This window comes from Callospermophilus lateralis, unplaced genomic scaffold (assembly GCF_048772815.1).
Source record: "Callospermophilus lateralis isolate mCalLat2 unplaced genomic scaffold, mCalLat2.hap1 Scaffold_113, whole genome shotgun sequence".
NCBI classification, from domain to species: Eukaryota; Metazoa; Chordata; class Mammalia; order Rodentia; family Sciuridae; genus Callospermophilus; species Callospermophilus lateralis.
In genome coordinates, this window is record NW_027511570.1 from 2,396,084 (window position 1) to 2,468,172 (window position 72,089).

General features: G+C 42.7%; 1 pseudogene; it reads left to right on the plus strand.

Annotated features, from left to right (window-relative positions):
- The first annotated feature begins 26,928 nt into the window (after positions 1-26,928).
- LOC143386140 (ski-like protein) lies at positions 26,929-28,925 on the plus strand (annotated as a pseudogene).
- Positions 28,926-72,089: the final 43,164 nt, after the last annotated feature.

The window sequence follows — 72,089 nt, forward strand, 5'->3', positions numbered from 1 at the left end:
TGTAGATTATTATTTTTAATAAATAAATGTATACTGTGAATATTGCTAATATTTTATTTTTCTGGTGTGCGAGTAATAAAATATTGGGCAAGGTCAATCAGTATAAGCAAGCATAAACTTTGGTAATTTTGGTAATTATGTGCATAGATGTCTATCAAAGTGTGAACTGAAATTATGAACTCTCTTTGTGTTGCTGGTATATGCCTGTAATCTGAGTAATTTGGGAAAATGGTACAGGAGGATCACAAGTTTTAGGTAAGCTTTAGCAACATAATGAGGCCATAAGAAACTTGTTAAAACCTTAAAACAATAAAAAGGAATGAGGATATGATTCAGTGGTAAAGTACTCCTGCCTTAAATCCCCAATGCAAAAAAAATGAAAAGATTTTTATAAGAATTGACTCAGCAAACCATATATGAAAAGCAAAAATTGAAGGATGTACACACAAACTCACAGAAAATATCCCTGCCCGAATATGGTTGTACTGCTGTCAGTGAGAATATTTGAGGCATGGAAATGCTAGTTACCTTGATTTGATCATTACATGATTCTGAATGTGTATCAAACTATAATACTGTACTCCATAAATATTTAGAAAGATTGTGTTCATTAAAAATAAATAAATAAATTAGGGCACAGAGATGATTGCTCCAGGGTGAACATGAGAAATATGTTCTGCAGAATGATAGATCTGTTAGCAAATAAGCATATTTTCAGTTGACCTTTGTGTTATATAAGTTAAATATAGCAAGGAAAATAGTTAACCTGCACATAAATGTTAGTAGTCATCTATTATCAATACCACCACACCGCTGCTCTTCTTACCTTGAATCTGATAGAAGAAGTTATTATACTTTAGGAAATTTGTCCTTTGCAAAGTCAGATCAGTAATATTTTTTTTGTTGCTCTCTAGAAAAAAACATTGCATTAAAATAGATTGTACTAGAGAAGTTTGAAAAATGGTTTCAGTAATAGTTATCTTTATTTCTCTCCAGAGAAATATATAAAATCAACAATTTCATTTTTTGTCTCATAAGTTCTATTTCTTCTCAAAATGGTGAAGTTCAAAAATGTCTATACAAAATAAAATAAAATATTGGGATTTATGAAATTTTAATACCATCATAACATATTACCAATGACAAAAACCATTATAAAAATAACCAGTTGGTTTTTGGCTATTATCTCTAGTGATGGAAAAGTTATTACTTCAGGGTGGAATGCTACATAAAAAAAAAAAAAAAACTGTATAGAGAATGGGTTTTAGAAGAGGGTCTTTGCCCCATAAATTTCCAGTAAGTGTTAGGGTGAAGGAGACTGTGTTTGAAATAAACATTTTTTTGGTCAATAAAATACTATTTAAAAGGAGGGCACCTCCTGAAAATATTGAGATCTTATCCTTTTCATTTGACTGAGGATCCAGACTTTTTATCCCTTCGAACAGCTACTTATAAATAAGTAGAAATTTCCCCATAAGTGACTATCTTGAAATGGAATCATCTTGGATAAAGGATGGGTCATAAATTCAATGACCAGTCTCTTTAAAAGACTTAGAAGGAGAAGATTTAGACACGGTGACAGATACACAAAGGAGAAGTCAATGGGAAGACAGAACTAAAGATTTTGGTGATAAAAATCTGTAATGTTCCAGAACACCAATGGTTTCCAATTGTCAAAGGAAGTTCAAGGAGAGAAAGAAGGAAATCTTCCTCAGAGCTCCCAAAGAAACCAAGGAGGTTAACACTTTGATTACAGACTTCTAGTCTCCTGAATAGTGAGGGAACAAATTTCAATTTTTGTAAGCCACCTAGTTTGTGGTAATTTTTATGACAATTTATGAAACTAATATATAATTATCTATCTAGTACAGCATTTCTTTTATCATTTCTCTGTTTGATGCCTTTCTCTGCCTTGTAAATTTTTCAACAAATTAAATGTCTTCTTTGTACACCACTGTCATTAGGATTTTCTCCTGCCAAATTACTGCTCTTTGGTGGTTGAACTATGATGGCTGATAACAATTTCCTGGTGGAAAAAAAGTCTGTGATTTTAATTATCCACAGTATTTCTTCATACAAATTTGTCATAAAAAATAAAATTGATGAAATATAATTTACTTGGTAGTGATATACTTTAAATTATAAAATGAACATGCCTCAAATTTAAAAATATAAAATATTGATTGCATAATTAATAGGATAGCCCCCCATAATTTTAACCTCTAAAGATAACTATCATTGAAAATCAGCTACTGAAAAAAAAGAAATGGTAGATGTATAGAGAAATGAATATATGAAGACATAGATTGAATCAGTTAATTTCCTATTTCTATTCTTTCAAATGTGGAATCACCTGTTACACTAGTCTTTATATTCTTATTATCTAACAAACATTGGAATGAGGGCATTTTTCTCATAATTAGAAATACATTTTATTGATCCAAAGTATTGCATTATAGAAACAAATCAAAATGTTTTAAATGTTGTATTCTTTTCATGATGAATACATTTTTGTAGAAAATATTATATTTTTTGATCAATTAAAAAACTACCAATGATCATAATTAATCAAATGTTCTAAAACTAAAACATATTTTTAAAAGTTGTTTGAGAAATATTTGATCACATAAATTAAGTGGTCAATGATAAAATAAGTGATGAATCAGATTTTTTTTCAGATTCAATCTTGAGGAAAAACAATAAATAATTTCTGACTAGTGATACTTTATTCCATTTGATTTTGTTACATAAGCTGTCTTCTGTTAGACATCTCGTGGTAGTTATTTCTAACAACCATGTTAGAGAATCTCTTTGGACATCTTTCAGCATCTGCAAGTATGCAGCATTTGTTCATTCCCTATGCATTCATCCTGGGAAACAGTTTATTTCCTATCAGATCTCACTTATCTCATTTGAAGCCACAGATCAATAAACCTGTCCTAAACTCTAAAAATTTTAGAAGATGGGGTTGGCCACAGATCCTCTCTATCCCTATTCATATATATATATATATATATATTTTTTTTTCTTTGTATGTTTCAATAACATGTTGCCTGTTGCACAAACTTTTATAAAGCTTTCTATTCTTCAGGATGAAAATCAATTGAGTCATCATTTGACTTTGGGGACCATTATGCTGTGAAAAGAACAAATTTAGCATCACTTACATTCATCTGCTTTCCTGGAAGATAACCAGTGACAGACTATTTTCTTGGGGCCAACATAGGTACAGAGATAGGCTAATCAATCAAGAAAAGTCAACTATTTCCAGTCTTGTTACTTTTTAACAGGTTTTGGGAACTGAATGTTCTTTTAATCAAAAGTCCAAATCTAGCAACATGAAATGTCAAATCTGTTACCATTATCATCAATAGAAGAGATATTTCTTTTTAGGAAAAATTAACATAAAGAAGTTATTTCTACCCACAGAGGGTAGAACTGTTAGCTCTCTGGTTCACTATTTAAATCAGAATATATCTGTCTTAAATAAACATTGGGAAATTAGTATAATTTCTTATGGTGTTATGATGTACTACTCCTCCATAATGTTTAAGGCATTTTTTAATGTTACTTGGATGAAATTTTTCATGAGACTTATGCCACTCATTTTCTATGTAGTATAGTAAATCCTAATAAAAATACATTCAAATTATATAGTGGCTAAATGCCCCGCTCCTCTTTAAATTTTACTTCTAATACTTTTATTTGCCTATGCCTTCCAGAATTAATGTCTATATGTTGTTTTATCTCATCATTTTTCATCAAACTTGCTGATATGTGGTTTATACACTAAGGATACGCTTAATGCTCAATAACTTATGGAAAATTAATAAACCCATGTAAATATTATACATCAAAATTAATTATGTTTTATTAACCACCATAAAGTTCTTTTAACTTCTTTGCAGTCAATCCATGCAACACTAATCCAAGAAGACTATTGATATCCTTTCTGCCATACTAACTATTTTGAGATGAAACTGCACTATAATTATTTTATTTTTGGTATTCCCAAAGTATAACTGCAATTTGGGTTTCTCTAAAATTTATCATCGACTACTAATTTCTTTTTTTTCTCCTTGGTTTTTTTGTACAACATAACATTGGTTTTATGTTCATATTATTTTTATGTCATCCTTGACTACTCTTTTTAATCTTTTATATATTTCCTAGTGTCTCAATCTAAATTTTTATTTCGTGGATATTCATTGTTTTGGTAGCAAATTTGTATTTCAGTGATACTGTTATCATCTTTCAAGATCATATTAATATTTACTTATTTGATATTATTTATTAATATCTTATTTTCACCTAGATCTATGCCATTTAGAAATAAGGTACAGAAATTTTTGATAAGTATTAACAGATTAAATTTCTTTTTTTTAAAAGAGAGAGAGAATTTTTTTTTAATATTTATTTTTTAATTTTCGGTGGACACAACATTTTTGTTTGTATGTGGTGCTGAGAATCTAACCAGAGCTGCACGCATGCCAGGCGAGCACGCTAATCATAACTTTTCCCTAGCTGACTGATTAGATACTGATGAAGTCTCCTCTGTCTGAATAATTGGTTGCCATTTGTATGTTTGGCAAATTTATTTTGTCATCATGCCTTCCCATGCAGCAACTCTACCAAATCTCAGAGAACATGTATATGCCCACAGATTCATCTAGTAGTATGCTTAATTTTTTTAATACCTAGCAATTAAATTTCAAACTGCATGTTTCTACCTGTATTCTAATTCTTTAGTTTTTCTAGTTTCCACTTTGACTATAATCTCCAAAAAAAAAAAGAAAGAAAGAAAGAAAGAAAGCACAAAACTAAATTATATAATACATTACTTGAGTACTTGAACTAAGAAAAATAACATCATGAGAGAGAGAAAAATATCATTTTGTCTTTCTACAGATAATGGAAGGATTAAAAAATAGATAATGGGATCATGGTGAGGTACCCTTCATCTTCAGAGGATCACACTTATTCTTTAGAGTCTGTAAAGTGCTAATTTCTGGTCAGTCTCCAATTTTTTCATGTATTCTTTGAAGATAATAAAATAAATCTATTTCTGTGCTGTTGACATTTTTATTCTCTTATTTTTAATAAGTAATTTGTGATGATTTGGGATAGGTATAAAATGATTGATATTTGGATTACAAGTACAATAGAAGCTCATGAGATGTTTTTAAAATATATTAAATTCATTAGTTACTGAAATACAATAGATTTCCTACAGTGGTCTTAAGACAGTAGTCTCAATTATTGTACTTTCTTCCGTTGGGGTTAAAAATGGCACTCTAGGATATGATATTTCAGTATACTGTGCACTTTGAACTGAAGGAGATTGGTAGGCCAGTGATCTGCCTCAAAATAAGATTCCTCTGATCTTCCCGTGTCACCCCACCCCAAAGCAGAAGAGCTATTTTCTCTGGAGTTCCCTTATCTACCTAACGACCAATTAGCCCAAAGGAATCAACATGCCTTCAGTCTTCTCCTGAAATTTCCTTACTCACTGAAGAATAAACTCATCACAGAATACAAGACTGGAAATTAAGCACCAATTTTAGACTCCAGAATAACTTTCTTGAGACATTTTCTGTTCTTCAGGGCCATTTGTTCCCTTAAAAATCATTTATTATCACTATAAATTACCTTCCCCACCCCATATTCTTCTCCCCATGAAGAAGATGCTTCTGAATATCATTAGATTATTAAGATCACACTGTGATGTTCCCATGCTTGTAAATAAATCTGTATGCCTTTTTCCTATTAATATTCCTATTTCTTGATTGTCAGAGTAGAATCAAGACAGAACCATTCAGAGAGGAGTAAGGGAGAAATTCTCTTCACTTCTTATATTACTTGTGATCAGAAAGTGAAGTACATAATCAATGAAACAGGCTGGAAAGACACAGAAAAGAGGGATACAATCACTAAAAATGCAAGCTGTATTCCACAAAGACAAATGTACTACATATTTGAAACATGAAACACAGATATGCTTAGAAAAAAATAAGATATTTCATTGAATTGAAGCTCACACACATTTTTTTCCCTCTGTTCCCGATTTTTTTTTCATGAATCTGTTCGTTTTTACCCTCATAGTTCTATAGTAATTCTATTTCAGCCAAATTGTTTCCAGTATAAGCCTATGAAATATTTTGCAAAATATACCCTCTCAATTCTGTTTTAATTTTTATACATCTGTATTTCTGCATGAACACTTTTTTGGTAGAGCCCAATTTGGAGAACTCTGTGACAGCCATTGCAATTCAGATTCCTACACAGATCCTATCTAAATAGAATCTATACTGCACTTAACCTTTTTGGGAATCTCTAAGGTGACAATATTGTCTACTCCTAGAGTAGAGAGTTCAAGGATATTTTATAAACTTGATAAAGAGTAGTGTGAAGAACTATACACAATGTCATTAATCAGAAAATTTTAAAGGTAATGGATTGACCTCACCACTTTAAACCTTTGCAAAAGGCAATAAAAATGACATAAAATAAAAACACTATTAGTTATCTATGATCGTACAGCAAATTGGTATCAAACTTAGCACCTGAAAACAACAAACATTATATCACAGTTTCAGTGGGTCAAGAACTGAGTTGGCATTGATTAACTGAGTGTTTCAGATTCAAGAACTCTTTGAAACTGTATATGAGCTGCAAGCTTGCTACGGTCTTACATGAGAGTTCAAATGGAAAAAATTTACTTCTAAGGACACATGGCATTTGCTGGCTATTTTCTGTGGACCTAACTTTCTTTCCTTATGGGTCTCTCCACAGGACTTCCCATAGCACGTAGTTATCTTCACCAAGAGTGAGAAATATAGGAGACAGAAAATGGAACCTCCAAGGCAGAAGTCACAGTCTTCTGTGAAACCTAATTATAGAATTAACATGCCCTAATATCTACCATATTCCATTTACGCTAAACTAGTTACTAAGATAAATCTAACTGAGAATTTACAGATGGGGATAACACAGAGACATGCACACCAGCAGATAGAGATCATTGAGAGAAAATTAAGAGGCTGTCCACTATACTCACAATGACACAAAATAAAATCGAGGGCTGTTATTTAAATTGTACATTTGTCTGTGGGCTTTTATGTTTTAAAGACTGAAGGAGATGAAGAATCAATATCTATTTTAAAAACTTGCTTTTGGGTTAAAGAAATATTTTCACCTTTTTTCTCATTTCTAAACTTGGTCTTTTAAAGAGCTTGGCATACTGCAATCAGAGCACTTTATCATGACTTTCAAAAAGAAATTACCTCTGAAATATGCAAATTACCTTAATCAACTGGATAAATATGAGTGTGAACAAAATGCAGTGTTGTTGAAAATTCATTTATATGCAAGTGCTCATATTCACCATTCTTATTGTTAGTGGATGGTCCATGAGAGTCCCAGACAAATATGGGTTTCTGTTTCATTTTCTATTTTCTGAAATTTATGTATATTTTGTTGTTTTATTATTGCTACTGTCAGTCAATTTGTCAACCATGAAAAAATAAGTGGGTGTAATGTTGTTTGTTGACTGATTATGTTAAAGAGCAATTTGAACATTTTGTGTAGTTTTGCAGTTTTGCTGATAAAGAAATTGACCCACTTAATAGAAAATTCAGAAGCACAAATACAAAGACATGAAAACATAAAAAAACACATCAACAAAACAGTTTAAAACACTAACCTAAAAATTAGTAAAAAAAAAAAAACTTTTTTGATGTCATGAAAAATTTATTAAATAAGACAAAAATAAATAAAAGTATCTTATTTTAATCTAATGGCTTATACAAAATAATAACTGGAACTAGAAAGTATTTTATGCCTACATTTGTCATTATTGTCTCCAAATTAATAAGAATGTGAAGTTTCTGAAAGATTAAAAAAACCACTATTTATGTAACATCCTTCTTCCAAATTTAGTATTATCCAAAATATTTCCTGAAATGCTAGTTAATTTTAACATTTATGCTGAAATGTTCCTCTCATACATCTACTCACTTTATCTCTGCTCATTCCATATTTCCCCAATTCATGCTGTTTTTCTTGAAGCTACTGAATAATTGTTTTAAAAATTGTTTAGTTGTCAATGAAGCTTTTATTTTATTTATTCATTTGTTTGTTTATTTATTTATTTGTATGTGATGCTGAAAATCCAACACAGAGCGTCACACATTCCAGGCAAGCACTGTATCACTGAGCCACAACTCCAGCCATGTCTTTATTTATATATAATGATGTTATTGTCATCGAAAATTGTTCTTTAGAAACCTATTTCCTATATAATAGTTTGCACATTTCTGAATTCAGATGTAGAATTTTCCTTGTATTTTTACTTGAAGTTTAGTGTTTTATATGCCAGACTTTTATTTTATTGAAAAGTTTCTTTTCCATAAAAAAATTCACAAATACACATTTTCTCACAAAACTCCAAGTTTTTCAATATTCAACCACATTTTATGGAAGTTACTCCATAATTCATTTTTATTATCCTGTAGTTCCTACCTAATTATTACATAGTATCACAATAGGATTAAAATGTTTTCAATTCCACCAGGAAACACAGTACTCAACAAGTTCTCAATACAGTGTTTTTGTTATTACGATTTTAAAAGCATGCATATATTTCTGGTGCTGAAAAACAATTTTAACCACATAAAGAAATCTTATAGCTATAATCTGATGCAATAGTTAGCATGTCAACAGTATTCCTACATGCTGCAGTCATGAAGAAATGGGAAGAATATAGGGTTAGGAAGTAAAACTTGAATCAGGGAAAGAATGAGAATGGAAAGGCTTTATTAACTGTTCTGAGATTTCTATGTGGCTGGTTTAAAAATAATATTTCTTCATGCAGGGTCATACACTTACATAAAATTCTTTCCACTTTTGGCCAAACTTTCAAATGTATGTCTTTCATGGAGTACTCATTGTGTGCCACTATTGCAGCTTATGTATTACACACACCAACAGTATTCTTAAGGATAGAAACTTTGTTCAGCAAATTTTTTCCCCAGACCTCAGCACTGTGTAAATCACCTGTGCATCTGAAAATTACTCAGGTAGGGTCATAGTATTGACTGCATGGTTTTTACATAGCATTTTAATAAAGTGTCTGACCTGGAAATAGTCTTTTTAGTCTAGGATTCTGAGATTTACAATTACCATTTTAATTACTTAAACTAATAGAGCAAATAACAAAGTTGGTAAGATTTGCAAAGTCAAGTTTTTATATAAATTATAACCTTACACAGAAATATTCCCTCTCCCTGAAATTGTACCAGACATAATGCAATAATTTAGAGAGGAAAAGCAATGTAAGGTGAAAAGAGCAGCAAACTTATAATACGAATTTATGAAATACTGAATACTTGCAAATGGTTCGTGAGCACAACATGTTCTCTATTAAAGACCAACTTGGATTTTGAGGTAGAGAGGGAAGATGAGAGGGGAGGGGAGGGGGGATAGTAGGGGATAGGAAAGTCAGCAGAATACAACAGTCACTAATATGGTATTATGTAAACATTGTGAATGTGTAACTGATGTGACTCTGCAATATGTATTTGGGGTAAAAATGGAAATGCATAACTCACTTGAATCAAATGTATGAAAGATGAAAAAAAATAAAAATAAAAAAATAAAAATAAAATAAATAAAATTGAATCTGAAGAGACATAATAAAAAACACTGTTATCAACTTATTTGTTCAGCCATTTGCAATTATGCAGCATCATTTAGCAAAAACTTCCTCTTTTGCTGGGTTGTGCTAAACTGACTGGAGGAATCTGAGTATATTCTTCTGCTTGTGAGGTAAAGATCCAATCAGGATTACTTTTTGTCTTAGCATCATTTCCAAATTTACAGGCAACTCACATGGGATCCTTAGCAGCTTCTGGCTATCATTTCTAAGACATAGATACTCGGGGTTTATGCATAAATGATAAAGAGGAATATAGAATTTCAGGAGTTTCCCCAGTGGTTTCACCACTTTGGCATTGGGATCATGGGAAGGGTCATACCTATTTTTTTTGTACCATATTCTTCCCCACTTCCCATGTGTATTTTTCTCTACCCATTCAGTTATGAAAATGCAAGTTAAATAACCAAAACTCAGCTTTTATAGCACTGATCTACTAGTAGAATTGGAGTATATAAAACAGGGTGTTGAAGCCTTTGGGGGCCTGCAACCTCCAAGAATGGTGAAATATATGTTCAAAAGGTGAGTCACACTTTCTTGGCATCCTCTCTGAGTGTGTGAATATCTATTGGAGTTGTGACTGGAATATCTGTTCTTAGAATAAGTTAATTTTTTTTTGGTCTTTACTTTAGCAGCTGGTTTGAGGAAGACTATAAAGAGTTGAATGGGATCTCAGCATCATTTTAAAGGGAATGATGTGACTAGAGCTCCATGTTTCTCAAATATCCCTCCCCTTCAACCTCTAAACATGGCTATCTTTGTGTTTGTTGTTTATTATGGTGGAGAGAGATTGCTCTATTAGTACCAGGGGCTTATTTTGGACTGATGTTTCTACATACAAGTCTAACTCACTTTATGGAGGGGACTATATTTAATCTGTTTTCCTAACCCAATAATATATACAAAATTATTTTTTTAATTTTTCATGATTATGCTTGATTGAAATTTGCACAGCCTTTGTTGTTTTGAAGTACACCAGGATTTATTTCTAGATAATGACTCCACTGTGTGATTGTTTAATCTGTTGTATTTTTATCTGGAACTGGAATTTATTTCCTTTATAGATGCTTAAGTGTTAAATGAGATAATGGACATAAAGTGCTCAGAACAATGACTGCCATATACTAAATGCTCATGGCATGTTTAGGTGATCATAAACGAAAACAAAGGATCAATTTAAGGAATTTCTGTAGACAAGTCGATGATAATTTTAATACATATGTGTAGGAAAATCCAATGCTTAGTTCTTTAATCTTAAATAATTTTCCCTATAAGTTTAAGAAACGAGTTGCCAATTTGCACTATAGAAACTTGGCAGTCCAGAGAGTATAGGGCTCACTGTGGTGCCTGACTGTCTCTGCCCTCTGTAACAAAAGTTACAGTGAAGAGAATTTTTCACTTCCCCCAATTGAGAAAACCTTGTCAGGACTGTCAGACGAGTCTTTAATAAAAGCCAAGTGGCAGAATGGTGTACATGTGGCATAACAGAGCACTTTATCTTACAGCACACAGAATGTTTAACAATAAATCCTTTTCCATCATGTAACAGCAAACCTCTGTAGCTCCCCGTAGGTCAGCAAGGAGAAGCTAAATGGCAGACTCCATTTTCATAAAGTGCAGGTACTATCTGATAGAATTTTCAGTCTAGAATAAATTGATTTTTGATGTACCTGGTCAGACCTACTTAGATCTATTTGGGGATTTTTCTCATATGTTTATTTCAATAAATTCCCTTTTTGTTGACTTTAGGAGCAAACCACTTTATGTACTGTCAAGACTTTACTCTGAACAATATGAAGAGTTTACTAATGCTCTTTAAAATTTCATTCCTAGAGGGGCTGGTGATGTAGCTTAGTGGTAGATTGCTTGCCTAGCATGTTCCAGGCCCTGGGTTTGATCCCCAGAAACCCCAGAAGAACAACACAACAATGATAAAAGTTTCATTCCTAGAGATAAGATTTCTAGAAGCAAATTTGTGCTATAAAACCATGTGCATTTTAACTATTTAGGATGCATTAATATTAAATTTGTAACAGTAAAGGACATGACTTCTAAAGGTACAGAGCTAAGAATGAGAGAGAAAAATTGGGGCTGGGGTTGTGGCTCAGTGGTAGAGTGCTCACCTAGCATGCACGGGGCACTGGGTTTGATCCTCATAAATGTAAAATAAAAGATCTTGTGTCCACCTAAAACTAAAAAAATAAATAAATAAAAAAAAGAAACATTGTTTTCTTGAAAAAACGAGACAATTTCTATCTATATTTAAACATAGCAGAAATAAATTTGAATAGAGTCACTTTGGAACCGCCTAGCCTCAATAATGTTAAACAATTGCTTTCAGTTTAATTATACTCCTTTTATAAAACTTTATTTTTTAGTGGGAAACTGGGAGTCCTGTCAAAAATATATATTTGTCAATGGTGTCAGATGTACCTATTCCAATCAGAAGTTGGGCAATGTCAGCCAGCAGCTGCTCAGTCATTCAGCAGTTAGTGCTGGGTTTTTGACTGTTATTTGCCTCAATATTGTTATGTTTGTAATGTGCTCTCAGACAATATTTCCACTTGTTTTCTACTATCTTCCTTTCTAGTTACCTAGTTTGTCTTCCTATCATTCTCAAATAATTACCTATACTAGTTGTCACTGTTTTGCAGTATCACATACACTATTCAGTCCAATACAGTATGAGCTTCACTAATTAACCTTTCAATACATATTGAAAAACTTCTTATGTTTCCACCAAACTACTCCATTCTTGTAAATAGTTTTCGCCATGATTGTCGTTTTCTTCTCATCTCTCTGGTTCCCATCATGCATTTACATTCTAGATGTTTTGTCTTAAAAGAGTTTCAGAGTCTTGTTTTCATATGTTTAAACATATTCATACAGAAATACATACATATTTCTAGAGACTAAAGTTTGAATACAGAATGAAAGGCCTAGGGTGGTTCTCTGGCATAAATTTCTGGAATGGGCAAATAGATTGAGTCCTTTGAAGCTGAAAGACCTAGCAGTAGTCTGAATATAGCTGAATAGCAAATTATACCTGGGCTTGCCAGTTAGGCAAGCACTGTGGCAGTAAAAAGTGGTGAACCGTGTATATTTTGGTGCCACATGGGGATTATGACATTGAGGTGTCTGAGCTGAGTGTGTGATGTTTCTGTCTTGATTGGGTTGTTCAGTCATGTCTGCAAAAGTGTCAGAAGGTTGTACCTGGATTAATGTTCACACTAAATTATTCTCCATAGGCAATTTTATTTCCATAAGTTCAAATACCATGGGATTTTGAAGTTTATCAAATTTATGCAGGTACCCTATGTCCTATGAAGCACAGTTTAGAAGTTTTAATTCTCTTCAGCAATTTCTTTCATCAGACTTTCCTAGAAAATACAAAGACAAGAGCATGTCTAGAATTGAGCTAAACGTGTGCCCTTTCAGCTGTCTTGCTGCTGGAAGCCATAATATCTAAACCATGTCATAAATGCTTTTCAATTGCTTTTGTTGAATCATAATTTGCATGAATATTCAGACCCATCTTAAACATAAAGTTCTGCTGAATTTCAATGTATAGATACAACCAAGTCGCCTCTAGTACATGTAAGACATGAAATATTCTTCCAGTCTAGAATGTTCCCTCAGCTACCTACACATGCAGTCTGTCTTCTGAACTCAGGCAAACACTGATCTTCTTGTCATTTTATAAGCTTCCTTTATTTAAAATCCCATACAAATGGAACCATATGGTATTTACTTTTCTGTGCCTATCCTCTTCTGTTTAGTATACTATTTTGAAATCATCTGTGCTGTTGTGTTTGTCAGCACTCCTTCCCATGCTGAGCAGTACTCTTTGCACAGATAGACTACAATTTGCTTATCCATTCATCTGTTAAAAGTAAAAACAGTTTTTTATAAATAAAGTTGTCACAAAGATTCCAAAACAAGTCTTACTTTAGATAATATTTTTCTTTCACTTATGTTGGTGGACCAATTCTACTCAATGACATGTTTAACTTTATAGGAAGGGAATCATTATTTTCTAAAGAGGTCTTGGGAAGGGGTACTGGGGATTGAAGTCAGGAGCACTCAACCACTAAGTCACATATTCAGCCCTATTTTGTATTTTATTTAGCGACAGGATCTCAATGAGTTGCTTAGCACATCGCTTTTGCTGAGGCTAGCTTTGAATTTACAATCCACCTGCCTCAGTCCCATGAGTCAATGGAATTACAGGCAAGAGCCGCATGCCCAGCTTACACTTAAGTGGTCTTATTGCTTAATGATCCTACCATCAATATGTCTGAGTCAGAATTTCCTCACAGATTAACCTATAATTTGTATATAGTCTTTTTTTAGGCTTTCTAGCTGCTATGTATAATGATATTGGATTGTGGATTCAATATGAATAGGATTTTTTGTATTCTAATAATTCTAGTTATGTATAGTATACTTGAATTAGGTAAATGACTAAATGCATAATTAGTCTGAGAGACAGGTTTCTCACTATTGAAGTGGGAATTTAAAGATTAGCAAGATGAGGAGGCTAGAATGATGTATCTATTTGGGAACTGATTAAAGTTGGAAACACCTGTAAAATTCTTGTTTAACTTAACATACAGATTGTTATCTACAATTATGAATATATGTGTATAAATCATTTGTATACTCATATATACTTATTTGTGTGTGTGTGTGTGGTTTGGGATAGCTCAAGAAATGACAACCTAGTAACAATAATTGCCCCTATCACCCAGATCTTTGTTTCTAATGCCAATCTCCAGTAAAAGGAAATTAGAGAAATCGGTGTTTTTAGAACTGTGGCAGGAAACATAAAATTAGTTCAGGATATTTTTAGTAGTACAAATTAAGAAAAAATCCAAAACAAAATGACAACAGCAACCAAAAACATAAAATAAAATAAGATAAAATAAAAACCAGAAAAGTTTACTGTGAAATATGTCAAAGGTGTTAACTAAAAAAAAAAAAAAAAAAAAAAAAAAATCATCACTAAAGCTGGAATCATTTGAGCAATACAAAAAATAGAATTATATAATGTACTCAATTAATTTTTCTGTTTACAACCTTAAAAAATCATAGAATCATTTTCTCATTTTCTACTTTTAAGTCAAATAAAAGGAACTTGAATCCATAGAATATACAATAGTGAATTTAAAAATGATAAAAATTAATTTCCATAGACATTTTTTGTAACATTTAAATATGTATTATGGTACTTTTTATTGGTTGCTAAATAATATCAGTGTGGTCAATTATTATGGCAATAGCATGTATTTTAGTCTTTACGTCTAATCTTTCTCCCTCAAGCCTTCAGCATTACTGAACTACAGTTTAATCAGTGTCTTAGGTGAGGATAGCATTTAGGATTGTTCTGCCAGTTAACTAACAAGAAATTAACAATAAAATTTTGTTAATATTTTGTTAAAATTAACCATTCTAATTAAAATATAATTTGCTAAATGAAAAAAATGAGGCTTTAAAAATAGATGTATAGAAATTCAAGTCTTTCCATACATAATGTCAGTGCTTGTATCAAAATTATAATTAAGCACTTACTGACTCCAATATTACTTACTTTCTGTTAAGATTCTATTTTTCTTGTAAATTTAAGTGTTCAATCCCTGTCAATGTTCTCACACATCCACTCTTCTGAAGGCAAAGCTTTGTTTTCCAATTCTACCCGCTTCCTAAGTTGTTCTCACTTTGCCTCTTGTTCTAAAGTGGCCACGGTCTAACAATACTTATCATTTTTACCAGCACTATATATATTTATTTTAAGTAGAAAATGATGTATTTATTTTTTTAAATAGTAATAAAAGAATCAATAGTTTTTATTCAAAACCAATAGGCAAATGACTCAACTTTGCTTTAATAGCCACAGACAATGTTACAGTGAAACACCCTCATTAACAACAATCCAACTTTGTTTCTCATTCCTACACTTTTGACAACTTAGACATTCTGTTTCTACATAGACCAACAGTTCTATAAAATTAAATTCAAAATAGGGGCTACAAAAAAAGCAACTTTCTTCTTTTATGGGCCTATTGAAAGTCATTATTATTTATATTTGAGAACAGTTTGTTTTAACTTTAAAAAAAACTCATTGTAAATATTAGGAAATTCATTAGCACTATAAAATTTTGGAAATCCTGTATCATATTTATTTTTCATGAAAAAGGTTTGTTGGATTTTTTTTCCTTTGGTCTCTGTATGTAGTAACTTAAATTCATTTGGAATTTTCAGCTTTCTTTAATTAGTTTGTTTTAATGTTTTATTATGGGCAAAACATTGAAATTTCATGTTTTGATCATAGAGGATAGAATTCTGTCAAATCAGCAGAAAACAAGTATTTTTCAGTATTTGCAAGATTCAACTTTCAATATTCAAATGTGTCTCTTGCCTTGAAAAACATATTGCTTTTAGTGTGATACAAAATGATTTTATTACAATATACTTCTGAAAGTCAAAATAATTCTTATTTTTGTGTTAGTTTTATCACTTCTTCAGTATTTCTTTCATTACATTTTATTTGAAATTTTGTCTCTATTCATTAATAAATAACTGTACACTTGAATGAATATGCTATCATTCATATATATACAAATCACAATTCTTCAATTTTTTTCTATTGAAATAGAACAAATATCTTGCCAAACTTCTCTTAAAATTTTGAAGTTAATCAGAGTCTTGAATAAATGTTTTGCATCTCATTTAAATTTAAATTTCTCTTCCAACTCTTTAAAAATGTATAGTCTTTAAAATGTTGTTTTATGCATATTGTAAGTTTTGAAGGGCTTTATAATGTGCAAAGTATATCATTACATTTACCCATTAAAAATCATCTTCAAGTGTGTTTAAAATATACCATCTATCGCTGAGCTGAAAATAACACATAATTATTTCAAATACCAAAGTAGTTAACAACTCCAGGAGCTGTGCAGTTCCTTCAACATGATTGAAGCAATGAGGTACATACAGCACATATCATGCATAATTAAGATTTTAAAAAGCACTGCAGCTCCTTCACAACACTTTTAAAAATGGCTTTGTAGTTGTCTGATGGACAGTGAACATTGTTCAAAAGCAGTTGACAGTTTTCCAGACCCTATTTCACTTTGTTGAAACTCACAAAGGGTTTCCTTAATGAAAAAAAAAAAAAAAGATGTTTCTGTTATAGTACTGGGCACAGAAGTTGCAAACTGGTCCATGTTTTGTGTTATTCAACACTTTATTATTTATTTTATTTGACATTTATTTTATGAGCATCTTTTGATTGCTTTGATTATTTCTTCAAAACTAAAAGGTAACATTTGGATAAACAAGTAACATTTTTTACACTTTAATAGCTTTCCAAATGTTCATACATCTGATATGTCATTTTTTTTATATTAGTTTTCTATTTTGCAAACTGCCACTCCTGGAAAAAAAGAACTTTTACTTTCAAAAGTACAAGAGATTAATAACTGCAACAACTGTATTTTTCAGGATTTCAGAACAATACTAGACATTGCACTTGTTCTTACAGATATTGGTCTAGTGCATTTTGTTTGATAAAAATATACTCAAGGTACATACAATCCTCTGTGCTCTGTGGAATTTTTTTAAGAGAGAGAGAGGAGAGAGAGAGAGAGAGAGAGAGAGAGAGAGAGAGAGAGAGAGAAATTTTTTTAATATTTATTTTTTAGTTTTCGGCGGACACATCTTTGTATGTGGTGCTGAGGATTAAACCCGGGTCGCAGGCATGCCAGGCAAGTGTGCTACCGCTTGAGCCACATCCCCAGCGCTCTGTGGAATTTTTATAACTTTTAAAAGTTCTTAGCATACTCATTGTGAGTCTATCAGTCTTTTTTTTTTTAGCCTTATATTCTTAGGTCTTCCACTGAGGTAATTCTTTCTGTAATACCAGAAGCCAAACTAATATTTAGTAATATATATAAACAACTGAAATGAATTTAAAGTTGATAGTTACTACATATGAACCTCAGCTTAATGATGAATATGTCTAAGAATTTTTTTAACTGTAATATCTGTTTCTTCTGATAGTTTATGCTGTGTTTATATTAAAGTTTTGGGATTATTTCATTTGGAAACCTAGATTATGTGAAGACAGGATATGTGAGATAATGAAGACTGACATCCTATGTTGCTTTGATCAGCATAAAAACATGTATTTCATGAAAAGCTAATTTCCTACTGCATAATGCTGCATATTTTCCTCTCATAAACACCAGAAATCTGATAAATTCTCTTTTGCATGATTCTTCCAAATTTTTCAAATGTTTATATATGATGATATATATCACAATAGTAAGTATATTTTTTCCAAGGAGAAAACCTTAAATAAATTTAGGTGAAATCTAAATTCTCTGTTTAAATTTAATATGTCTGATTATTGGAAGCATTTTCTGCAGACTAGTATTATTGTTTTCCCTCTTTCACCCACATGTTTTCAATACCAGGTGCCAATAAAACATGTAACAGTAAGTTAAAGCCACTGCTCTGCATAGTAGTGTCAAGGTGCTAGGTGAATTAAGTGAGTCTATAATATTTGCACAGTATTTGTAGAAGTCATTTTTACATTAGGATGCTTTACTAGAAGTCAAGTAGACAAGGAGTTACAAAGAGTCAGTTGACATGGCCCATTAGACCAAAATAAATTTATTCAAAACCCCATTTCTACTTTAATATATCAAAAACATTTATGGTTACTTAATTTCACCTAATATAATAAAAATATGAGAGAAGTTAGAATGGAAAAAAAAGCAATCTAATCCAATGATTTTATTACTTTAGCAAATTTTATAAAAATGTATGAACACAGTTTTCATTGTATAGATCTTTTGCCTCTTTCATTAAGTTGATTCCCAGGTATTTTATTTATTTATTTATTTATCTATTTATTTATTTATGCTATTGTAAATGGGGTCATTTTACTCATTTCCCTCTCAGCGGATTTGTCACTGATACACAGAAATGCCTTAGATTTATGGGTGTTGATTTTATATCCTGCTACTTTGCTGAATTAATTTTCTAGTTCTAGAAGATTTCTGGTGGAACTTTTTGGGTCTTCTTGGTATAGAATCATATTGTCAGCAAATAGTAGTAATTTAAGTTCTTCTTTTCCTATACATATCTCTTTAATTTCTTTCATCTGTCTAATTTCTCTGGCCAGTATTTCGAGAACTATGTTAAATAGAAGTGGTGAAAGAGGGCATTCCCGGTCTTGTTCTAGTTTTTAGAGGGAATGCCTTCAATTTTTCTCCATTTAGAATGATGTTGGCCTGGGGCTTAGCGTAGATAGCCTTTACAATGTTAAGATATGTTCCTATTATCTCTAGTGTTTCTAGTGTTTTGAACATTAACGGATGCTGTATTTTGTCAAATGCCTTTTCTGCATCTATTGAGATGATCATATAATTTTTATCTTTGAGTCTATTGATATGATGAATTATATTTATTGATTTCCATATATTGAACCAACCTTGTATCCTTGGGATGAATCCCACTTGATCAAATGCCGAATGTTTTCTCTGATATAATGAGGCTGATTCACATTGGAGTAGGGAGGGAGAGCATGGGAGGAATAGATGAACTCCAGATAGGGCAGAGGGGTGGAAGAAAAAGGAAGCGGATAGGGAGGGTGAGCAAGGATGGTGAAATGTGATGGATATCATCCAAAGTACATGTATGAAGACACAAATTGTTGTGAGCATACTTTATATACAACCAGAGATATGTAAAATTGTGCTGTATATGTGTAATACGAATTGTAATGAATTCCACTGTCATTTTTTTTATTTTTTTAATAGAGAGAGAGAAGAGAGAGAGAAATTTTTTAATATTTATTTTTCAGTTTTCTATAGACACAACATCTTTATTTTGTTTTTATGTGGTGCTGAGGATCGAACCCAGTGTCCAGCACATAACAGGTGAACTTGTTACTGCTTGAGCCACATTCCCAGCCCCTGTCATTTATTTTATTAAAAAAATCAATAAAAAATTAAGAAAAATTTATATATATATATATCAACACATGCACACTTTGAGGAATTCTTTTCTGTGGGACATGCAATACTTCTGACTGACTGCCTATAAATCTGTGGTTCTTCCAACCCCACACCTTGTTTGATAATTTTCTGGAATGATTTACTGAACTCAAGAACTGCCTTAGTCACTATTACTGGTATTAGGGATGCAATACAGAAATAGTCAAATGGAAGAGATGCATGGGGCCAGACGTGGTGGGAAAGTGTGTGCATAGCTTCCCCACCTTTTCCATACACTCCACTCTCCCAGGCTCTTAACTTGCCAACATCTAGGTTTGAAGACTTCATTTAAGATCTTCTGTGGAGTTACCATTACATAAGCATGATTAATTACATCATTGAGAATTGGTGGTTTCACAAGGTTTATAAACTTGTGTAATGTTACCTTGTGTAATTTTCACCGCCTGTGCCCTCCTAGAAATCCAGGCCTGATGATGAAAGTTTCAACCTGATTGGTCAGTTCTCCTGGTTAACAGCTCCAGTTCTGAAGTTAGCTAGGCACCCATCAAGACTCTCGTAGTTTGCTGAGTCATTAAAACAGACTCAGATATAGTTAAAATGAGATTATTTTTAGTAAAAAGAAGCTGCTTTCACTTTTGTCTCAAAGCAAAGTACAAAGGTTTTAGGAGCTCTGTGCCAGCAAATGGGAACAAAGAAGAAACATGTGTTTCTTATTATATAACAATGTCATTCACCTAAGGAATGGAATAACCCAGTTGTGGTATATTCATACATTGATAATTTTAGGAATTAAAAATAAATAAATCATAGATATACAGAATCTAGAACGGGTAGCAAAGTTGAAAATACTAGATACACACATATGAGATTCTGAAATAGGCAACAAATAGGGACATTAAAAACAACCAGCAATCGACAGAGCCTGATTAATCACCAGTAGGTGATTACAGAATGTTAAAAAGAAACATTGTAAGGGTTAAAAAGCTGTTATATGTTTTAATTTTATTGGTAGTTTTGTGAATCATGAATCTATGAAACTGATAAAACTACAATAAAAAGAAATATTATTTTATGTAACGTATACCTCAAAAAATAACAGAGGCAATATGTTCAATAACTCTTAGAAAGTACTTCAATGCAATGAACAAAATACTTGAAAACATGAAACTACTGACAAGGGATGTAGCTCAGTGGTAGAGCACTTGACTGGTGTGTGCAAGCCCAGATGTTCAGACCCCAAACCACAATAAACCAAATAAAATAATGCAAACCCTCAGAGCTCACTTAAATGGAACACCAAACTTGTATATACTCAAGAAACTATACTTATATTGAGAAAATTAAAACTAGTCTATGGGAAGCTTAAAATGAGGAACTATATCATCCTTATAGATATAAAATTTCAACCATAATATGGTTAAAATTTCCTAAGTTGATGCATAAATATATTGCAATTATAATAATGTCCAAATTTTTTTTTTTTATTATGTCGGCCTAAAAGGAAAAACTTAAAGTGTGCTTCTTTGGAACACTGGCATTTTACTACAAATTTGAATTTACCTCTACTTTATAACTTAATAATTGTATGCCTAGGAAAAGGAAATATTAACATATGTCCTCAAACACCACTTGAAAATGAATGTTCATATATCTTTATGGGAGCATCAAATTGCAAGGTAGACAAATTAAATTCAGATATATTATATTACAGGGCATTAAAAAGTAATGAAATTCTAACATAGGCAGCAATATATATTAATCTCAAAATCACACTGAGTGAAAGGAATCAGACACCAACTGCTTACAGGTTAGGATTCCATGCAGATGAATTTGAAGAACAGAGGCAGCTTCAATGTTTTCTGATGGAATTCAGATCAGTGTTTGCCTCTGTGGGGTGGAAATTGAACCAGAAGGGACAGAAGGAATTCACTGAGGATGATGAAAATGTTATATCTATATCTCCACTGTGGAGTGGGGTTTAAGGGTGTGCTTCCTGTTGAAACATACTCAAATAAAATTAAAAGCCATACATTTACCCTAATTACTGAAAAACTGAAAATGTAAGCTTTCTTAGAGAAGTGTTTCTGGAGTTGGCTGGGTTAGAGGAAAGAACTGATGTGTTTCACTATAAACCTTGTGTAATGTTACTCTTATTTTAAAAATGTTTAGCATTTTAATTAAAAAACAGATTAAAAATCATGTTCAAAGTAAAGTATGCAAGAAGAATGAATTTTTATAGGCAGATGTAGTGAGCTTTTAAATAAGCTTCTCAAAAGCAGTAATTGATTTTAAAATTGTAATGTTTTTATCTTTACTTTTTTGAGGCCTGTTCTTTGCCCTAGACTACACTAAGCATCCATCTCCTTAAAGATTAAAATGTGTTACAGATGGAATGAAAGGAGAAACACATAAGTAACAATTTTTTGACATTCAAATTGGATTATGCACAAAACAATAGTTTTCAAAGTCCAGATATTATCTTGAAAAGGAATCTCCAAATGCCATATTTTCTATCAAATGAACATCCACACTCAAGAGGACTGCAATAATTAAATTCCTCTGGGGAAAGCAGAGGATGCAGGATTCACTGGAATCAATATGGAAACAGAATAGAGGTGTGAGAACAATTTCAGCAGCTTTGCCAGGTTTACAGTATTGAAAGAGAACCTTTCCAATGTGGATTTTGCTTTCCTACTCTTTGGAAAAGAGATGCAATACATTAGATAAGCAAAAACGAAGACAAAACAAAACAACCCCTCCCCCTCCCAGCCCGCAAAAAGCAAAAAGAAACAAACAAAAGATCTTTGGCCTCAGAAGTGTGCATTGGTCTTGCTGTCCATTAGGGATCTGAAAAGTTTTAAAACTAAAAACTTGTTATTTATGAAAAGATGAGTAAATTTGCATGAAAGCAGAGGAGTTTCTTTTGAAGAAGGAAAGTAAGCTAGCTTTTGAATCTTACTTTTTTAGTGTAAGTATTAATAGAAACTAATTAATGGATTAATGAAGTAATGAAGAATCACTGCTATAAAAGCATTCAGTGACCAAAAACATTAAATCATAGGCTGAAAGAAAGTTAGGTCATGGGCCAGAGTTTTATCAGTGAAGGCTGATGTCCCTGCAACAGATGGCTGAAGTTTGGAGCCACTTCAATCCCTGCTACCTTAGCAATAAATGGACTTTTGGAATAATGGCTGGTTATCTGAACAGGAACCACCAGATTTCAAAACAACAAACACTGTGTTTTAAGTATAGTTCAACAGTGGTCAAATGTTTTGAAGACCTTATATAAGCATCAGAATCAATATACTTGATTAAAAATCATCTGTTTTTATTGGATTATCCAATTAAAGTGGTTTATGCTTATGGGTATTAACATAGGAAAAAATATTACTTGATTAGCCATTAAGACAATATTAGATTTCATCATATGTGTAATAGAAGTGTCTCTCTGAACAGTTAATTCTAATATAGATAATATTCACTGTATTAAATACATATCATTACTGATAAAAATGCAAGTTAAGAGGGTTAAAGAAGAGATTGTTAATACTGAGAAATACAACTATATACATTTCTAAAAACAACCCTTTTCCTTGATTAGATGTTTCAAAGACAAATGTTTTTTGTTTGTTTCTTGGCTTAGTACTATTTTAAATATACGACATTATCATTTGAACTGTGGATACCCAATACTTTAAACCATCAAAGGAATAGTAGCTGATTATAATGCTTTCAAGAGAAAAGAGACAAAAATTGATAAGAAAAATACTTTTGAAAGGGTCTATAATCTTAGGTTCATAAAACTCATTTTTAAAATTGTCAATGTTAAACATTAGGGGATCTTACAAAAATACAATAACACATAAAACTGGCATTTTTTAAAATTACCTGGTTTTGTGTGTGATTTATCTCAAATGGCACATGGGATAAACTTTAACACAAAATATAAAGGGCAGACAGGGATTATTTAATATACTTTATTAAAAATAAAATACTACTGCTTGTAGTCACTTGGGAAAGTGTCATATTAAATTTTGTGCATTTTTTAACTATACTAAGACTGACTCAAAAAGGCACTATTCAGGCCCCGCGGGGGCGAGGGCAGCCGGGTGGGAGGCCCCGCGGGGCGGGCCCGGGGGAGCGAGGCCAACACCCGGCGTGCTGCAGGGCCGCTGCCACCAGGCTACCTCCGGGGCGGGGCGGCCCAGCTGTGGTCCGCGGGGGGAGGGTCGCCCGCGCCTGACCTCTGGCAGCGACTCTCTGCCTCAGCCCTGCTGGCTGCTGGGGTTGCGCACAGTGCACCTAGTGGCCGCCCTGCCCCCTCCCTCCCTGTGGCGCGACGGCCCAGCGGCCTGGGCGCCCCCGGGTCTGGCTCCTCACCACAGAGCCCCGGGTGGGGCGGGGGTAGGGCTGTTGCGGCCCCAGACAGCTGGCTGGGCGACTCGAGGAAGGAAGGAGGGAGGGCGGCGGTGGGGGTGGGGCGGGGAGGGAACATCCTGTCTGCACTGGGTGCACCAGAGACAGCGCCACGCGCCAGCCGCCCAGATGGTGCGCTGGGCCAGGAGCGCCAGGAGCGCGCCTGAGGGGGGGCGCGCGCGGGGGGGGGGCCAGAGCGGGGGGGGGGGGGAGGGTGGGAGGATCCCTGAGGAGCCACAATAGGCCAGAAGGCGCGCGCGTCCCCGAAGGGACTCAGAGCTGCGAGGGGGCGGCGACGCCAGCGGGCTTGTGCGCGGGGCTGCCGCTGGCTCCGTTCCCTACCCCTCCCCCTCCCCGCTGCCCTCGCTCTCCCCTGGGCGGCGGAGACGGCGGCGGCGGCGTCTGCTGGAAGCCGTGTGTCTCCGCAGTGACGTGGGCGGGCCGAGGGCATGGTGATGTCAGAGGGCTGTGTGTAGCGATGTGTGTGGGGTTCGGAGCGGCGCCAGCACACCCGAAGGGAGCGGGCGAGCGGCGACGGCAGCGGCGGGCACAGGTGCGGCCCCAGCTCGCGGGGGAACGCGGAGGAGGCAGCGGGAGGCCAGGGGCGCACAACCTCCAGGGAGCCCGAGGGCGGCGACTGGGGTGGTGGGAGTTAACAAAGCTTGTGGAGCTTCCCGGGGCGCGGAGACCAGAGTCCGGGGTTCGGATGCGCAGGTCCGGGCGGGGTCGTGGCCAGAGGGGTCGCAGGGCGGGCGTCAGGGCGGGCGTCCCACGGTGGATCAAGCCTGGTAGATCCCGGGCGGTGAGCGCAGGCAGGGGAGGGTGTTGCACTTGACCAGAGACGCCTGGACCCCGGAGACCTGGACGCCGGTCACCGCCCCCACACCCTCCCGTCTGCGCACCGCGGGGATGCCCGGGGCTCGACCTGGCTGGTCAGCCCGAGCGGCAAGGGATCTGGGCTGGGCGGCCAACCTGCTCGCGGTCCCCAGTTGGGTCTGGCTCAGGGCCGGCGGGGGGAGGTGTATCCCTAGGGGCTGGAGTAACACAGGAGAACTTCCCGGGGAGAGGGTGCGCGGGGGATTTCCATCGTTCACCCGCGGCCCTGTAGTGGGCGATGTGGGGAGGACACTTGGGGTGATCCCAGGCTCGCGGGTGGGGGTTGGGGGATTCCTCACTCTACTTCCCTCCACCCCTTTTCACACCCCCCGGAGGTCCCGGCACTCTAAGCTCCTTGTCTTCCCCATTTCGGGTGAAAGATGGGTGGGTGGCTTTGCGTGGGCGGAGCACTTCAGGGTTCAGGGGCGCCCCCATTCTAGGTCATGTCTCCTGCCCTCTTCCTTGGCCTGCATTGGATGAGGTGTCCTTATAGTGGCGAAAGTCCTTAATCCTTTGGGTTTGTTTTAAGGTAAACTGCTAGGAGTTTGGAGAGCAAAAATTTCTATTCATTGGATTTCTTTTGGGTATTCTTTAAAGGAGGAAGTGGAAGAATCTTTTCTTTTTCTCTCTTCCTCCATTTGCATTCTTTGTGAGGTCTGTCTGCCTTGTGTTTTTTGTCCCGGATTAATCTTGTTCAAGGATGGAGATTCCCAGGCATAGAGTCTTATAGCTTTTGGCTTCCATTAAGCAAAATTACTAACCTTTTAAAGGGAAAGTTAATTTTTGCCTACAGTCATTTTAGAAAGATAGCATACGTTGATTAGATGAATCAATGCACTTGAGACTGTAACTTAGTTACTTACATTAACTCCTATGTTTTTGGGGGGGAGATGAATGAAACTATGTTTTTTTTAAAAAAATTAGATGAAATAATTTTTATTTTAGTTATAGTTGTGTAATTGAGAAAGCCTCTGGTACTGAGTTTCGGTTGAGATCATCTGTTTAAGATTTTTCATATTCTGAATTTGAGTAGCGTTACTCTTTTTGAGGGATATTTTTGCTCCCTTTGCCCACCTTCCTATTTAAATGAAGCTTCTTCTAGTTACTTGGTGTTAGATTTGAAGAAATCATTCAAGTGTCACCTTTGGTAAAGTGAACTTAGTTTAAGATTAAGAATCTAGTTTCAAACTGACCCTTTGGCCTCTGGAGCAAATTCAAATGTAACTCTTCCTCCATCCCCTTTCTCTTCTTCCAGATTAATTTAAAGAAGAATGAAGTGTAATTCTTGAAGACAATTGGGCAATTTTTTTGTTAAGTATCATTTTTGATTGTAGAAGTTCAAGTGAAGCTAGAGGCCCTTATTGGTGAAGATTTATACAAGGCTTTAATTTGTCAACACAGACCAACCAACCATTTTCAGAGGGAATACTCCCCCTCTCCTTTTTTGGTATCTTGGCAGTAAAAATTAAATTTGTTTGCATTATTTTGACTGGTGTCAGAGTCTAGGTTTTATGAAACATCAATGGCATAAACTTTACACATGCTTTGCTTAAAAAAAAAAAAAAAAAAAAAAAAAAAAAAGATTAACCAAACCATTGCATTGAAGCTGGACCTCTTGAATTGAGAAATTGGTAATGTTATTTTACATATATATGAAGAATCCAAGGAAAGCCTCCTCAGAAGTGTACCTCTTAAGATTATATTTATTACTAGAAGCAAAAAGAGACATTTTGTAGTATTTGCAGTGAAATTATACTAGGATAAGCAGAACCAAAACAAAGTTGCAAAATCTATTGGGTAAGAAGATTTCCTTTTGGAAATTTATAATTTTTTATGAATAGGTTAAAAGTATTTGATAGTTACTCTTCTTCAAATAAGCAACTAAATAAAAATGCAAATCTCAGACTTAATTATTTAACACAATAGCATAGCAATGGAAAACCTACAGGCAAATTTCTCTTTAGTTCAGGGCTCAAATAAAAAACTGAATGGGATGGGAGATGATGGCAGCCCCCAGTGAAAAAAATGATGACAGACATTCATGCAAATGGAAAAATGATAAACAAGGTACCACCGGTAAAGAAGGAACACTTGGATGACTATGGAGAAGCACCTATGGAAACTGATGGAGAGCCTGTCAAGGGGACCTGTACTTCTGTGCATGAACCTTTAAATTTAAATCCCAGTTTGAAACATACATTGGCACAATTCCATTTAAGTAGTCAGAGCTCTTTGGGTGGACCAGCAGCATTTTCTGCTCGGTATTCCCAAGAAAGCATGTCACCTACTGTATTTTTGCCTCTTCCATCTCCTCAGGTTCTTCCTGGCCCACTGCTCATCCCTTCTGATAGCTCCACAGAGCTCACCCAGACTGTTTTGGAAGGGGAATCTATTTCTTGTTTTCAAGTTGGAGGAGAAAAGAGACTCTGTTTGCCCCAAGTCTTAAATTCTGTTCTCCGAGAATTTTCACTTCAGCAAATAAATACAGTATGTGATGAGTTATATATATATATTGTTCAAGGTGTACTTCAGACCAGCTTCATATCTTAAAGGTCCTGGGAATACTTCCTTTCAATGCTCCATCCTGTGGGCTGATCACATTAACTGATGCACAAAGACTGTGTAATGCTTTATTGCGGCCACGAACTTTTCCTCAAAATGGTAGTGTACTTCCTGCTAAAAACTCATTGGCCCAGTTAAAGGAAACTGGCAGTGCCTTTGAAGTGGAACATATATGCTTGAGCAAATGTCAGGGTCTCTTTGCACCTCAGTTTTATGTTCAGCCCGATGCTCCGTGTATTCAGTGTCTGGAGTGCTGTGGAATGTTTGCACCCCAGACATTTGTGATGCATTCTCAGATCACCTGACAAAAGAACTTGCCACTGGGGCTTTGAATCAGCCAAATGGCATTGTTATCTTCATGTGAACCAAAAATACTTGGGGACACCTGAAGAAAAGAAACTGAAGATAATTTTAGAAGAAATGAAGGAGAAGTTTAGTGTGAGAAATGGAAAGAGAACTCAATCCAAGACAGATACAACACCAGGAATGGAATTACAATCATGGTATCCTGTTATAAAACAGGAAGGTGACCATGTTTCTCAGACACACTCTTTTTTACATCCCAGCTACTACTTATACATGTGTGATAAAGTGGTTGCTCCAAATGTCTCGCTTACTTCTGCTGTATCCCAGTCTAAAGAGGTCACAAAGACAGAGGCAAGTAAGTCCTTTTCAAGACAGCCAGAGAAGCCTCACATTAATAATAAACACCAAAAAATAGTGTCTTACCCAGATGTCTCACTTGAGGAACAGGAGAAAATGGATTTAAAAACAAATAGAGAATTATACAGTCGATTAGATCCATTGGTCTCACATAATTCTACAAGTAAAAAGAAATCAGAGTCTGCTACTTGCACAAGAGACACAAGCAAGCATGATGAAGCTTCGTCTTCATTTCTTGTCAAAGATGTTATTTGTGAGGATGATAAGGGGAAAATCATGGAAGAAGTAATGAGAACTTATGTAAAACAACAGGAGAAGCTGAACTCAATTTTGCAAAAGAAGCAACAACTTCAGGTGGAGGTGGAAATGTTGAGTAGTTCAAAAGCTATGAAGGAACTCACTGAAGAACAACAGAATTTGCAGAAAGAGCTTGAATCTTTGCAGAATGAACATGCTCAACGAATGGAAGAATTTTATGTTGAACAGAAAGACTTGGAGAAAAAAATTGGAGCAGTTGGCAGAGCTGAGACAGATTGGACCATGCTGAGGCTGATAAGCAAGAACTCCAAGATGAACTCAGACAGGAACGGGAGGCAAGACAGAAGTTGGAGATGATGATAAAAGAGCTAAAGCTGCAAATTTTGAAGTCATCAAAGACTGCTAAAGAATAGAAACCATAAAAGAGAGTCATTTGTGTATTACTGACAGGGTTTTTTGTTTGTTGCTTGCTTTGGTGATTGAATCCTGAACATCTTATCTGCATGAAGATAAATAGGCTTTCTGTCCATTTGTAGATCAGAGAAAGTGATTATATATTAGTACATAAATTTTTACATTTTCCAAATGAATGAAATGTATGTTTCTTTGTACTTTTTTTTTCACTCAGCTTGTTAACAGTAGTATATGGTTTCAACTAGTAGATAATTACCTATATTTCTAATGCAAAATTAATAATTGTATACTTTTTAAAAGCTGCATTATGTGATGGAAAATAGTAATCAATTTTGTTTATCCATATTTCAAACTCAACTTTAGATACAATGGTGGTATTATAATTCAAATATGTAATATAGAACTACTTGAGGAGTTGAGTCTCCATTTTTCTCACCAACACAAACTCCTTTCTGAATTGATACAGTACATTCATTATTATATGCAAAATTTGCTTTTACTTTGTTCAGATTGTGGAACTGAATTTCCACCAGTTTTCTTTTTGGTGTCTTCTAAGAGGAATTTCATTGATGAAGTCATAGCCCACCCTTGTACACAATGGGCAAAGATAACATGCTTTGTTAGTTATGCTTTGCTGCCAAACAAAAGAAGCGTTGTAATTTGTCTTTCAATTTAAATGTGATTATATTTAGAATTTTTTTGTAGTGACTTCAGAAAAATAATTTCTGAGCTTTTTAATGGTGTTAATAGTGGTGTGAAAATATTAATGTTCTTGAGAAAACTGATTCCATTAATGTACATTGGTTTCTATAGAATCCATAATCCTGTACAGTTTTTATATGTAGTTATGAGTCTTTACTAAAATTTATATAATGGATTTGTTTTTCTTTAAATTATAAAATATTAAACACCTTGAAGGTTAAAAAAAAAGGCACTATTCAACATACATAGAAATTTTTCCTGCATAGTACTGGTTTGAAAAGAAACATGAAGAAGAAAATATGATCAGATATCTTCCTAATTAATCATATAAAATGTTAGCGAAAAACTCAGTTTAATGTAGAGAAAGTATATTAGCCAAAACCTGTTACTTGTGGCCTGGACTGAGCTGGGCATCCTGGGGTCCTGCTGGCCTCCTCTGGACCTCCCATACCCCGCTCTGGACCTGGGACTCCAACCCTGGACTCCCAGAGGTTGACCTGGGAGCCAGAGATGAGGATTCCACTTGAACTTGCCTTCTGCAAGCTGGGTAGTCTTTGCAAACTACACCCCCCTGGCCCCTTGTTTCTTTGTCTATTAAATGGGATTTTTAAAAAATTTAAAAATGCCACCATGCCATGTCAGCTTCCAGGAGCAGGAGCCTGTTGTGATGCTCAGATTACTTGAGGATGCAGACACAGCATTGGGAGTGCTGGGTGCTCCAAGGGTGTGGCTGTATTTATGTTTTATATTATAACCCTGAGCTTCTGTGGGCAATGCCAGCCCAGGGAAGAGACAGCCAGCCAGGACATATGTTAGCCTTTAAATGGGGGAGATAATGAAAAATAGTGAAGCCAAGATTAATTTTCTTAAGCAATCAAGAAAAAGCAAGAGAGCTGGGCGTGGTGGCAAATGCCTGTAATCCCAGTGGTTCTGGAGGCTGAGACAGGAGGATCATGAATTCAAGGTCAGCCTCAGCCACTTAGTGAGGACTAAGCAATTTAGCAAGATCCTGTCTCTAAATAAAATAGTAAAAAGGGCTAGGGATGTGGCTCAGTGGTTAAGTGCCCTTGGATTCAGTCCTTAGTACCAAAGGGAGCAGGGGAAGAAAAGTAAGAGATATGTACTAACAGTCAACAAAAATGTCACCTGCCATTTCCTGCTGCCATATTGTATTAATATAATGGAAAAAGAAAACATGGTAAAAATGCTTATTTGCAAAACAAACAGAAAATGAACCGTGGGATTGTCAAGTTGTGTCTGTCCTCCTTGGCTTCAATTTTCTCCGGTTTTGTCACTGTGGAATTAGGGCATTCTCACACCTCTGCCAAGCCTCGGGGACATTCATCACCCCTGGGGCACTGCCTGGAGTCCTTCTAGCCTTGTTTTAGCTCAGAGGTGGCCTCTGGCTTTGAGAGAGATGGTTCCCTTCCCTTCACTGGCATTTCCAACGAGATTCCAAAGATCCACTGGTCCTCCCCTCCTCCAGTCCCTCTCACTAGCTGCAGGGACCTGCCCTCATGGTTCTTCCTTGGCCCCTGGGCCACTTTTCAGTTTTCTCCTGCCTCCTCCACCGAATGGCTGGATGCCGGAGACCTACGGGACTCTAGTGTCGCAACTCTCTTTTGCTTTAAATCTTTTTAGTCTAGAAAATTTCAAACACATACAAACATATTAAGAACAGTACAATGACCTCCTAGTTTGCTGTCACCCATCCGTCTTCAACAGAACCCAGCTGGGGCCTTACCGCTCTCCCTTCATCCTCCACCGTCTCTACCCTCAGGCAATTCAGGGAGCCGAACTTCTTTCCCAGGCTCAGGAGCATTCTGGGAGGCACTGAGGACCAGGACGAAGTGCCTGTGGCTGGTCTGCGCTCCCCCGTGACTGTCACGAGGGGACATACCTCAGGAGGTGGTCATCCAAATAGTCGTGAGAGGTGTTTACCTCCGCTGCTGAATGGGAAAAGGCAAATCCCCACCGGCAACCTACCACTTCAGACCCATTAGCTTAGCAAAAATCTTTTTTTTTTGGTAAAGTCTTGAATATACCAAGTGTAGTCGGGGATGTGGCACCTCACCTTATACAGGTGGGAGAACAAATGAGCAGAAACCATTTTTGTGAGAAGTTTGGCAACAGCTGGAAAAGCAGAAGGTGCTCCTACCCCATGTCCAGTCACCTCATTTCTAGGTCTATGTTGCAGAGAACAAACAGAATCTTCCTGCAACATAAAAAAAAAAAATCAGAAAATAATCATAAAACTTTTTTCCATGGAGCAGTTAAAATGAATGAACTACAGCCACACGTACCAACGTGTGTGTATCTCAAAGATGTAATGTGGAGTGGGAAAAGCAAGTTGCTGAAGAAATCACCAGCAGGATGCCATTTGTATATAGTTTGAAAACATACAGGTGAGTATTGTGAAATGTGTATAGATGTTCTCTTAGGATGCTTTCTCCTGCTAGAACAGATCATTGCAGACTGGGTCTTTCACAAGTAACAGATATTTATTTGCCTCGTGTTTCTGGAGACTGGGAAGTCCAAGATCAAGGGGCTGCACCTGGAAGGGCCTTCTTGCTGGTTCCTACCGTGGAGGAAGGGCCACTGAGCGCGAGTGAATCAGACACAATGGAGGCCACACTCGTCCTCTCTCAGGAACCCACTCCTTCCATAACTAACCTACTCCCTGGATGATAGCCTCAATCTGTAGCATATCATATTCTTATCATAACTTACACTCCTTTTAAAGGGTTCAACCTTTCAATAAAATGACAATTAAATTTCAAAATGAAGCAAAGTAGATTCACAAAGATGTATTAAAACTCTAAATCCTGCTTGAGAATGATAAACAGCAAACTTACGAATGTTTCTTCTGGGGAGAAGGGAGATGGCAAGAGCAATATGCAGGGGGCTTCAGGTCCGTCATGGTTTCATTTTGTAAAAGTGAACATCTAAAGCAAATAAGGCTTAGTGTGAAATTTGATGAAGCCAGGTAGGTGGTAGATTTGTATCTTCTATGCTCATCTGCCTGTTTGGTAAGTTTTCCAATAAAATGAATCAAGTAATAAAAAAAATGACATAGTCCCTCCTAAGGGTGAGGCCTGACGGATTCCTCCCACTCCATGGGGCTCATCTGTGCTGGGTGCCAGCCTCTGCTCCCCGGCACCGTCCCTCTTCTTCCAGGCCCCCTAAGTTGGAAAATGCCAAGGCCCAGGAGTGGGGAACCCCAGCCTTCCAGAGCCCTGTCCTCTGTGCCTCATGACACATCCGCCCCTTTGGTCTGGTCCACCGGGGCCTGCTCAAGGTTGAGTAGCTCCTAAGTACACCAAACTAACACCTGGGTTCTCTGCCAGTGTCGCAGGGTGTTTGGACACCGTCTGTGAGGGAGTCTGTGTTTCATTAGGAGCTGGGAACCCAAACATGTAATTTATTCTATTAAATGTGACATGTCACAGCTGCTTCCTGGGTGGTCTGCGCCTGTACTCCACCTAGATGGTATCTGGGGAGAAGATACTTTCACTTATCCCCCGCAGGAGATCACAGAACAGCCCGACTCCCCCCTGCCATGGCCACACCACAAAGACTACCGCCTTCAGACACACTCTCGGCCTGCTGGGTAATTAGAACAAGTCGGGCACGTTTGGCTGCTTAATTTATGACACCGGTGGCATTTTGGCACGGCCTTGGCCTTCTGATCCTGGAGTCCCTTTGCCTTACATCCTTGGGTGTGGACGAGTCTAAACTCCTTTCTCTGGGAGGTGTCCCTCTCCTCCCTGTGACAGTGCCAATCTGGCCTCCACGCTGTCCAGTCGGGGCTGTGGGTTGGAAGTTGAGAAGTGGGCAGTGTGTAGAACCAGCAGGGGACCGTGGCCACCCAGTGGGGGACCATGACACAGTCCTGTCTCCATCTCTCTATCTACATCTGTGTGGCCTTGACTAAGCCGCTCTCCCTTCTAGAACCCTGATCTCTCACCAGGACAGGGAGGCGCTTGGAGGAGGAGATTAGCTCTTTCCGAGCTGGGAGGAAGCTGGAGAGCAGCAAAGATGGTAAAGTGTGTCCGGAGTGGAGCTTGTGTTTGATGCTTTAAAAGATCCTCTGAAGTGCTGGGTTTCCTCCAGCAAGTATCTGAGCAGGCTGCCCAACGTCAGGCCTCTGCCAGTCTCAGGTGAAAACCACAGGAAACACATTAATTTGTGTAATTAATCAACAAGGAACTCTTAAAATGGAAGTCTCCAAGAAGGGTATGGATTAAAATGTCTTCCTTCCTTCCTTCCTTCCTTCCTTTCTTTCTTTCTTTCTTTCTTTCTTTCTTTCTTTCTTTCTTTCTTTCTTTCGTGCTGGGGGCCAAACCCAGGGCCTTGAGCATGCTAGCCAAGTGCTCTACCACTAAGCCACATCTATACCTTGATCTATTTTTATATTTATTTTATGGTACTGGCCAACCCCTGGGCCTCATGCATTCTGGGAAAGCACTCTGCCATGGACGGAGCTGGAAACCCAACCCTGGTGTCTTTGGTTGAGGGAAGGTGGAGCCACTGAGTCGGGGCCCAGCCTACCTCCTGCCTCACAAGCCTGACTCTTGCTGGGCGCTGAGGTGGCACCCTGTATCTCAGTGATCTCGTTGGCTGGTAACCCAGCATTTCTGCCCCACCTCTGAGGCTGTCAACGCTGTTCCCCTCCAGCCATAGACTGTAATTCAAGGTCACCTGAGATGGCAGTTTCCCTGACCAGCTTGATGGCCTTGGCTGGGACCATCCTTGGCCCTATGTTTTCACCTCCAGGTTGACACTGGCTTAGGGGGACAGAGTTCTCCGGCCAGAGCAGAATGGTGGGTTCCTCCAGCCTGTGGCTGCGTTATCAGGTTCACTGAGGAAGAAGCTCAGACAGTGGACTGTGGATGGGCAGCAGCCTGGAGGGCAGACCCAGGTCTGATGGCGTCCCCAGCCAGGGCGTGCTTCTCTGCCTCACTGCTGGAGTTCCCCGATCCCTGAGGTCATGGACACAGGGCAGGGTGGCCAGTGGGTGGCCTGATGCCACAGCATGCGAGTGGTGGGAAAGGGCTTCCCCAGCTGGGAAGTAGCCATGTCCTGCAGAGCCAGGGTCAAGGCCGGGGTCAAGGCCAGGGTCAAGGCCAAGGTTGGAGGCATGAGAAGGGGTCCGTAGAAGGTCTAGGATTGGGTGGTCCCCACGGGTGAATCCTGGAGGCACCCAAGTATGGCACAGGGATTCCTAAAAACACAGAGAGTTCTAGTTTCTGTCCCTTTTCCTTTTCTTCTCTAGTAACAGAATTCTTTTTTTTTTTATAAATCTCATTTCCCCCTTCTCCTTCCTTTCTTTCCTTCCTTCCTCTCTCTCTCTCTCTCTCTCTCTCTCTCTCTCTCTCTCTCTCTCTCTCTCTCCACTTGTCCACTCAGCATAAAGTCTACATTTATTTCCTGGTCTCCTGCATCTGATTAAGTGCTATCTTACTACCAGGCATGGAAGTCAATGTAAGAAAACTTGTAAAAGAGAAAAGATATTCCCTTTTTTTCTGCCTGCTTTCTGGAAAGCTAATGTGATGGCAGGTACTAGAGCATCCGTCTTGGGCCTGGAAATGACCAAGTAAGCCACACTTGGTGGCACTCCATTATAGGGGGTGCTTTTTCACAACACTGTGGTCTACCTCCCGCTGGGCTTTTGTGTAAGGTAGAAATACATGTTTATCCATATTTTTAGACCCCTGCTCCATTAGGGTTTCTATGCCCTAATCCTAAATTACAGAAGAGTATTCCTTTTTTTTTTTTCAGTTTTCTTGCAATCTTCTGATTACATTTTGGCCTTGGTTTGACATGAGCACTTCTCTTAAGTCTTGATAAATCTCTCCTGTTTTAGCAAAGAGAGAAACTAGACTTGCTCAGTGTCAGGGTCTTGGGTAGCAACAGCATCTAACTGTAATTTATTGACATTGTTTTGTTTCTATGGTGTTTATTTTTAGGTTACCATTTACTTAAAGTAAATGATACTTCTTTTCCATTTACAATAGTGACATGAGGTCACTTTCCTTTTTAAGTAATCTGCTTAAGCAAAAACAATTGAGTCCATTTAAAAGATATTAAGTGACTAAGAGCTCAGGTTAAGTCAGCCACAGCAGACATCAAGGGTGACTGGAGGGTGACTAAAGGCTGGAAAACAAGGCCACAGATCGTGCTGATTCACAAGGAACTATCTAAACATTTCTCCCTCCAATATTTATGGCTCTTGTTTTGGATGATTCAAAGTATTCTTGTAATGGGGCTTCCTGACTCCTCAAAGCACTAATTCAATAAAGACTCCCACAGACCAAGCATCACAGTTAAATAGCATGATGAGCTCTGAAACCAGACTCCCTGGATTCAATTTCTGGCTCCTTCAATTACTAGCTGTGTGACCTTGGGCAAATTACCCTACCTCTCTTGAGTTCAGAATCTCATCTGTAAAATGGAGTTTGAAGATGTCGTTGGGAGGATTCAATGGCAAATTACACATAAAGTACTGAACCCTGTCTGGTGCACATGAAGTGCAATAAATGGTGGCTTTCGTTATTCTTGTTATGTCTTACTTGAGCACACAGCAGGGCAGTGCTGAGAGCCTGGTGCCGAGCTCTGTGGAGAGAAGTAACTGTATGGACGCCCTAGAGTTTCATGTCTTAATGGGACATGTGCCCCTGGGCAGCACTCTGTCAGACACAGAAGCCATACTCGACGTGGAAATGCAAACCAATCAAGGACCGTCCTGGCACGTACTGGCAAGTTGAAAATGGAAGTTGTCCTACATCAGGTGGCCTTGAACTGTCATCTCAAGGAGGAGGACGTCACATGACCAGGGGAGGGACAGAAACGACTGCATCTATTTTCCCATACATTCAGAGGTTAATGAAGGCCTTCATTAAAATCATATTTTGTCTCCAATACTTGACTCAAAACAGATAACTTTTGTGATAGTAGGAACAAATGTGACTCCATTTTGTTTTATGACTTCATCCTGTAAAACAACCATGCCAAGTAGAAGAGTCATGACTGGAGCAAGATGTTCTTTTCCTTTTGCTATAGAAACCTTTATGAACATGGAACTACCTAATGGGGTATTGTTTCTGTAACTAGGGTAACGGGGCTCTGTTTCTGTAACTGGGGTGACTGGGCTAACTGGGATTGGTTAGGCTTCCCACTGTCCCGCTTCTGTAACCTGGCTTGCTTGCATTGGCTAGACCCCCTGAACATCCCTTTTGCGGTTTTCAGGCTTATAGGGAGTGCCCTTGCAATTGTTTGGGGCTGATCAGGGGAACAGCTTTATGTTCTGGTCAGCCGCCACCGGTGTGCTTCAAGAAAGGCTTGATTCGATTATAGGTGAGTGATCTGGAAGTCAGTTTATGAAACCCTGGGACGAAGCTTTAACTATAACACTTTCATCGTGGAAAAATAAAATGAATACAAACCTCGCTGATTTGCTTCAATTCTACTGGATGCCTGACTAGGAAATAGGAGGCTGGGAATATCATATCTATGAATTTTCACCTCTAGGTTTTCGAGGACAGACCCATGCCACCTAACGGTCCCGTGGTTTGGCGGAGAGAACCCTGGGCTGGGAGCCAATGGACTTGGGCTTTAGCTTCTCCCGACCCTGGGTGACTCCGGTGACTTTAATCACTTCTTTCATTTCCTCATCTTTAATCAAAATAACGGGACCAGCCTGAGGATTCTCTGTCATTTGGTTCCTTTTTATCTGGGAAGCAGCAGGAAGCAGAGAGGAGCTGGCTACCTGACAAATTCCCAGTTTGCCCTGGGTGTTGGACAGGTGTGGGCTTTGGGCCTCGCTGCTTGAGCTCACTCCGTCATTAGTGGGCACGCTAGCCATCTTGAGCTTCAGTTTTCTAGCTGTAAAATGGGAATTAAAATATTTACCGTGTAGGAATGCTCTAAATTGAGAAATAATGAACTGAAAAGGCAGCTCCCAGAAACAGAGAAGCAAAAGGGTAAAGGGCACATGACACGATGCTCAGGTTCTCTCTCAATGAATTAATCGGGAATCAAAATCCCACCCACTGGGCAGAGATTGGAAGCTTGATGGTTCTCAGTGTTGGTGAGGATATGCGGAGATGAGCATTCCTGTCTGCTCTTGGTGGAGGTCTAAACTGGAGCAACTCTTAACAAAAACATTTTTTATTGTGAAATAATTTATTTTTACAGAAGAGTTACTAAAACAATACAGGGAGTTTCTAATATAACCTTTGTCTAGTGTCTGTTAACACCGACATCTTCCTTATCCAGAAAGCACACACAAAAAAAGTAAGTGTGTCCACATGCATAACATAGGCACACACATCATTAAAAAAGAAAGTGAACACACACACACACACACACACACACACACACACACACACATCACCAACAGACTTGAACTATAAGGTCAGCAAAGGAAGTTCTTCCAGCTGAAGGGAAAGGAGGACAACTTGCACCTCCAGGAAGGAGTAGAGAACACCAACGGTGAATACCTGGGTAAATGAATACGATTATTTTTTTTCCCTCTCAATTAAAATACATGTGACCATTTAAGAGGAAATCATTGCATTCCCTGCAGGCACAGCATGTGGAACACATGACATTATTTTCATACATATGACAACTGCCGCGTAGGGTGCTTGGGGTGGGGTAGGGGATGGGTAAATCCTGGTATATGCATAAAGTTTGTGCATTTTATGTGAAAAGAGACACAATATCAACTCTACGAAAAATTAGGAGAGTCTTCTGTAATCCCTAGAACAGCTTCTAAAAAGTAATGCAAATATTTCTCTCTAAAAAGCCAACAGATACTTTAAAATGGAATTCTAAAATAGGCTTAAACAGTCCAAAGGAGGAAGGGAAGTGGGAACAGGAGAATGAAGGAACAGGAGGAATGGATGACGAATAATAAAATGATACACTGAACTCCAACCATGTCGATACTTAAATTTATTTACTAATGAATGATAACTCGCACCATGATTATCATCAATCCCACGAAAGGTTTCATGCGTGGGGTCGTCTTTGGATCAGATTCGTCTTTTAGAATACTGTTTAGGCCCTGAGCATCTAGGGTTTGGCTTCGTGTTGTCGGGCAGTGGGCAGTTGGGGCCCCCAAAGAGGCCATCTGTCTGCTTTTTCAGTCTCAGCTGAGTGCCCAGGATTGAGCTCACCCTGGGTGCTTCGAGAAGCACAGAATTAGCACCAAAAAGGGCAAGTCATGAATCTATTCTGACACATTCCTCCATTTCCCTTAAATAGAGAAACCTCTTACCCAGGATGAGTTTCTAAATACATTTTTTTTTCTTTTTAGCAGCACAGAGGACTAAATCCAGGGGTGCTCTACCACTGTGCTACACCCCATCCCTCATTTTGCTTAATTAAACATTTTGAGACAGGGTCTTGTTAAGTTGTCCAGGGCTGGCCTCCAACTTGTGATCCTCCTGCCTCAGCTTCTCCGTTGGGGTGACGGATTCAGAGCGTGCACAATCACACCCAGCTCTAAGTAGATTTTAAAGACCACTAGCACGCACGTTACATATTTAAAAATTTGGTACAAAAAAGGCTTGCAGTAAAAAGTTGGCCTCCGTCCTATCCTGGATTGTTGCACTAATTAGCATGAAGTTTTTTGTGTTCGCCTGGGCCACCTCTGGAGGGTGAGCGTGGCCCAGCGACATCGGTGGTGGGTGCATTCTTCTCCATTCCAGCAGATGTCTGCCTCATGTTCTTTTTTTAGTGCTTGAAACCAACTTCCTGGAATCTACGTCCTCATCATGGGCGAGTGATAGTATTCCAGAAAGCTTGTTTTTATGGAGGAAAATCCAGCTAAGCACGGGGAACTGGTCCTGCCAGCTTCATAAAACACAGAATTTGCATTCAGAGAAAAGTCTTTTGTAACTAGGAGCCGAAGGGGTGTGGATGGCGAGCGCATGTAGAAATAGTCTCCGTTGGTTAAATTTAGGGATTGGGGGTAAAAAGTCATGGTTAAAGAACTATTGAACATTCAAAAGGTTTGGGATTTTATTTCTCTCCAAAGGACGGGAAGTAGAGTGGAATAGTGAAAAGGTCAGGAGCTGTGGAATTCCACAGAGCTGGGTTTCATTCTTTTTCTGCCATTCATAGTGGTGGCAAGTCACTAACCCTGTCTAAGCCTCAGTTTTGCCATCTGTTAAATGCTCCTGACACATGGTAACTATTCAACAGTACAGTTGTCCTCTGAGCTCTTCCCCCTCTGGGTGTTTCCCAGTTGTCTAATACTGTATTACAAACCATGCTCAAACTTAGTGGATTAAGATAGCAGATTTTGCTCAATGCAGAGGCAGCTCTGGTATGGTTGCTGGTATTCGCGCCCTGGTAGGATCCCGTCCCCTTGCGTGTTGGCTGCATTTCATGACTTGCTTTTAATGAACATGACATGCAAAAGTGACGGGATGCTCCTTTTGCGGTTCAAGTTATAAAAGTTTGGGACTTGGGTTCTTGCTTCCATTCTTCCCCTTCTGCTTTCTTGGCTGGTGTGAAGCAAGCCGCCATGTTGGAGAGAGGCCCACTTGACCAGGAGCTGAAAGCTGGAGCCACAGGCCTCAGCAGCCTCGTGAGTGATCTTGGGACAGCAGCCTTCCCCAGGAACAGCCCGAGAGGTAAACCCCAGTCAATACCTTGACTGCTCCCTGAGAAAGATCCTGATGCCCAGGAGCAGTGGAACCAGGCCAAGAGTCCTCACTTACAGAGGCTGTGAGAAATGAACCTCATCTCAAGGACTGAATTATGGTCGTGTGGAATGCAGCACAGAGAGCTAACACCTCGGAATCTGCAGGGAGGCTGGGAGGGCTTAGTGGGATAACTCACCTGTGTTTCACGGGTCTGCTGGGGGGGCATGAGGCTGGATCTGGAGCCTTGAGCGCCTCCCACTGACCTTGAAGGCTGGTTGTGAGCTGGTCCCTGGCTGGGAAGATGCCTGGGACACATGCATGTGGCCTGTCCATGGACTTCCCCATAGCAAGGAGGCTGGGTCCCCAAAGCAGACAGAAAGAGATGAGGAAAGAGGAGAGGGGAGGGAAGGGAGGCAGATCAGACAAGAAACATAGATCCAGATAGATAAGTGGGATAAAAATAAGGAAAATAGGAAAAGAGCAGAAACCATGAAATGTTTCAGAGTAATGACCTGACTCCATCCAGATTAGGGAAGTAAGATAGAATGCCACTTTCTAAAAATCAGCTTTATTGAGATACAATTCATGTGCCTGCCACAGAATTCACTCATTTAATGTGTACACTTCGGTGGTTTTTGGTGTGTTTACAGAGTTGAGCAACTATCGCCACAATTAATTTTAAAACATTTTCATCACCCTAAAGAGAGACCTTGTACCCATTAGTCTGGGTATTCCTAGTAGTGACTGTTCACCTCCTCTATCCTCCCAGCCCTGGCAACTGCAAATCTACCCTCTCTGTAGATTTGCATATTATATGCATTTTGTTTAAATGAAATAATACAATACGTGGTCTTTGTGACTGACTTCTTTCATTTAGCATCATGTTTCCGAAGTTCATTTTAGTATGTATCATGAATTCATTCATTTTAGTAGTATCAATGCTTCTTTCCTCTCTACTACTGAATAATAGCTCATTGTATGGATACACCACGTTTGGTTTACCCATTCATCAGGTGATGATCATCTGGAGTTTCCATGACTTGGCTTTTATGAATAATCTTGATATGAACATGTGCTTTTATGTGGGCATCCGTTTTCATTTCTTTTGGATATATACTTAGGAGTGGAGTTGCTGGGTCGTAGGGGAACTTTGTATTTAACACTTTGAGGGGGCGCCATATTGTTTTCCAAAGTGGCTGTACCAATTTACATTCCCACCAACATGTTCCAGGGTTTCAACTTCTCTTCATCTTCACCACATCATCTTTCTTTATTATTATTGTTGGCATCCTGGTGGGCATCTTATTGGCATTTGATTTCCATTTCCCTGATATATTGATGTTAACTACCTTTTCATGTGCTTACTGATCATTTTTAGATTTCTTCTTTGAAGAAATGTCTGTTCGTATCCTATTCCCATTTTAGAAACTAGGTTGTCTTAATTATTGAGTTGTGAGAATTCTTAATGTATTTTAGATATAAGTTCCTTATCAAATATATGATTAGCAATGCCTTCCTCCTTTCCTTCTCCTCCACCTGGCTTCCTCGGACTGTCCTTTAGTTTCAGCTTGAACATCACTTTCTCCAAGAAGTCTTTCCCTTTGTCTTCTCCTTCAGAGTCCCCTTTAATATTTCCAGTGTGTCATATTCCTTGATGCCTCTGTCTCAGATGAGGTTAATTATGAGTGCAATTTATTTTTTAGAGTTTTTTTCACGAGATTGTAAGACAGGGATCCTGTCTGTCTTGGAGGTTTCCTAGAACGGGGATTGGCACAAAGCTGTCACCCTGTAAGTAATCACAGAATAAACAAATCACCCCCAAATGTGAAGAAATGTCTGAAATCTGTTCATTGCCATTTCTTTAAGGAGACAGAGCTGTGGACAATCCATTCAGAAAGTGCTTCTATCAAGAAGAGTTAAAATGCAACTGTTTGGATCCTTCATAGGAATCTTTGCTTATCCTGGAATGGAATTACCAAGAATTCCTCTTTCCCTGGCTGGGTAAAATCAGGGCAGGATCATGTTGTGGCTTTGGAAAAATGACAGTTGCCACCACATAAATTTATCACATGAGTTGTTTGCCATGGATAAGTATGAGCTTGGCATGCATCCTCTTAATTCACTAGAAATCTGGTTGACAGATGACCCAGCCACATGCTACAGACTTCCTTGAATTTAATCATGAATTCATCATGCAAGACACCACCCTCATTTGTACCCCAATTTCCTCTGACAAATTACAGTCTGGACTAGACCTCCAATGGCATCTTTTGGACACCAATTTGAATGTCATCTCTTCAATTACTTTTTTGTGTGTGTGTGTGGGGGGGGTGGGGCGGTTACCAGGGATTGAACTCAGGGGCACTTGAACACCGAGCCATATCCCCAGACCCATGCTGTATTTTATTTAGAGACAGGGTCTCATTGAGTTGCTTAGTGCCTCACTTTTGCTGAGGCTGGCTTTGGACTCACGATCCTCCCCTCTCAGCCTCCCGAGCTGCTGGGATTACAGGCGTGCACTGCTGCACCCAACTTCAATTATTTTCACCTCTTCCATAAGGTCATGATAGGAACTGTTGTCTCCTCTAATTTCAGCTGACAACTGATGGATCCAGGGTAAACTCCTGTCCTGGGCTGGACCCAACTGTCCCTTTCCTGCAATTTAGGACAGGGATTAGTTCTGAGAGACATCTCTCTTGCCTGAGGCCAACCAGTAACACCCCAAACTCAGAAGCTACTAGATGCCTCACAGCCTGGAGAAACCTTCTGCAGAGAGGAGGGCTGAAGGAAGCCAGTGGTGCCGGATCGCAAGGCCCGGTGCTCCTGTGGCCCTGCTCATCCCTGCTGTTAGTATCCTGCAAACAATTTCCATTTGAGCTGAAGCTAGTTGGAGCTGAGGTTCTGTTTCTCAAAGCGCAGATGTGCGCCTTCACAGCTCTGGCGATCTGAATATTTAGCATAAACATTCAAGTCAAGACCTGATTCCTACCCTTCTCAACCACATTCACTGAGTCCAGGATCAGGGAACAAGAGGAGCTGACATCCCCCCACCCCCTGGGTACTGCATTTGCAGGACCACTCTTGGGTTTTGGGTCCATTTATGGGAGATATGTTTCAAGACGACTGATAATAAATGCAAGAAAGTGGGAGCTGGGGAGGGGGGTTAGAGCAGAGATAACTCTAAGAAGCTCTTACCTGTACGAATGAGGGAAGGCTATGTTTTCCTTTCATCATGGTGTCTGCCTCCCACAGTGCCTGGAATCGTGCAGAGCACCTGGGAATGCACACACAACATGTGGCTGAACATGGCATGGCAGTACTCCTGTGTCCTCCCGTGGTCCAGGGTAGAGGGGTGTGAAGTGAGGGGTGCGCCTGGTTGGGGAGGGGGTTGAGTGGAAGGTGAGGACAGCAAGGTTCCTTGGTGGGAAGACAGCCCAAGGGCTGGACACATGAGGATGTTCTACGTGCTGTCCTGCTGGCTGTATCTCCTGTGGCCACCCCCATGTGAGTGCCAATGCAATACCACCCATTGTCCTTCCGAGACGTCATCTCCTCAAGTCCCAGGTCATCTGTGATGGCTTCGCTGACACCCTGGCTGGAAGGGAGGTTCCCTCAACTGCCCCTGCTGCAGAGCTTAGTGTCTGGCCTCCCTGCTGGGTGCAAGTTCTAGAAGGATGGGGCGGGGTCTTCACCATCAGCACACCCCGGTCCTGAGTCCAGCACTCCTAGCACACTTGCTGGTAGAAAGATCCCTGGGGCTAACGAACTGACATGGAAGGTGCTAGAAGGTAGGGCGGGTGCTGGCCTTGTGTATTTGCTGGTTCTACTGCACGTCTGCCATTCCATGATGCTCCCAGCATTTGAACTTGCTTTTATTATTCCTTCTCCTGGATTCTTGGTCAGTTAACAGTCTTTTGGGGGGAACCAGTCCCCCTGGGGTAGGAGAGTGTCCACTGGGAAGCTTTGCCTTTTCTCCTAAGTGTGTGGTCTCTCTGAGACCCCCCAAGCAGCCCCCTGGGTGTGGAGAAGGGAGTGGTCTGAGTCCCAAGTCAGCCCACTCCTCCCTCCCACTCTGTACCCTGACTTGTGGGCATGGGGAAAAGGACTGATTTTTAAAAGTAATCTCAGTCTACAATTCTCCAAACCACAAAGTCCTTCCTGCTTTTATGAGCCTCTCTTTTCAAACAGGCTACTCTTTCTTTCAGGTTCCATTGGTGAAGCATCTTGTCCATTTCCCCAGGGTGGGCACAGGCACGGTCTGAGCACCAATGGAGGCGCAGGTGTCCCTTAGCATCTAGACAGTGAGGGGGTGGCTGGGGCCAGGGCTGGCTTCCTGGGCTGAGTTATCAGAAATCCTAGGGCACCCGGGGGGTGTGTTTGGTGGGGAGGGTATGTGCTGGGTATTTTTCTGGGGAGAAGGTCAATACTTTTTATGGGATTCTTAAAGACCTCTGGGGCCTCCAGAAGGTTAAGAGGCTGGCCTGCGTTCTCTCTACCCAGGACCATGCCTGACTCCTCGGGGCCACCTGGTGGTGCTAGGGTGCATAGCATTCTTTGGGCAATAAGGAAAACCCGGGGCCCACTTCCTGTGTGGAAGTGAGGGAGGTTCTGGAATCTAGGTGCTGCTGTCTCCTCTTGCAAGTGGGTGAGAATTGTCCTGGTCGAAGTCCAGAAGGCAAGGCCTGTCACGTCCCTTCTTTCCACTCTGCCCTTGGCTTCCTCTAAGCCCACTCAGGAGGCCAGGTGCGAGTCCAGTCAGGTGAGCCCCGGTCTAGTCTGGATAAAAGGTGTGACAAGAGCGTGTTTGGGCAGGGAGGGAAGAATTTCTGACTTAACTGGGGAGAGAAGAGCTGAGAAGCCTTGGCCAGATTTGAGAATAGAGGCAGAACTGTGTGTAGCTCAGCAGACTCCCCCCTGCATCACCTCCTCATCCTACCCCTGTCCTGAGGGGGGGGCCCAAATTATACCCAGTTCACAGATGAGGACACGGAGGCCCAGAGAGCAAATGGGACTTCTCTAAGACCCCAGAGCTAGACAGGTAGGAAGTAGTTTCCTCCCAGTGCAGACGAACCTCTCTGTCTTCCCCAGCCTCCCTGCCTCCTCTCCTGGCAGCCTCAGCTTGGGCCACTGGGTCCGGAGCCTGTGCTTGGCTGAGCGTGGTCTGGTGGAGGCAAGCCACCATGGGAAGACAGGAGTCTGTGTTCCAGTCCTTCTGTCCTGCTTATTGTGTAGGGACCCTCGGGACGGACCTACTGCTGTGGGCCCCAGCGCAGAGCAAAGTGGGACCTGGAAACCACCCTCCCCACAGGGCTGCCCCCATGACGTCCTTCGTGAGCCGGGAAGGCCCCAGATGCCACAGCAGAGTCTAAACCATGGGCCTCATCATCCCAGCAGGGCTGAGCAGAAGCAAAGTGGTGAAATGACTTACCTGAAGCAGAACTCTGAGATGTGCAGAGGTCGTCTTAGCTATCTGCCAGGCTCAAGGAAAGGCAGAAAGGATCAAGGGTCCCTTGGTCCTCCCTCAAGGCCCTGCATGAGCTGGTCCCTGGGTTCAGCCATCATCGCTGTTCTGTCTCTGCTGAGCTGTGTCCGTGGAGACTCCGCCCCGTAGGTGCTCTGAGCTGGTGTTTGGGAAGTTCACAGCCGTCCTGGGGGGTGTGGGGAGGCAGGGAGGCCTCTCTTCTCAGGGTTCCAGTCATTGATTTTTTTTTTCTGTGAGTCAAGAAAATAGTAAACTGTCAGGCTGCCAATAAATTTGAAATATTTAATAAGTTTTAAAAGGAGTATTATATACCTGTACATGTAAAAGGTAGAAGAGTCAGAACACAAGGAACTTATACACTGTGCATCAAGCTTGAGATATGAAGAGTAAAAACACTACTGTGCATCGAGCTTGAGAAATTATTTTATATATTGCATTTATTATTACTTAGTTCAGAATGGTACCAAATTTCCACTTTAATAAACTGGAAATTTCCTTTCCCTACCTCCAGAGGTTAGTATTATCCTAAATTTTATGTTTACTTTTTCTTTTTTTCCTTTACCACAGAATGTATGTATCAAACAACCCAATATATTTAGTTTTTGAACATTTTTGAAATTTATTCAAGTGGAATCATAGTGCACGGATTGTTCTCATATTAATTTTTTTAACATAGCTTATACTAAGGTTATTTAAAATTTCAGTTGTACAAAGTTTATCTTTTATCTGGGAAGTTAATCTGTGCATCTATTGTTGCCACTGATAAATTTGGATTTATTTATATTATTTTGAGTTTTCTACTGGCCCAGTTTTCTTTGATTATTCTCCTCCTCCTCCTCCTCCTCCTCCTTCTCCTTCTCCTTCTTCCTCCTCCTCTTCCTCTTCCTTTCTTTTTGTGTTGTGGACACCTGTTCTCCCCTGCCACTTATTTGGAATTAGGCACCTTAGTTCTGTCATTTAGTGGTTACTTTAGAAACTTTAACAAGTGTAGTTAATCTAAAAAAATTAAGAGCTAAATCAGTATCCTTACTCCCCTACTTCCACATAGAACCTCAATCACTCCTGTTTGCTGTAGTGTGGCTGCCGCACCCTGGTCATTGATACCCCGGCACAGTCCCCTTCCCTTGAGTGTGCTGGGGCCTGTGACTTGCAATGAAATATGACAGTGATGGGTGTCACACTCATAACTCTGTCTTCATGTGGGACTCTGTCTTAGCTGACTGAAGAAGAGGACTTTCCTGATAATCTTTTATTTTTAAAATATCTTTTATGAGTGTGTATTTGGAGTTTACAACAGGATATTATGTGGGACACATAGAGGTGGTAAAGTGGTCACCCCGGTGAAGCAGATTAACCAGCTGTCATCTCACATAGTTACTTTCCACGTGTGCTCGCTAGTCTCAAAGAAGAAAAGTCACCTGTGAGCATTGATGGAGAAGGCCAGATGGCAGGGAACTGAGGGCAACCTACATCTACTGAAAATTGGCAAGAAAAGAGGACTTCATCCTACAGCTCTGTAGGAAGATGCATTCTGTGGTCCCATGTAACTTCATGGTCCATGTAGATTTGTGTACCTAGCACCACGGTCACATACCCAATAGTTCCATCCCTTCTCCTGGCCGCTTAGGGGACTCCGATTTGCTTGACTGTTGGCTTTCTTGAGGTTGTCTCACGTCTCACCGATTCTCTTGTATTTTCTTCACGTTTCATTGCCACAGCTTCACCTTTACTCCTCCTCTCTCCAGCGCAGCCGAATCAGCCATTAATCCCCTCCGTGACTTCTCAACTCTGTGACTTCCCATCTCAGGTATTGTATTCATCTCTGGGTAATCAGGTATCATTTTCATCTCTAGAAATTCACTGTGACCCTTTGTATATGTCTTCCATCTACAATACAGTTACAGTGACTGTAGCATTTTGGGGGTCAGTTTCCAGTTGTTGGTTTTCTTCAACTTTAGTGATTGTATTTTTTTTTTCTCTTTACATGCCTGGTAATCTTTGATTAGAGGCCAGACATTGTGAATTTTACACTTTATGTGCTGCCTAAATTGAATTCCTATAAATATTGAACTTTATTCTGTGATGCAGTTGAATTAATTGGAAACGGGTTGATTTTTTTTTGGAATTCTGCCTTTAAGATTTGTCAGGTAGAGCTAGAGCACCATTTCATTTAGGGCTAAATATTCCCCACTACTGAGACAAGGTCCTGCTAGGTGCTCTACCCAAATGTCCCATGAACTGCACCATTTTCCAGCTTAGCTGTGGGGACAGGCATTCTTTATCCTTATTTTCTCGGATTCCCCTCCCCCCACCAAGTTGGGGTACTTTCCTTGGGTACATGTATTTAATTGTATCTCACTGAATTCTCACAGGTCTGCAGATGGTGGAGCTCTTTCTCTGTGTCAGTCTCTGCTCCTGGTACTCTACCTGGAAGTTCTAGCTGCCTGGCCTCTCCCCTGATCTCAGGCAGAACTCTCTGCTCTTCCTAGACTTCCCTCCTGGGCACTGCCTCCTGGGAGCTCTCTCATAGCAGTCAGCCAGGGCAATCGGAGGGCTCAACTCACTTGTTCCCATCCCTCCAGGATTCCTGTCTTTTATTGCCTAATGTCGAATGCCTTGAAAACCATTGTTTCATTTATTTGGTCTGTTATTTAAATTGTTTCAGGCAGGGGAGTAAATTTGACCCCTGCTACTCTCTCTTAGAGGCAGGAATCCCCAACAAGCATTTTTATATAAAGACCTTTGAACACTTAATATATTTGTCTTCAGACATATGTTGTTGTTGCCATCTATTTTATTCAACATAGACGTCATTATTGTTGTTTTATACGACCAACACTTCTTTACATCTACCACTTTTGCCCTTCTTCCTGAATTTCGGAACTTTTATGCAATGCAGTTTTCCTTTTGCTTAAAAAAACTCTCTTCAGTTTTTTCCTTAGTATAGGTCTGCTTTGATGAAATTCTCTCAGTTTTTCTATGTCTGGATATAATTCTATTTCACTTTCATTCCTGAAGAATATTTTTGCTAGGTATAGAATTTTAGGTTAGCAGCTATTTTTTTTTTTTTGGCACTTAAAAAAGATTTCCCATTTTCTTCTGGCTTTCATCTTTCTCTTAGGAGATTTGTTAACAATAATCTTCCTTTTCCTTCTGGCTGCTTTTTAAAAGTTTTTATCTTTCTTTATTTATATTTATGTGGTGCTGAGGATCGAACCCAGGGCCTTGCACATGCTAGACGAGCGACTGCCGAGCCACAACCCCAGCCCCCCTTCTGGCTGCTTTTTAATATTTGATCCATGCACTTGTTGTTCACAGTTTTACTGTGTGGCTTTAGCTTTTTCATTGATTTTGGAAAAGTCTCAACCACTTTTTCTTCAAAGATTGTTTGTGCTTCATTCCCATTTCTCAGGGATTTGAATTGCATAGACGTTTGACTTTCTCTTTGTAGCCCTATTTCTCTTACATTCTTATGTAGTTTCTGTTGCCTTTCTCTTTCTCCATGATTTATTCTGATTTGGGGGGTAACTTTTGTATTATTTTTTCCACTTCTGTCTATTCATTTGTGAAGCTTAACCACTAAATTACTAATTGGGGTTATTATATCTTTCAGTTCTGGAATTTTTATGTTATTACAAAGTTTTACACTTTTTGTTTTTTAAGTTCTTTCTTGAAATTTTAAATCTTGTCATTATTTCACGGCACAGTAAAGGCATACCCATCTTTTTTCCCTGTGCACTACTGGTAAGTATGTTTTCTATCACGCTGCACTTGAACATAACGTATCATTCTAAAATTTCCAGATCTTTTGCCTCTTGAGTTACCCCATGATTTTATGAGGAGGTCAATATGTGAGGGAAGAGGCCCCTGACCCAAAGAATCATGAATTTTATTATCTTGTGACACAAGCCCTTTTTTTTTTTTTTTTTTTAAATGACTGGGGGCCTTTGCAAGAGGAAAAGGAGCTAGCATGGGAGCTGGGGACAAGCCTGCTAGTGTAATAAACCCTTGATTTGTGAATTCCACGAACAAAAGAAAGTTCTTGCCATCAAGGAGCTTATTTAACTTGGGACACATAAAGGACAACAGGTTCCAAATATACTTTACCCTCTAGACGGAGATCGTGAAAGATGGAATAGTTTTGAAGGGTCTCGTGAGTAATGCTGCCGGGTCTAAGAAGAAGGGTCCCAAGTGGATTACTTCTTAAAAATTTAATTTGTTCATCTATCCACTCAGGAAGCCTCTTTATCTTTTTTTTTTAATATTTACTTTTTAGTTTTTTTTTAATATTTATTTTAAAAAATATCTTTATTTTACATTTATGTGGTTCTGAGGATCGGACCCAGTGCCTCATGTATGCCTCTTTCTTTGGTGCTGGACATTGAACCCAGGGTCTTGCCCAGGGACTCTCTACTTCTGAGCTACATCCCCAGCCCTCAGCAGACACTTCGGATCTTGCTGTGTCCCAGGCACTCGCACTGTGCTGGCCCCATCGGAGAGCCAGATGGCAGGGCCCTTGGTCTCATGAACCTTGTATCCGGGCGCTTCCAGTTCTGTACCAGAATGAGAAAGGGAGGGCTTGCAGCTGGAGAGGCCTTGCAGAGAAGCAGCCTGAGAGGACTGAGACGGGCCTGCATCCTGGTCACGATCTGCCATCAGATTCCTGGAATGCTTTACAGGGGGGGTGGGATCCTTTTTTTCGGGGGTGGGGTGGGGAAGGCAGTGCTGGAGATTGAACCCAGGACCTCATACATGCTAGTTAAGTGCCCTACCACTGAGCTACATCATCAGCCCCCTGGGATTCTGGAGATTTTGTCTGCTGGGGATACATTACTAATAAATGGCTCTTGCTCTCACCTGGATTTGGTGTGGGGATCAGAAGCCCACCACCTCTTTTCTCTATGATATAAGATAGTGATATTTTGAGATCAGTGACTATATCTTTTCATCTCTGAATTCCCAAAGCCTGGCACATGGTAGGTGCTTGTACATGTTATTGCTCAAAGTTCTTGCCCCAAGGGCTCTATAGCTGAGTGCCCTACCTTGATGGACTTTGCCCCCATTCACACATGAGACCTAAAGAGAGTTATTGACTTGCTCATGGTCTCAGAGCTGCATTTCCTGCAGGGACTACTCTGTTCTTCCAACATCCTCTCCATCACAATTCCAATACATAGCTGGGTTGACCTTTTCCTGACTTCTTACAAAACTTCCCTGAATTAATCATTTATCATTTCACGAATAATATCATACATTAAAAATTATTTACTAGCAGGGCTGGGGCTAGGGCTCAGTGGTAGAGCGCTTACCTGGCGTGTGTGAAACCCTGGGTTCAATCCTCAGCACTGCATATAAATGAATGGATAAAATAAAGGTCCACTGACAACTAAAAAAAATATTTAAAAAAATCATTTACTGTCTGCCAAGCAGTGTGCTAAGTGTGCTAAGTGTTTTCAGGACTTTAAACTAGTTCATCTTCACAACATCCTTTTGAGAGAGACACTTTTAATTATTCCCATGTTGCAGAAGATGAATCTGAGGCTCATGGGGACAGCATGGCTACTAGAAAGTGGCAGAGCCAGGATATGGATCTTGGACAATCTGATTTAGAAGGTTGTACCAGTAAAACTGCTTCTGTTGCACCTTGTTAGACATGCGCTTCCAGGGTGTGCAGAACATGGCTGAGGGATTGGTTTGTTTGTCTTTATGATCTTCTGCCGAGCCCTGAGGAATGGGCATAGTCTTCCTTTATGGTTGATATTCATTGAGTAAAGACTTGCTGAAATTTCTCAAGCCGTGCTGTTAGGCTGCAAGCTGCCACTAGGTGGTGCTGCATCCCAGGGAGTGGACAGTGGCTGGCCACTCAGCTGTCAAGGAGGCCGGCCCAGGCAGTCCTGACAGTGGGAGAATTGGGTGGCCCATGCAGAAGCTAGAAAGCTGGGGCCATTGAAGGAGGGGTTCTCTGTGCTTCCTGAGAGGGTGAGCAGAGAGAATCTACCACCCTGGCTGGTGTCTGATGTTGCTTCCCAGAAAGGCTGGCAAGACAGAAAAATGGATGGTCAGAAGGCAGAGGGGCCAGAATGGGTCTGCAAGCCACATCAGTAGACAGGAGCAAATCAGGGTCACAGGCCAAGGAAAAGCAGCCATCAGGCTCTTGGTAGCTCTGAAGGCTGCCTCCTCCTGGAGGCTTTGAGGGCTGCTCTTTGGGCTTGGTGTTGGTTTAACTTAGCAGAAACACCAGGCTATGAGGAGACGCAGGCATGGGCTGTGGACTAGCTGTGGGCAGTGACTGCATCTCAGCCTCAGGTTCCTTCTGTAGGGTGACCATATTTATTGTCCACACCAGATGACCTTGGGATTGAAAGGAGACATCGATAATAATTATCCTGGGACAACAGGAAGAGCCTCAGACAGCTGTCCAGGCCAACCAGAGCATGGGGCCACCACCTTGTCTGCAACGAGTGGCTCTTTGAAGGACCATCTGACTTCGAGGGCCTCTGAGCTTCTATATGGGAAACAGGCAGTGATGCAGATATGAGCCCAGATGTGCTGTTCTGCCACATTCCGGGAGGCTTGGAGGATTTGGGTGGAGCTTGCTCATTGATTATGGATCCAATCAAACCCATCCAGCCATAGAAGCAAGTGTAGGAAGCATGGGATCCCAGGCTCTGGAGATTACACTCTCCCCTCCCTGTGGGGTGCCTCCCTTACACCTGGTCCAGGGTTCTGTCATTGTGGTTGGGCAGGTTCCTCCCTGGTCCTGTCCTGGCTCTGTTGTTGAGGAACCCTGGGCCCTACTCCTCCCCTGGGCCTCTGGGCATGGAGTATGCCTCCCCCCAGGGAAGATTTCTAGGTTTGTCTGGCCTGGCCTTGCCCACCCTTCTGCACCCATCCCTGCCTCTGCATGCTAACAACCTCATGACAAATTATCCCATTGCTAATTAAATTGGCTGCTGCATCAAATACCGTGGATTATAGGGAGAGGAAAATACATAGCTCATTAACTCAACTCTCAGTCCCTCCCCCAGGCCTGTCCTCCCCCCAACCTTTCATTCATTTCTGGAGAAGAGGCTTGGAAAGAGGACTGATGCCTCTTCTTTCTGAGGGCTTTTTGGAGGAGGCAGGGACTTGAGAGCCCGGGTCAGTGGCTTGGACATTCCAGGAGCCTGAAATAGGTGGGAACTCTAAAGCCTGCGCACTGCACAGGGTCCGCCAGCAGAGGGCGCTACGTCCATCGGGACTCCCGGGAGGATGCAGAAGAGGCTGGGCGAGGGGGCGCCTCCCCAGGCCCGTGCACCACAGACAGGGGGGTGGACCTCCTCCTGGAGATCCCTTCTGGAGTAAAGAAGGGACAGCCCTACGGAGAGCCAGGGTCTCGCCCATGCTTCCTGAAGCCTTGCGGAGCTGCAGGTGCTGGTGTGGGAGGAAGGGAGGGTTGTGGATGCCTGGGGGCACCTTGCCTTGCCCTGGCATGGGGCTTCTGGTTTCAGCTAATCTGCAAGGTGGGCATCGGCACGGGAAGGAGATGGGAGCCTTCTTCCAAAACTCTAGCAAGGAAGCAGTCCTTGAGAAGATAATGTCCATCTCCCCGACTCGAGGACCCACCAGTGGTCAGAGGAGGGCCCTGGAGGGGCAGCTTTCAGACCTTTCAGAGCATCATGAAGAATTCATCGGGCTTTTGTGCCTGCACGCCGGCGACCTGGGAGCAGAGACAATGGTCGGCTGGGTGCCTTTGTGTCCTTCTGCACAGAGGCAGTGTCAAATGTTGGCCACACGTGGGTGGGAAGCCCTTGTTTCTCCAGAGGGGCTGTCCCGTCACCACTTGACAAGAGTCACCAAATTCAGGGGTAATTAGTTGGAAATTATTTTTTCCATTTGGCTGGGCAGGAAAAAATTGGGGATGCAGACCTAAAATGAGGGAGGCCATTGGGGGAAGGATGGTGTAGGTGATGTGGGTCAGTGAACCTTGCAGCTTGGAGTAGACACCCGTGTCCCACGAGACACCACAGTCACAAAACCAACAGACACTCCAACAACAACATAATGGCCATGGGACTTCGTGTGGTTTCCTGGTAAGCAAACTGCCAGAAAGGCTGCTTGCAGAGGCCACCAAGATGGCCTGTCATTCCCCAGGGAGTTTCTAGACCCACTCTGTACCTGATACTCTGTCACGTCCATCTGCAAAGCATGCACTGCTTGAAATTCCACCATTGTTTTTTTGTGTGTGTATGATTTTATGACCATTAATTAGTTGAGTATTTACTGAACTCACATCATGTGGCATATACAGGTTCAGAGGGGGGCTACATCAGTGAGCAAAAGGAAAACCCCTGCTTCTATGGAGTCTCCAGGTCTCTGGGGGAGACACAAAGAAACTGAGGGGCTTCCTGCCAGGGCAGGAGTTCCATGAGAAGAAACAGAGATGGGCCAGTGGATGGGGCCTGTGGGCGGCTGGAGGCCTCTCAGAGGAGCAGGGGTCTCCACGCTGCGGTGCAGGTGGCCATGTGGACATCTGCATCAGAGGAAAGGGTCCTGGGAGGGCTGGCTTGGTGTCTGTGAGTATCTCCAGCAAGGTCCTGGAGCCACTGGAAGGACTTTGGCTTGATCCTGGGCGAGAGGAGCCATAGTGTTTTGAACAGGGAGTGACATGATTTGACTCATGATTTAGCAGGTCACTCTGGCTGCTATGTGGAGGAGGGGCGAGAGGCAGGGACATGGGTGGAGGAGTAGCTACTGCAATGGTCCAGATGCGAGATGACATCAGGGTTCCAGGCCCCCTCGGAAATGCCCCCGCCTCTGTGTGTGTAAGCACATGTCTGTGTATGTTTGTGTGTCTCTGTGTGTGTACTTGTGTGCATGTCTGGGTGTATCCGCATATGTCTCTCTGTGTGTGTGTGTGTCTCTGTGTTTGTGTGTCTGTGTCTGTGTGTGTGGTGGCTTTGGTCCCCATCGTAAGTCAGCTCAGCATCTTCTAGCAGAGACCCTGGGCCTAAGCTGCCCTGGGATGGAGAGGCCGAGGTCCCTCAGGAGGACAAGCATCAGAACCAGCCTGGGAGCCCTGAGGCCTGGCTCCTCCTGCTCTGATTTTCAGCCATCTGCTTCAGCCCCGGGCCTCAGTTTCCCCACCTGGAAGCTATGTGTCCATGATTTGGATAGTCTGTTCTTGGCTGGGGAAATTGAGCTTCTCCAGGTGCCTGTGGTTCTGGTGGCGGGAGACCGGGATGTGGGGGGTGGGACACTGTGGGTATTGGGGAGTTAGGGTGTGATTTTAAAAGTGTGCTGGGGGCCCACGGGGAGGAGAGACTGGCCCAGTTCTGCCCAGTGCATGGAGAGCAAGCTTCCCAGAGGAGGCTCCGTGACACGGACTGGGAACTAACAGGAGTTCACGAGGCCACCCAGGGGGCACCACCCAGGGGGCAGGGAAGAGCAGGCGCGAGGCTTGGTGGTGCAAGTGAAAGTGACTGAAAGAATGACTTTGAAATCTGGATTTTCGAGCTAGAGAAGGGACCTTGGAGACCATCAAATCCAGGGACGTTCAAACTTCTTTTGGTCTTTGTTCAACCCCAATGTGTGGGACTCCCTGATGTAAGTCAGATAATAGTAAGAGCTAACGTTTATTGAGTGTTTACTGTATGCCAGGCACTCTACATGGGTTGGCTCAAAATAATGTTCCTAAAAATTCCATGAGCTAGGTTAATATTGCCAGAATCCTCATTTCATAGCTATGAGGAAAAGGAAGCACAGAGGAGTTGAGAAACTTGCCCATGGTCACACAGCGAGACAATGAGAAGCCAGTACTTGAACCCAGGTAACTGGTTCCAGCACATGCTTATGGCTATGGGGCTCATGGCACCCACAGATGACAAGTAGGGCTGCTTGTCTTAGGTGTGGGGAGTGACCCAGAGGCCCTCGTCTCCTCCTTATTCCCAGTGAGTCCTGAGGACTGTGGGCAGGACCTGCCAGCAAGAGCTTCCTCTGAAAACTGTCCTTCAGACCAGGTGTGGCTCCTGGGCCCTGGGGTGGTGGCCCCTTCACTCTCCCCGCTCCTCCTACTTTACAGTAGAAGAGTGGGATTGCTCTGGAACTGGGGGTGTGGTATGTGAGGGCTGGCCGATGGGGAGCAGCATCTGGGTTTTCTTCGGTGCCCCTGCCCCATCCCCTTGCCGTGGAGATGGAGGATGTAGAAACCTTCCTCGTCCAAGGTCCTCATGGTAAACCTCCAGCGCCATGAACCTCCAGCGCCATGAACCTCCAGCGCCAGCTTCGGGGCTGAGGTCTTTCCTCTGCTGCTGACGTGTGAGCAGACACTCCTCTGGTTCTTGCTGGCCCTTTGGTCACAGTTTGGCAGCTGGCTTCCCATCCTGAAGGTGCACTCTGTCCCCAGGTTGGGGTAAACCTGTTCTGGGCTTTGGGACATCAGGGATTGTACTGTGTGGCGTCAGGTGTAGCCAACAGGATGGGCCTGCCCCCAGCACCTGCCAGAGCATGTGTGCATTTGGGTTTGTGTATATAAGGCCTGCAGCTGAGCAGATGCTGATGACCAGGTCAACAGCTGTGGTGTGGCCTGAGGAGGGTCAACACAACACAGGCAGAGGGCCAACTTACCCTGAAGACCAAGGCTGACCCCAGCAGTGTTGGGCAGGAGTGGGCAGGTCTTGTGAATGACCCTCCCAGTGCTTCCTAAATTTACCAGAACATCACACACACCGTGATTAATTTCAGGCACAATCAAAAGCGGCCCTGCCACCTGGGGACACTACAGCTCATGCACATGGGCTCTGGGGTGCAGTCCTGGCCCTCTCCCTAGAGCAATCCGCCTCCCCTACAGTCTTCACCTCCGGGCTTTGGAGGAAGGCCCTCATTCTTTAGACTTGCCTTTCCCCCTGATTCTCAGCAACCCCCCCCAATCACTCTATGCCCAATCGAGGAAACTTTTGAAGTTCATTTTATTGCATTATAAATCCAGCATCACATTGGGTGGACCCGTCTTCCTTGGGTCCACCCATGTGATGCTGGCCCGTCGTGGCCCAGTAGGTGGGGATGGGGGTGGAGTCAGTCCTGCCGGCCCGCATCCTTGGGTTCTCAGGACCTCGCGTACCTGCGGCGGTACGGGCACCAGGGGGCGCCCGAGCGCCGGGGTTCGCGCGCGGCTCCTCGCTGTCAGGCCGGCGCAACGCGCGGGGCCCGCCAGGGGGCAGCAGAGCGCGGGCTGCGGTTGCAGAGAGCGGGCTGGGCGGCGGCAGCTGCGTTCCCGGCTCGGAGCGCAGTTCTCTGTTAGGAGGGTAATTTAGAGCAATTACACCGATTATTATTGCTTTTCTAATTAGTGCTTTTCCTACAGAATTAGCCGAGTGTTTATTAGGAGCTGCTTGTTGCCAGCAGCTTAACTGCTTCGCTGCCGGGCGCGGGGCGCGGGGAGGGGCCGCCGCGTGGAGCTGCTTGGTTATGTGGCTTCGCATAAAAGCACGGATTAAATATTCATTCTGCTTTGTTACATATAGCATTAAATTTTTATCAGCTGCATGTTTTCCTTGAAGTTTTCCCTGCGTGTTAACACTCGGGCGGGGCTGCAGAGAAACTCCAGGGCCTTGGTCGTGAGCACAGATCTGGGGTCCCGGGGGTTGAGGTCAGAGGGGCCCTCTGACGTCGGTTTTCCCCAAACCTTGTCTCCCCGATCCTTCTAACGCCCGAGAGGTAGCAGGAAAGGAATTATTCACTCCATCTGATGGATGGAAAGACTGAGAGCCCACCAGGACAGGTCTCATGTGACATCCAGAACTGACACAGTTCAGATGGTGGAAGCCAGTAGGCCTACACCCACCGCAATCTGGGGGCACTTCCAAGCCCTCAAGACCCTGGCAAACCCGGAAACACCCCTGTCTGCCCCATCAGGGCCTCTCCGCCCGCTTGAAGGCCGCCTGCAAACTTTTCGGGTCTCGTTTCTCAGGCCAGCTCAACCCAGGGTCTTCCCGGAGGGACACTTTGGAGCCCTTGGCCCAGAGGAGCAGCTCATGGGTAGGAAGTCAAGGGCAGAGATTTGGGGTCTATTCAATGCATGGTTTCATGTTGGGTGATTGCTGTCCTCACTCTGTCAGTACTGGGAAATCCCAGGGGACAAAAACTGGGTTTCCAGATGTACCCACAACAGCAAGTCTGAGGTGCCCAACATGGACTCACTTTCACAGGCTTCTTGGAAAACCCCTTTCCCGAGCATCCCAGTGATTGTTCACAGCTCATTAACCACCTGATGGAAAGGTTGGTGGGGGGGCAGGGCAGGAGAGTATTGACAGAAAATCAATCAGAAATGAAGATGAATGATCTCCAAGGTTCCTGTGGGTCAATAGGGAAATAGGATTCGAGTTCTAAAAACAGTCGGCTAAGCGGACTTCACTTCCCCGTGGGTCCCTGCCTGGGGGTGAGGCTGGGCTTGTTGGGAGGTGTGGCCACGCCACGGATCCCTGGAGGGCTCTGATGGGGACTTCTCAGTCTGACCCCTCTTCCTGGCCTTGGTTCCCTATCAACAGGCAGAGCGTGAGGGCAAGGTGGGGGTGGTTCACCTCAGCGCCACTGTGTGACTGAGCGGTCACACTAGGCCCAGGAGAGGGTCCAGTGTGGGGCTTCCTCCACCCTCATCCTTCTGTGCTGAAGGGTTCATCAGGATCAGGCCATCTTCCCAGGTAGAGTGGGGGGGGGGACAAGCAGGTGTGGTAAATAAATCCATGGGGACCAGAGGGCACAGGGTGGCTGGAAGGTACTCAGTGCCAGCCCTTGGTGGCCCTGGAGGCCTGGCTGCTCGTGGGCTCCAGTAACAGGGTAGAGAGGAGCCCGGCCCAGGGCTCCTCGCGGGGCCCTTCTTTGCCTTCCTGCTTCCCAGCGTGACTGCCTTGCCCAGGGTCCGGCAAGGTGGAGTGGGGCGTGAAGACAGCTCTCACCCCGAACACAGCTGCGCAGAACCCGGGGTCCCCGGGAGGACTCTCTGGGCCCCTCCTGTGGAGGCCTGTGTTCGTCCCTGAAGGTGAACACACAACCAAGGTGCCCCAGAGCTGGCCTCCCTGTTGGGTGCTGCCATTTCTGGCTCCCTGGGAGTCGGGGCTTTTGTCTGCCTCCCACCCTGCAGAGACCCTTGGCCTAGGAAGCCCACCGGGGAAGGCTGCTCATCTGAAATGGAAAGAAGGGAGAAAACCGAGGAGAAAACCCGACACCCTGCAGCCTGCGTCCCCAGTCTCACGGGGGCTCACGTGGCAAGGTGATCACGGTGCTGAGGGGCCCTGTGGGGTCTGGAGTCATGAGGCTGGGCAGCTCTGGGACAGAAGGCGGCCCCCTGGGTCCTCCAATGGGAGCGGCTCACATCTATCACCTGTCGTCTGTTTTCTCACGACAGTGGTGACTTCCTGGGTCACTGCACTCTTTTGGGGACACCCTTCCGCACTCCCACTGACATTATGGACGAGGTGCTCTGGAGTGGCACTGGGGCTTCTTGGGCAGGCGGAGGTTTCACTGGTCTACACCGGTGTCTGCTGGCGGTGGTGGCACTACTCCACTGGGGCCGGGTAATTATTTGCTGTGAGACTACTCTGTGTTAAATGTTTGTCAACATCCCTGGCTTCTACTAGATGCCAGTTGTCCCCCGCCCCCTTTGTCACCATAAAAAGTGCCTCCAGACGTTGTCAAATGTCCCCAGAGGGATAAAGTCACTCCTAGTGAGAACCCTTGTTCTATACTGATCTTTTTAAACAAACTGATTCCTAGAAATGCCGTGTGACATGGGGACCATAATTTTAGGTGAAGTGTAGAATGGCCAGGTGCTGGATTTGGGGTCAGCTGTGTCTAGACTGGGTTCCACTTCTACCCCTGACCAGCTCTGCTGTGATTGAGACAGGAAGCCTGTGCCTGAATTTGTTGGTCCGTGTGTTGGAGGGGGTCCCCAGGGTGTGGCCTTCCTCGTGGGTCACTGTGAGCACTGGACAAGACGGACGTGAGCGTCCCACGCATAGCCTGACCCCTGGAGAGCACTCAGTTAACAGCAGCGAGTACCAGGCTCAGAAGACAGTTCTGGATTTTGCTCTTGATTAGAAATATGCAGGTCTAAAGAAGGTACCACAGTGACATGCTCAGGACACTACCACCCCCCACCTCCAGCCAGCAACCATGGAAGTACAGAGATGGCTTTCATGAGGGATTTATTTGTTGTTCTCAAAAACCTTGAGGTGGGCTGTAACAGGCGAGGGCAGATGGAAAGCAGATGGTGTCAGATACGCCCAGGAAACAAGAGTGGGCCTCGCACCAACAGGCCCCGAGGTGGAGGTGGCCGGTGCTGAGAGAAGGGCCCCTGGGGACGCCAGACAGGGCGACTGACTGAGGCGTCACAGCAGGGACTGCTCCTGGCGCCTGCTCATCTTCTGGCCTCTGCTTCAGGCCAGGGGAGCACCTGGGACAGGTGCCCGAGGGAGGCTTGGTACTAAGTCCAGGGAGTTCCCTGAGGCTGGAAAGTTCTAGAGGGAAGCAGCGTTCCTCACTGGAGTGGCTGGGCTGTGACCAGGGCAGACAGACTCACCAGGGATCACTGCAAAGACAGAAGAGAAGTGGAGAATCCCCAGACGTCCGGGGACAGCTGGCGTCATGAGATGAAGCCTCCAGCTCAGCAGACAAAGGCATTTACCTCTGGGGGAGGGAGGAAGTGGAGCAAGCAGATGGGACGTTAGGAGAAGTGTTGCAGTTTGGATAGTACATGTCCCCAAAGGCCCATGCAGTAGAGGTTGGTCCCCAGGTGGCACTTCTGGAAAGTTGTGGAAACTTCAAGACGTGGGGCCCAGTCGGAGGTCATCTGGTCATTGGGAGCATGTCTTTGAAGGTGATGTGGGACCCAGGTCTTTTTCTCTCCTGGTAGGAAGTGAGCTGACACCATGATGTGCTGCCTACAGGCCCCAAAGAATGGGACCAACTGATCCTGGACTGAAACCTCTAAAACTAGGAGCCAAAGTAAACCTTTCCCCTTTTAAAATGGGTTATGTCAGGTATTTGTTATAGTAACAGAAAGCTGACTAACGATGAGAAAAATCAATATCCTCTAAAAGATAGGGAGGCCTTGGGATTTGCGTAACGAGAAGCTACTAGAGATCATGGAAATTAAAAATTTGTCAGTTGAAAATTAAAAAAATTAAAAATTGATGGACTGAATTGCAAAAGAAGCAAAGATGCCGAAAGAATAATGGCCCAGAGATCAAGGCAAGGATTTCTCCAGGAATTCAGTACCAGTCATAAGGAGACAGAAAGCATGAAAAAAAAAAATTAGCCAACACAGGGGACACTTAGATATGGAGTTCCCAAAAGATAAGATAGAAATCCTGGCGGATAGGCAACACTTAAGAATTCCATATAGGAGACAGTTTTCCAGGACCAAAGAAAGACAAGAGTTTTCAAATTTAAAGTTTGTTGTGTGAGGCCACCAAAATTAGCTGATCATAAACAGACACATGGTAGTGAGATTTTATTTTATTTTTTTAAAGAGAAAGAAGGAGAGAGGAGAGGAGAGGAGAGGAGAGGAGAGGAGAGAGAGAGAGAGAGAATTTTAATATTTATTTATTTTAGTTTTCAGCGGACACAACATCTTTGTTTGTATGTGGTGCTGAGGATCGAACCCGGGCCGCACGCATGCCAGGTGAGTGCGCCACCGCTTGAGCCACATCCCCAGCCCATGGTAGTGAGATTTTAGAACACCAGAGACCCAGGGAAAATCTGAGAGGCAGAGGGAGGGAGGGAGGGAGAGAGAGAGAGAGTTACATAGTATTTTCATTTCCTGGGGCTGCTGAAACAAAGTGGGGTTCCAACAACAGAAATTTCTTTATGGGTGCCAGAGTATGAAGTCTAGGCATCACTGTCTGCATTCCCCCTCTTTCCATAGGAGCCCGCTGTCCCAGTACTAAGTCTGAGAACCTGGACGTGTATGTGTATGTGTGTGTAGGTAGATATTCGCGCTGGGGAGGGTGACCCAATCCAGCCCGCTCTACATAGGAACCGGGACTGGATTGATATCATAGTCCTCATCAGCACAATTGGATATAAGAAAATAATGGAGCAATATTTTCAAAGCTCTGAGGGGAAATGGCTTTGAACATAAATTATCATTCAAGTGTGAGGGTAAAATGAAGCCCTATCACACAAAGGAAGGACTCAGAACATTTACCAGCCTTCCAATTCTTCTTTGGAAGAATTATTGTATTTGGTGATTCTGTTTCTCCCTCCCCTCCTCCTGCCAACGACAAAAAAAAGTCACCCTGAGTTGTCTGCATTAATATGAAGATATATTTGCTTCCTATTGTTTAGCAAACTACCACCATCACTTAGAGGACGCCCCAGAGGGCGCTTGTCGCCCCCTCTCTCTCCACCTGGAGTCTTGCTGCCCAGAGCCATTCCCCTCCACTCTTAGCTGTGTTTTCTGCTCTTCACCTTTATGTTTTGGAACTTTGATTTCTCCTTTTGAGAACATCAATGTCAGTCCCGGCGAGTTAGACTGGAGCCCCTGCCCCTCACCCAGGGCAGACTCCCTCTTGGTCCCTCCAGCAGGTGGCTTTTATTCAAGTTGCCATTGGGTGTTTCTGCCAGTGGGATCATGTGTGTTTCCTCCACAGACAAGCCGCGAAGGAGCTACGGTTACAGTTTTCTTCTTCCCTCTGAGTTGATACTGCCAGATGTTATTATTTGTTTAGTTTAGGTACCTGGTAGCACATCATCGCTAACCCATTCTTAAGTTCTCCTACAGGATGGCACCATCTTTTCAATGTGTTCTAGTAACTTAACCATTCTACCAGCTATTTTCCTGGGATTTTTTTGGGGGGGGTGGCAGTGCTGGGGATTGAACCCAGAGCCTTGTGCATACAAGGTAAGTGCTCTACCAACTGAGCTATATCCTCAGACCCTATCCTGAGACTTTTTTTCTTTACCTCTTTTCTGGGTTGGTTTCCTGGGCCCCATATGTATCTTTTTTCCCCTTCCTCCCTCCCTCCCTTCCTCCCTCCCTCCCTTCCTCCCTCCCTCTCTCCCTCCCTTCCTTCTTTCTTTCCTTCCTTCCCCACTCTTTCTTTCTTTCCTTCTTTCTTTCACATCCTCATTTGGATGAAGCCCCATCATTCAGCTGCTTTTTGGGAAAGACGGAAACTCCTCCCCTGGGGGTTGGTTTGGATATAGAATTCTAAATTGAGAACATGTCCCCACAGACTTTCAAATGTATTTCTCTGTTGTCTTTTAGTTTCCGGTATTGCTGTAGATATTCTGATTCTGACTTATCTGAATGTGACCTTTTATTTTTAATGTGATCTTTTCCCCTTGGAAGCTTTTAGAATCTTCTATTGATCCCTGCTATTCTTAAATTTCACTGTGATGCGCCCTAATGTATACACAAAGCCACCCAGTTGAAAAAAAAGCACACAAATTTCTTAGCTTCCTTTGCAGTAGATATAGCCTATAACTATAAATAAAATTATTGTGCTCTAGAAAGTCTCCTTAAAAGGGCAAGATGCCCTTCTTCTTCTTCTTCCTTCTTCCTGTTACCTGGATGGATATGAAATGGCTGGTATCTCAGCAGCCATATTGAACCACGAGATGACTTTGGATAAAGAAACCATGTTCTGTAAAGCAACAAGATATAGGAGCCTGAATTCCTGAAACCATGCAGTGACCACACTAGACTTGAGCTCATTGCCTCTGAGCTTTTGTTTACTTGAATGAAAAGTACATTTCTGTATGTTATTTCCCAGCTGACACTTTGATTTCACATTTCTATATTTTCAAACTACTATTTTGTGTTTTTTGTTAAACAAAGCCAAACTTATTTCTAAATGATAATACAGAAAAAGTAATATATTTTCCTCCATGAAATCACATTTAAAACACTTTCAAATAGCTCTCAATGCATGCATAGTAAAAGCACATAATTCTTTTCTCCCCAAATTTATCAGAATAAAATTGAGATGGGCCTCAAACAAATGAGTATCTTACTTGCAACCAGACACCAAAAGACAAATCTTGGAGGAGGATGTAATAAAGGGAAAAGAAATCAGAAAAATTTATCTCTTATTGTAAAAATATTTAAAAAGTAAAAACCATACAGAACCAAGAATTCATGTGGTATCATGGGAGCCGCAGGTGGAGGGGGCAGGGCAGGGAGGGATTGGCAGTTAGTTTTCTTAGTCTGATCTGGGGGAGTAGGGATACTGATGAGTCATAGAAATTGTTACAATAGTGCAAGGGATTGGTGACAAAATTTGAAGGGCAAACACTAGAAAAATGGAAACTTAGAGGATAAGTTTAAAATATTAGAAAAAAAAAAGGGGGGGACCAAATGAAGATAATTCAAACAAATCACCAGATGCAGAAAAATTGGTAGGAAACAAACAACCAAACAAATCATATTAAGTAGACTGCATATGGAGACAGACACATACACACATCTCTGTTAGAATGACTCCAAATCTATCAGCAACCGCCATACTTTTTGAATGAGTTACATCCTTCGTCCTTCTCAAATTGAATTTTTAAAAATTCAGTTTAATGCAGTCTTCTAGCCAGATGCATGTAGGAGGCAAATAGAAAACTTGAAAACAAAGAGGAAAATGTAAAAGCGGATATCAGGGAAGGCTAATAAAATAAAAATGAGGATATCATGATTAATATAAAAATAAAATAAATTCCCTGCTAAAATGATATATAACAATCATGGGCCGTTGTGCATATGACAAAGAAACTAGAAAATATGTAAAGCAATACTCGATAGCACCGCTGGGAGATGCAGATAGATATTAGAGACGTGAACTTCCTTCTCAAAAGATGGACAAGACAGCCCAGGGAGGATCCGGATGGAGGATGTAAGTAGCAGGGTTAATATGGCTGACGCTGAATAAAATGCGTCGTAGGAACTGAACCCACAGGGAGTATGGGTCCCTATCATAGGCACATGGAGCAGCCACGTAACTGCTCATGCCTTAGGTCGCAAATAAGATATCAATACATTTTTAACGATTATTCTCATACCCAAGTGACACCTTCACCAGGCATGATATGAGACCGTCAGAGAGCCATCCACAAATGAGAGCAAAAGTAAAACCTGACATTTAAGCACCATGTTCTTCTCAATGAATATTGGATTCAAGGGTTGGTCAACGTGGAAATCACACGTCGGAATAAACACAGGGGCACGGTGTCCGGATGCCTATGGAGCTATGTAAAGGTGGCATCAGGCTGTGATCATCTGCCAACCAGTAACCTAATTTCTTGTCATCTCAAGACATTCGGACCACCCACTGGAGGAATTAATAAAGATAAGCTCAAAGGAGTCGAACAGAAAACACAAGAGTGGCGTTCATTCCTAAAACCCAGATCTTTCTTTGGTGAAGACCCCTGAGGTCATCCTTTATTCAGGCTGAGAAAAACATAAAGGACTGATACAAAGAAATAACAGGAGGTAAACGGGAAAATGAATGATAATTGGGGGAAAATGCTCATGTTAGTGTTTCCACGGTCACCCTCAGCTCATTGTGGCTGCAAGGTCACTACCAAGACCTGGAGAAGGAGGTCGCCCTCGGTGGAGCGGAGTGGAATGGTCCCCTCGAATGTTCCTAACTGACGTGTCCTTAGACGGATGCCAGGTGTGTGCATATGTCCAAGCTCCCGTTCTTCTAAAGAGGTTTCTCCCTCCCTGGTTTGGACCATTCTGGAAATGTCACGAGTCAGCTCTCACCCTGACATTCTTTTGGCGGATGCTCCTGACTGAATATTCGTGTCCCCCCCATTCACCTGTTGCATCTGAACCCCAGGGCCGTGGTGCAGGGGTGGGCTTGGTGAGCAGGTCGGGTCATGAGGGTGAAGCCACTAATGTGGAGTTAGTGTGTTGGTTTATGAATGTGGCCCCAGAGGGCGGCTCCATTCTGTCACTCGAGGACACAGGAGAGAGCAGCCGCGGAGTCTGGGGTGCCTGGGACTTGGACTTCCAGCCCCCCGAGCCGGGAGCAGCCAGCCTGGTATTCTGCACAGCAGCCTGAACAGACCAAGGCAGGGAGACATCAGAGCCAGGCTGTTTTGGTCGTGAGGGACAGAGACTCCTTTAGGAGTAAAAGGTCTTTGTCTTGTTGCTTCGGATTGCAACCGGACAGAACTCCGCCTGGGCTCGCTCCGCCTCCCTCTGTCTCTCTCTCAGCGCCTGTTTCCTGCGGTCCTCCCCGGTCTTCTCTCTACCAACCACCAGCCTTCCGCCTGGCATGGCAGCTGGGGTGGCTCTGACTTGGCCTGTCCTCTCTGGCCAGCGTCTTCCCAGGCTCTACAGTTACGGGGCTTGGCCCACCTCTTCTCACCAGGTCCCACCAGGCCACTGTCCCTCCTGAGGCTCAGCTGCCCTTGTGTCCACTGCTCACCTCGGATCTGTTCAGGCGGGCGCCAGGGGTCCCCTGGTACAGAGCATGCTCTGGGGCCTTGTGGGCCCTGCCCTGGCCACTCACCCTGGCTCATCCACTTGTGGCCAAGGTGGGGCTACCTCGGTGGCCTGGAGCACAAGCGCCTTCTCCTGGCGGGTCATTCTGAGGCCCGTGTCTCTCCTGGATTCTAGCCATGACTGCTCCCTACTGACCTCTGTCAGGGGCAAGGCTCTGAGCCTCTGGGAGTATGAGGACCCCTCAGGGGACAGTGAGGGTCTCAGGAGTCCTGCCACACTCTCCGGGGCAGCTTTGATGATCATTTTAGGTGCAGCTTGGCCGCTCTACCTAGAGAGCCGTAGAGCCCCGTGTGTGGGTGTGTCTGAGGACCTTCCCAGAGGACACTGGTGTGTGAGTCAGTGGGTGAGTGGGAGGGCCTGTCCTCGATGTCATGGGAACCATCCAATTGGCTGGAGGCCTGGGTAGAGCAAGAAGCAGAGGAAGGGGCTCTCCTCCTTTCTCTTGGGGTGGGGACACTCTGTTCTCGTCTTGCCCTTGGACAGGAGGACTCCATGCTCTCTGGCCTTTGGACTCCAGGACTTACACCAGTGTCCCTGGGTGCTCAGGCCTTTGGCTGTAGACTGAGAGTCATATTATTGGCTTTTCGGGTTCTGAGGCCTGCAGACTTGGTCCCAGCCCTCTTATCAGCATGTAGATGGCCTGTCACGGGACCTCTGAGCCCCATCACCACATGAGCCAATTCACCTACTACATCTCCTCCCACATATCTACATCTTATTATGTATCCTATTGGCTCTGTCTCTGGAGAGCCTGAGTGATGCTGCCTCCTTGGACTGGCAAGATGCAGGGAGTCCCTAAGCTTCTTTCTGGCTTTTGGGCAGAGTTTCTAGAAGCTCCAGCTCCAGCTGCGTCTTTCATTCTTGGAAATGTGGAAATGTTCACAAGGTTTCTGGGGACACTTCCCTGGGTGTGGGACCTGGCTCAGAGAGTCATCACCAGAAGCCTCTCTTCTGGATTTTAAAACAGATCTACCTCTAGCTGGAGCGGCTGCCTCCCACTCCCACTTCCCTTAGTCAAAGTGCGCTGTCTCCGGAAGCCACTCCAACACTCCCTGGCCTGACGCTAAGGCTACTGAATTCTTCTTTCAGAGAGCCTGAGGCCGGCTATGCTGTCCAGCGTTTGCTGTCCTTCCTGACTGACCACTCACGGGAAGAGGATACTTCCTTGCTACCTGGTGACCAGTGGGCCAGAGGATGTGTTTGGGCTGATAAAATGTGAGCCAAAGTGACCTGCATCACTTTGGAGCAGGTGCTTCCAGATGCAACATGCCAAGGGACCAGCTTTCCCAGAGGGTGGCCTTCCTTCCACCTTGGTCCTGAAGTGGAGCAGGTGTAGACCTGCGCTGGTCATAGACAGGGATAAGAAGTGAGCCTTTGCTGTTGGAAGCTACTATGGTTTCAGGTCTCTTGTTACAGCAGCATCTTCAGCTGAGGCTGACTCATGGAGCACACCATCCTGCCCTGTCCCTCTTTGTTTGCTTCTGTCCCCTCACAAGACCTGGAGCATCTTGGGAACGGGGACTGGGCCTTTTGCTTATTCAGCAGCTACATGCCCAGCGCTGGCCAAGGTGGGGATAGAGATGAAGAGATTGGACCTTGACCTTGAACTGCCCCATCTTATGGGGACCCACATAAAAGGAAAGGAGGGTCTATCTAAAGGCAATGCACCTGAGGGTCCCCAGGAGCCAGAGGAGGGGCTCCCATACCTGCCGGGGACAGGGAGGGCCTAGGACAGGAGGCGCACACACTTTGCTGAAGTTGAATGTGTGTTTCTATTGATCAATCAATCTGTCCATGTGCACCACTCTTCATTCCGGGCGGGGTGGGGGGGTGCTGCAGGTGGAGGAGACTTTGTGTTTGTGCCTGTAGTCCCACTGCTGAGCAGACAGCTGGCCCTCACTGTGTCTTTGCTGAGAGTCAAATGTCTAGGTGCCAATTTCCTATTTCCTCCTTTCTCCACCGTGAACCCTCCCCCTTGCTGGGTCCCAAGGATTTAAGATTTCTCCCCACCAAGCGGATGGATTTCTGATACACATTAACACCCGTGAGCAGAGTCCCTGGCCTGGAATCTAAAGAAGGCCGTTGTTTGATGTAAATGTTATTCCAGAACACATATTTAGGATCTGCAGAAAATCCTCGTACACCTTTCAGCTTCAATACCTTAGATGGAAGGTAGGAGAGACACGGTGCGTAAATGGCATTTAGAAGTAAATTATTAGCATTAAGAACCTCTTTATTAGACAGTCTTACACAAAGGAATTTTATTTCAGATCCTGTGACACATGACAAATGGCTGCTTCGGATGAGAAGTAAACTACATCCTGTGGCCAGCAGAACTGAGGTCGTATCAGCCGGGGAGGGGGGATGGAGAAAAATCCAATTTGCTTTTAAATGCCACTCACAGGCGGCTTCTTTCATACTAACAACCCACATTGTTGAAGTAGAGAATGTAAAAGGTGGGAAATGGAGAGACATTGTAAAGACCCCTTGGAGGCGAGAGGTCCCTTCCCCAAGCCGGGACTGGGACAACACTGGTGTCTGAGCCAAGTACGGCCTCATTTTTCATGCATCTTCTTTTTCTCTCATATGCCAGGGGTTTGTGGAATAAACTACTTTGCCAGACAGTGAGCAGAACATAAAATCCACTGAATTACATCCTACTTAGGAGTTTCCAAAAGGCAGCTTTGAGACAAATTCCCTTGGATAAGTAGGATAGGCGATCACGTAGCTAATATGTGTACACACATGTAGCAGGCAAAGCCTGTCTTCTAACTGTTTAAATAGCCAGAGGTGGGAAGGGAAATGGAATTCGTAGTCAAAAGCCTGTTGTTCTGCAGGCTTTCCCCTCCCTCCCCGACCCTCCCCAGCAGTGGTGATGGGCAAGCTAGCTGATAGGGCACAGGCTAGGAGAGGAGTTGGGTGGCCGAGGGGCACCATATTGGATGGAGGGCCATGTGGAGTGTGCAGAATGGATGGGGAGGCTGGGAGCAAGGTGGAGTGGCCACTGGAGAAGGATAGGGGGACAAGGGCCTGGAAGGCAGCAGGCAAGTACAGCCCAGGATGGGGTCAGAGAACACAGTGCAATGACAGATCACAGGGTTTCAAGCAATGATGTGGCAGTGGTGGGACTCAGTGCCAGGGATGGTGGTGGGTGCTGGTCCAGATGGATGATGTGGGGAGATGAACAGAAAGGAGAGCTGGGACCAATGTGAAGGAAGACTCATGGCTAACAGAAGGGACCACAAAACCCAGATTCCCCAGGTCAGAGCATGGGCTCACAAACCAGGCAGGCAGTTCCAGAAATTGCCAGAAGGTATCAGCCATGGGGAGACCAGAAACAAGCTCCAACTATTAAGAGTCAACATGAGGACATGCCCTGCCTGGCTGTGCAATGGGAGCAGGTTGAAGCCCATGAAGAGCTAATGGCTTGTGAATGGTGGCTGGGTTGGGCTCAGGACAGGAAGGGAAGTGGACAGAGATCCTTCTTCCCAACATCGGTGAGAACAGAGAGGATCAGCGCATTCATGCTTTGAAAATGTATCTGCTCTGCCAATGCAAGGGAATTATGGGGCAGGAGAGGTCACTCAAATTCCTTCAAAGGTCCAAGGATCCAGTTCATAGTGAATATTGTGGACTTAATGGGTTGGCCATGACCCCGAAGAAGAGAAAGTGAATGGGGGAGGTGGTGCACGATCCAGGTTCCACTTCCCAAGTCTTCCCTCTGTCTCTCTTGACTGCTCTGGGTAAAGAGTCAACTTGGATTAGGGTCTGCCTGCTACATGTGGCCAGCTAACCATATTAGTCTGAGAAACAGAACCAATAGGGTGTGTGTGAGTGTGTGTGTAATGTGAGGAATTTGCTTGCATAGGAATTACAGGGTCTGAGAAATCCCCTGAGCTTCCTTCTGCAAGCTGGAGATCCAGAAAAGCCGCTAATGCCATTCCAGTCCAAGTAGAAAGGCCTGAGAGCCTGGAGAGCTGAAGGAGTAAGTTCTAGACTGTGTCCAAAGGCCTGAGGACCAGGTGAGTCCTACTCACACTGGCGAGGGCAATCTGCCTTACTCAGTTTCCTACTTGGATGATGATCTCACTTAGAAGCATCCTCACAGACACACCCCAGAATAATATTTAACCAGATATCTGGGCATGCCGTAGCCCAGTCAAGTTGACACCTAAAATTAACCATCACACCAATTACTTTTCACTTTCCAAAGCTGTTCTCACCAAAGGTGTGGGTTTTTGTTTTCTATACCCCCTCCTCTAGCAAAGAAGTAGCCTTTGTTGTCCAGTGCCCCAGCCTGTGCTAGAGTCCAGAGATTAGCTGGCTGGAGGTGGAAAGTGGACACAGAGGTAGAACATTCCACAGGTGGGAAGGCAGGAGCCTGGGAGTTTTGGCTTCCTTTTTTGTCAGTACCATTAAGTGAACATTAGGAGACTGTGTGCTAATGGGAAACCCATGGGGCAGGAAGTGGCGGGGGATGGGGAGGGTGGCTGGGCAGGCGAGTGGGAGCACAGACTGAGGGTTAAACCAAGTAGCCTCGGTGCTAGAGCTTCCGATCCAGCCCAACCTGACCCCATCTGTGCTAAACTAATCAGCCGCACAGCACTCCAGACCCTTGTCTGTCCTGTGGTGCCTCTGTAACCAATTCAGGTGGATAACTATTTGAGGACATGGGGACAGTGATGAAGACTCGGGGGCTTCCTGTAGCCACCATCTCTCCAGAGCCTCAGCACAGGATTTCTGGAAATCTCAATGCTAGGGACAAGGTATGGACACGTTTTGGAGAAATGTACTGGGGAGGCCAAGGGCAGAGGTTAGCCCGTGATGGGTCCTTTGTTGAGCTTGGTGGGACTCCCTCCTTCACCTGCCTTCTTACAGGTTCTGGTCCTGGGAATTTGGACCTGGTGGTGCACACTCTGGCTCTAGTGACCTGAAGGGACTCTTGTCATCCATAAAGGGAGAAAAAACATACACCTGGCCTGGTTAGAAGTCGAGCTGGAGGAGACTCTGTCTGAGTGTCAATTTCTCTCCAACTCCAAGTGAGCCAGGTGGCCGTCCTGTTTCCAAGCCCTTCCTTGGTGGCAGGCCTGGCCAGCAGCATGCCCATGGCCTGTCATCACAGAATATTTGCCTCTGATTATATCCTCAACAGCTAGTTCTCACAAGTGGTACCACATGCTTTTCTCCTTCCTGAGTTTTACCAGTTTCCCAAACTATTAATAGTTATGCCAAAATGTGACAACTATCCAAATAGTGTTAGGACAATAAAGAACTTTTTGAGAGGAAACATATGGAGCTTTCCACTCAGCACATAATCATCATAATGAACTTTTGCTTTTCTAGCTTATGACTTTGTTGGTGCTCTGTCTAGGCGCCTTTTACAATGACAATCTTTGTGGAGTCCAGTTTTATGCCCTTCTTTTTAACCACTGCAATACCCCTCCATCACTGGATCAAGAACATGGTTTTCTGCATTGCTTCCGGGAGGGTCTCCTCTATTCTCCACCCTCCCTACCCCCCACAAGGCCAGCCTCCTGTCTTTCCTTCCACCTTTCCACAGCCAGTCAGTGAAGTTGGTGGGAGCTGCTGGGCTGGGAGAGTCTCCTGGGGCTGTGTGGATAGAAATCATCTGCAAACTCTTGGAAGAGATGGGCACAGGGGCTGCAGGTGGCACCCACATGCCCCCTCCCTCCCTCCCTTCCTGTCTCTCCCCCACGAGTTGCTGTTCGGTTAAACACGTTTCTGCTTTTGTTTTTTCCTGCTGAGGCTCGGGGAATGACCACATTGCAAACTACCGAGCAGAGGCTGAAATCCACGCATTACATCCTACTTAGGAGTTTCC